This window comes from Amblyomma americanum, chromosome 10, assembly GCF_052857255.1.
Source record: "Amblyomma americanum isolate KBUSLIRL-KWMA chromosome 10, ASM5285725v1, whole genome shotgun sequence".
Classification (NCBI taxonomy): Eukaryota; Metazoa; Arthropoda; class Arachnida; order Ixodida; family Ixodidae; genus Amblyomma; species Amblyomma americanum.
The window spans coordinates 117,189,119-117,261,207 of record NC_135506.1 but is presented as its reverse complement, the minus strand read 5'-3'; the positions used below and the strand labels follow the sequence as shown (position 1 = coordinate 117,261,207).

General features: G+C 48.0%; 1 protein-coding gene across 1 annotated transcript; it reads right to left on the bottom strand.

Moving 5' to 3' along the window:
- Window positions 1-22,751: 22,751 nt before the first annotated feature.
- LOC144108657 (uncharacterized) lies at window positions 22,752-71,183 on the bottom strand. The gene is made up of 10 exons (XM_077641838.1): window positions 70,981-71,183; window positions 62,119-62,245; window positions 50,706-50,857; window positions 49,276-49,435; window positions 44,459-44,611; window positions 42,447-42,677; window positions 31,449-31,717; window positions 29,359-29,630; window positions 28,081-28,233; window positions 22,752-22,927 (listed from the first exon to the last, which is right to left on the bottom strand). Exons 1-10 carry the CDS (start codon window positions 71,181-71,183, stop codon window positions 22,785-22,787), a joined length of 1,863 nt encoding a protein of 620 aa, XP_077497964.1. The 3' UTR covers window positions 22,752-22,784.
- Between the last annotated feature and the right edge of the window lie 906 nt (window positions 71,184-72,089).

The window sequence follows — 72,089 nt, the reverse complement described above, 5'->3', positions numbered from 1 at the left end:
ATTGCAAATCACGGTATTGTTTGCAAGGGCGAAAGGTGCGAAAACGTATTGGAGAAGCGTGCTGTAAATTTCGAAAAGTGGAGCTTCGTTTTGTCGTGATAAAACTCCCTCATTTTCTAACAAGAACAGTAAGAAAACCTGCAACGGCGAGAAACTTATCGCATCTTTATTATCACAATCAGCGCAATTCGTTCCGTAGCAGGTCAAAGACATGCACCTCGCAAATCTGAGCTCGGGACACTACCTTGTAAGTCGGTATATACGCTCTGGAATACTGAAAGTTATCTGCAACGACTGCAAAGATACCATAGTCCTCCATTAAGTAAGCAATAAAATTCCAATCATAAAGACTGTCAGGCAGGGAGACACGATCTCGCCAATTCTATTCACCGCCTGTTTACAGGAGGTACTCCGAGCCATGAATTGGGAACCGTTGTGGATAAGAGTCAATGGAGAATACCCAAGTAATTGGCGATTCGCTGATGACATTGCTTTGGTAGGTCACTCAGGAGATGAGCTGCAAAGTATGATCAATGAGTTAGACGGGCAGAGCCGATTTTTAGGTCTTAAAATTAATATGCAGAAAACCAAAGTAATGTTTATCAGTCTCGCAAGAGAATAACAGTTCACAGTTGGTAGCGATGTGTGTGGAAGTGGTAAGGCATTACGTTTACTTAGTAATAGTGACCGCAGATCAGAGTCATGAGAGGCAAACAACTAAAATAATAAGAAAGGGGTGGAGCGCATAGGACAAGTTCTCTCAGATCACGAATGGCAATTTAACAATATCCCACATGAGAAAAGTATACAGCAGCTGTACCTTACCGGTACTCACCTACGGGACAGAAACGTGGAGGCTAGCGAAGAGGGTTATGCTTAAGTTAAAGACAACGCAGCGTGCTATGGAAAGAAAAATGATAGGTGTAACGTTACGAGACCGGAATCGGGCAAAGTTAATGAGGAAACAAACGCGGGTTAATGACATCCTAGTCGAAATCAAGAGGAAGCAATGGGCTTGGGCAGGCCAAGCAGGCGAAGTTAAGATAACCGCTTGTCCTTAAGTGCAGCTGGGTGAATTCCAAGACAAGGCAAGCGTAGCAGGGGACGGCAGAATGTTAGGTGGGCGGATGAGATTAAAACGTTTGCGGGGATAAGGTGGCCGCAGCTGGCAAAGGACATGATTCATTGGAGAGAAATGGGAGAGGCCTTTTTCCTGTAGTGGGCATTGTCAGGCTGATGATGATGATAATAAACGTACTGCCCTCTTTCCTAGTGATAGCACACGCTTTAATCGGTCCATTGACCTCCACTTCGTCCTACCCTGCGCTAGTTGCAACCATCTAATTTCTGTTTACGAGTATGTGGGTGTCAAAGGTATTCAGCGAGTATTCCAAGTATGAATGCACCTGTGGATTAAAATTGGTGAGACAGCGAATGGTGCACAGTTGCGTATTAAAGCAACCGAACACTGAATGTTAAGGACCCAATTTTTTCGGCCTAAAATAAAGCTTGCGGTATAAGGTGCTGTTTTCGCAACAGTTTTATTGGAAACGCTGTAAGAAATTTTGGCGAGGATTTTTAAATCAGTGCATGCGCCCGTTTTTATGTAGTCCCGAAGCTGGAAACCCTGATCAGCGAGCGTGATTGCGATTGCACGTCGGCAAAATCACTATAACAAAAACTAACATATACCTTACCTGCCAGGCAGCAATAAGATATTTTTATTATCTGTAATAGCCTCCATTTAAGTTGTTATGGCACGCCTCGTCGACAAAGATTTTAGTATAAAGTGGCTGCTGCTCAGTCCAAGAAATTCACAACAGTGCGGCGCCATCTAGCTACAAAAGCTAAAAGCGCATGTTCGACGATGCGAAGGGAGTGTTGCTTTTCATCGAAGGGCACACTGGAGGGAGTGTAAACTGCAATAAAACATGAACACTCCTGAAAGAAAAACAAAAATACTGCGCTCGTAAAGCAAATAAGCGATATTTTTCCGAGATGTGGTGACGTGTTGGACTGCCGTGATAATAGAGGGTTTCGCCGCAAGATGACTCTTTATGCGTATTTCAATGTCAAATTAAAATTATAAATCCGCGTTTCTTTGATATTGCAGGGCTCAATTCTTACAGTTCGAGGGACGATGTTTTCATTTCCGCCATAATCTCATGACACGTTTTGGTCAGTGTTCGGTCACTTTAACTCCTAGTCTCCGGGACATATCAGGCGATGAAGCTGTTTCACCTACCTACCTGTTCAAACTGCGTCTTTCCAGCCCACGCCTCCCGAAGAGATGACGAAAACTACTGCCAGTGTGACCAGCGTTCTCGGTCCGCCGACGTTCGGGCCGACACTACGAGCGCCGCGCAGTGCAGCTGCGGACCCCGGCAGGGACAGTGGGTATCCACGTGGCAGTCTACAGCTGCATAGCCGAGTAATGAGCACCGAGGGTGCATTCCAAATTTCTGCCAATGCTCCTTACGCTGGATCAAAGAGAAAGTAAGCGGTGCCGATGTTAGCGTCCGGTCGCAAGGCTGTCGTTATGATTGCGAGGGCGAAACATCGCTCGTGGGTAATGTACAATACCCGCTTTTGATAAATGTAACGCAGGCGGAAGGGAAAACGACTGTAAAATAGTGAAAGGGACACTGGCGACAAAGTCAACTCAATATTCTTGAAAACGCCAGACGATATTCGCGCGCCTTCTTCAAGCTAAAGCGTCACTACGGGACCTCAGGCTACGATCGCCGGGTGCCTAGTTTTCACCTTCGGTTGAGTTGGACGTCAAACCATGATAAGGGAAAAAGAAATTGAATCAATATCCATGACCGGGAGTTGAACCCGCGGCTGCGCCAACAGATCTTCTCCAAGGGCCACTCAGCGAGACCACTAGGCTATCGCCGCATCTTTTTCTCTTTATTGCATGGATATAGTGCCGAAAAGAAAAGTCTAAGCACGCTCACGTCACAAAACACCAGGCCATCTTATACCCTGCGTGACCCGTCCTTCGAAAACATCAGAAGTCTGGGAGTGTTGCAAATGGGTCGGAAGCCCCAAGGGTAGCGTTGGCCTGGCGGCCTGGGGCACAGCTGGAAACATCCGAAGGTCCTGGCAAAGGATGAGTCGACTGCCAACAGAACAACTTGTTTATTCTAGCATCGCAAAAGAGCAGCCGGTCAGGGCGACCACGTTACTCGACGGAAGAAATCGAAGCCTCTCTTTGGCGTCCGGGGCAGCTGCCTTTATACCCTCGGAGTCGAGGGCAAGAAGGAACGGCTCGGGATGAGGCGCACGAGACGGCGACGCACGGACATGTTGAGACGTGACGTGACGCGTCCGCCGGGCCGGCACCGGTCAGACCTCGCCTCCCAGTTGGGGAGCTCCTCTCCCCGGCTGGCTGCCGCGCTTTGACAAGCGTGGGCACCAACATGCACACACACACACGCACACACGAAGACACATGGCATTGAAACCTGCCTGGACGCGCTTGGCGGGAGGCGTTGCGGCAGCGCTGAATGGGCCAAAATGACCGCCACTTTGAACGAAGCCCCGGCGTCCGTTGCATCCGCGCCGGCTATACCGCGCGTCGCAGGCGAAACGTAACAGACCGCCCCGCCGGGAGAAGGAGATCCCGATGGTCAGGGGACTGCATCCGCTGTCCGGAGGGATGTCGCTCGATGATGCTCGTAATCGAAATCGGTCGTCCCTCGGCGTTGCTTGAGCGCAGCACACAAAGAAGGCCTCGTTCTCAGGTTCAGGTTCACACAGGACACTGCAAAGTGACTTCGGGAGAGTTGCCATTTTTGTTCTCGTTCCCAGCAAGCGTTAGAACTACGCCGAAACGCAACCGCTCAGTCAGCAAGCACGACACAACCCTCACTAAGCTCTGCCAGGCTCTTTCCCCTTTTATACTACTGCCTAGTTCCTTACAGTAGTCAAGCAGCACTCAGAACGCGTCCACAAATGGGAAAATTGCACTAGAAAGCACGTCATCACTTTGAACCACTAAACAAAAGCAATATGTTAAAAATCCTGCCACAGGAAAAAAACATCAGTAACAAACAACTTTGAGGCGGATTCCCACGTTAGGGGCCTCGACTTAAGCCATCGGCGTTACCGTTGAGACTCCCCTTTTTGTAACGCACCTCAAAGGAATATTGTTGCAAAGCGAGGCTCCAGCGCAGGAGGCGGACATTTTTGGGAGAGATGGTCTGCAGCCATTGGAGAGGGCAGTGATCCGTCTCAATGATAAACCTCGAGCCGGCTAGGTAGCATGGCAATTTCTGAACGGCCCACACGAGACACGCACACTCTTTCTCGGTGGCGCTGTACGCCTGCTCACGACAGGTCAGCATACGACTAGCATACAGGACGGGGTGTTCCACTTCTCCATTTTCCCGTTGGCACAGTACAACGCCCATGCCTCGCTCACTAGCATCGCACTGAACAACGAACCCTTTTGTGTAGTCTGGCGATCGTAGCACAGGCTGGCTTGTTAGGGCGCTCTTTAGGGCTCTAAAAGCTCTTTCCTTTGTCTCGCCCCAGACGACTGTTTGGGGCTTTGTTTTTCTTAGAGCATCCGTCAGGGGAGCCGCGATATCGGAGTACCTGGGGATGTACCTCTGATAGTAGCCGGCGACACCTAAGAACGACCGAATATCGGTCTTCGTGCGCGGTTGCGGGAAGTCTCGCACAGCGGCCACCTTTATTTCAGAGGGGCGGCGACGACCCTGTCCAATCACGTGACCGAGGTAGACAACCTCGGCCTGTGCTAATTGGCACTTGGGAGCCTTGACTGTCAAGCCCGCTTCGCGCAGGCGGGTTAGCACTGCCCGCAAGTGTGCCATATGCTCAGACCAGGACGCGGAGAATATCGCTACGTCGTCTAAATACGGTAAAGCGAATTCTTCCTGTCCCCGCAACACTTTGTCCATGAGGCTTGAAAAGCAGTATGGCGCGTTCTTCAAACCAAAACTCAAAACTTTAGGACGGAATGTTCCCATTGGTGAAATAAACGCCGCATACCTACTAGCCTCTTCTGTAAGTGGAACCTGCCAATAACACTCTTGCAAGAGACGGTCCTTAGTCTTCTCAACTCCTAGGTGTCCAGACCACGAACCGCCATGCGACAAGCGCAACAGATCCTGACGGTAGCACTGAGGCACGATCAGCTGATCGAACTCCACTCCCCTGCGGTCTAGATACTTCCGTTACAGGGCCCCACCTCTTTCCACAAAACGAGCATTTTTCTTGGCGATACCTTCCTTGACATTGCAGCGCATGTTTTCTAGGCTGCCATCCTTTTTTTGCTCGGCTATCAAAGCCGACCGGCTGACTTTTAGCAACCTATTAAGTCCCTCTGACGTAGGCGCGATGAGCAAATCTGCAGATAGCTCTTCTCACTTTCCCGTGTCGGGCATTTCCCTGTCCAGTACCTGGTGCCTTCAACGCTATAGGCTCAATTTTATTCAGTTCGGACGTGCTCTGAATATCAGCTTGCTGCGCCTCCGACCCTTTCTCATTGTTCGACAAATTCGGCCCCGCAACTACCGCCTTCGCAGCGAGCTCCCGAACTCTCGATCTGGTTAAAGCCTGAACGCTAGCCTCACCAAACAAAAGCCCCTTCTCGCGCAGGAGGTGATCGGACCTGTTCGAAAATAGGTACGGGTACTGGGGGGGCAGCATAGATGACACTGCGGCCTCCGTCTCAATTGCTCCGAAAGGTCCTTCAATAAGCACTTTTGCTACGGGCAGACACACGCTGTGAGCTTCCACGGCTTGCTTGATCCATGCGCACTCGCCCGTGAACATATCGGGTTCTACGTAAGAGGGGTGAACTACATCCACTGTAGCTGCGGAATCACGAAGCACTCGGCACCCTTTCCCGTTCACGAGGAAGTCTCGCATGTAAGGCTCGAGAAGCTTCATGTTCTCGTCAGTGCTGCATAATGACAAAAACACGACTTTTGTTTTTGTTTCTGGACACTGCGCCGAAAAGTGACCCGGCTTCTGGCACGTATAACACACGCGCGCTTGCCTCGTCTCGAACCGCTTTCTGCGTTCGGCTTCGGCTGCCGCCGTCTCCTTACGTTCGGTCGGACTGCTTTCACTCGCATCCGCACTACGTGTGTCCCCCCTTGCTCTCATGGGTGTGAACTTCGGCCTCTCAGACTTGGAGCCAAATTCACCCTTTTGACCGTCCTTAGCTCCGCGAGCCCGACGCGTCACAAACTCCTCGGCTAGCTCGGCGGCTTTAGCCACTGTACTAACGTCTGGCCTATCCAAGACCCAGTACCGCACGTTCTCAGGTAACCGACTATAAAACTGTTCCAGCCCGAAACACTGCAGAATTTTCTCGTGGTCACCAAACGCTTTCTCTTCTTTGAGCCACTCCTGCATGTTTGGCATAAGCCTGTAGGCAAACTCTGTATATGACTCACTTCTGCCTTTTTCATTTTCCCGAAACTTCCGACGGAACGCCTCCGCTGACAGCCTGTACTTTTTTAGCAGACTCGATTTCACTTGGTCGAAATCCTCTGCCTCCTCTCTCTTCAAGCGAGCGACTACGTCGGCCGCCTCGCCGGGTAACAAAGTGAGCAAGCGCTGTGGCCACGTTTCCCGAGAGAACCCCTGCTTCTCGCACGTTCGCTCAAAGTTAACCAGGAACAAACCAATGTCCTCTCCAAGCTTAAACGGCCGCATCAGGTCAGTCATTTTGAACGATACTCGTTCTCCTGCACCGTGTGCCTGACTTCCATTACGAGCGCGTTCCATCTCTACCTCGAGACGCTTCATTTCCAAAGCGTGTTGACGGTCGCACTCTTCTTTCTCTTTATCTTTTTGTTCTTTACGTTCGCGCTCGTCTTTCTCTTTTTGCTCTTTACGTTCGCGCTCGTCTTTCTCTTTTTGCTCTTTACGTTCGCGCTCGTCTTTCTCTTTTTGCTCCCTCTCCTCAATGGTCTCAAGGCATTCCGACAGCTCGTCATCCTAAGCCTCGAACTCAAGAATAGCCCTTAGCAGTTCTGGTTTTCTGAGTTTGTCTGAGACATCCAGACCCAACTCTTTTGCAAGCTCCAGCAAATTCGGTTTGCGCAACGACTTCAAATCCATGGCTGCTCCGAATGCTGCTTTCTCTACTGCCTACTATTGTCTTGCCGCAAACTAACCCGGCAGCAACGACAACCACAATTACCAGCTCTGTTTCTGACACTAACAAAAGCCTGGCAAAACTCAGAAGAAGAAAGTCCCGCACTCACCAAACCACGCAGCCAAGAATTCAGCGCAGTCGTTCCGCTGCAGGCAACCAGTCATCACACAGGGCTCGTTGCACTGCTCCCGGATGGTCGTTGTGCTGCTCAGCATACAATCGACCGCATATCTTCGCTGCTGGCCTCCGTTGTCGCGATCTCACCGCTGGCAACCAGTTGTTGCAAATGGGTCGCAAGCCCCAAGGGTAGCGTTGGCCTGGTGGCCTGGGGCACAGCTGGAAACATCCGAAGGTCCTGGCAAAGGATGAGTCGACTGCCAACATCGCAAAAGAGCAGCCGGTCAGGGCGACCACGTTACTCGACGGAAGAAATCGAAGCCTCTCTTTGGCGTCCGGGGCAACTGCCTTTATACCCTCGGAGTCGAGAGCAAGAAGGAACGGCTCGGGATGAGGCGCACGAGACGGCGACGCTCGGACATGTTGAGACGTGACGTGAAGCGTCCGCCGGGCCGGCGCCGGTCAGACCTCCTCGCCTCCCAGTTGGGGAGCTCCTCTCCCCGGCTGCCGCGCTTTGACAAGCGTGGGCACCAACATGCACACACACACACGCACACACGAAGACACATGGCATTGAAACCTGCCTGGACGCGCTTGGCGGGAGGCGTTGCGGCAGCGCTGAACGGGCCAAAATGACCGCCAGTTTGAACGAAGCCCCGGCGTCCGTTGCTTCCGCGCCGGCTATACCGCGCGTCGTAGGCGAAACGTAACAGGAGGCACGAGCATGCAACCAGATAGGGGAGCCAGATAGGCGGCTCTTGCAGGGCAGCGTATACTCCCCGCACCAAAGCGCTTGTTCACGAAACAAAGATTTGACGACCGTGGTGATTAGGCGTGGCGGTCCATCATGCGGCTCTTCCAGAGACTAAATAATCCCACCAGCATAAACAGATCACATGGCACAGCACTCTTTTTCTCCGCAAGCAAAAAACGAATACTGTAGGGTGTGATGTCAATGTCCTTTTTAATTGTTCGTTGTAAATTTCCCTGAAGAAGATAGCATCAATGCACAGAAGAAAACAATGGTCAATTGTCTCTAGTTTATTGCACAGGCGACAATTCACCGACCATGGCGCAAGCATCTCCTTAGCATGAAGCCTTGCCTTCACAGGCAGCGATGACGTGTGCAGCTTAAGAAAAGAATGTTTTCGCGGCAGAAGAAATGCACATTCGCCTAACACGTTTTAAAACAGTGGTGTCAAGGAGCTCCAGAAAAGGTTGCCAATACAACGGTACAGGAAACAATTACTCTGTAAGTATCTGAGTCATCTGCCTTCAGTAGAGGCTATACAGGTAGCGTCGTCTTCAACTTCCATCTGCTCCGTCCCGCGGCACTGCCTGCTCACCGTCGTCTTCTACGTAGCACACATCCGTGCTTTCGCTCCGATTCGAATGAAGTAAACATTCTCTGTAGCAATTTTCCATTTTGCATGGGTAGTGAAATTTTTAAAACATAGACGTTTGTTCTGTTTCGACGTTTCCTTTACTTCCGAAACCTTTTCCCAGACTAGAGGTGTGCCTCAGGGATCGGTCCTGCCACCTTTACTTTTTAACATACTCGTGCGGGAGTTTTAACATACTTGTGCTAGACAAAAGGCCGACAACGGCAGGGAAGCCCCCATCGCTCCTGCTACTTGTCCTCCCATTCCACCGAGTAATGTAAGCTTGGTGACTAGTGGAGCCGGAACGAGTGCTTCAGAGGTGACATGGCCACCATTGCCGAAGCCACGCTCGACCTTGGTGTCCTTGCAGGCATCACTGTCCCCCGCCTACAGTTGAGCGAGCCCGAAGCAGAGATCCAGCCCTAGGGGAGGAAGTGCAGGTGCCCGCCATCTTTAGGCCCTTATGAATGTCATGCGTGTGATGCTGTCTAGCTTTCACTCGCTAGCAGCACGGAGTGCATTGCAGGTACTGGACGCGCTAAATCCAGTCCTTTCAGCTTTCCAGTAGCAGACACAATGGCTCTCCCAGCGCTACCATTTGAAACCCAAGTCAGAGAAGCTTCAATTTTCTAGTGGAATGCCCGTGGACTCAATTCCCGCATTTCGGACATTCGCGAATACGTCTATAAACACAGATTGCCAATCCTTGTGATTTGTGAGCCCAATTTACAAAATCCTATCCGAATTCCTGGTTATGAAGCGTTTGCATCCTCCACGCAGAGGGGAAATAGCAAGCTCATCCTCTACATTCGAAGGGAGCTTACTTATGTGCACCATACGGTTCTACCTCACAACCATAACCAGGACGTCTTTATAACAGTAAAAAGGCACACCCTGACGTTTACGCTTGTGGCCGCTTACTTGTCTCCAACAACAAGACTTGACGCCGACAGACTGAGGGACTTGTTGGCTGCAACACCTGGGCCTTCGATCGTCACTGGTGACTTTAATGCGCATCACGCCATGTGGGGAGGCATCCGGATGAATTCGATGGGAAGAAGTCTTGTCTGTTTCGCATCTGACCGCGACCTACAATGCCTTAACGACGGTTCTCCAACGTGCATTCGCGGGCTGTCTTACAACAGTTGTCTGGACTTGGCATTTGTGTCTCGGTGCCTTGCGAGACGCGTCCTGTGGTTTGCCGACGTAGAAACCAATGGAAGTGACCACATCCTCACATATATTTCTGTTCCTGGTCTCGCTCGATGCAGATCTGCCAAACGATTGCAACGAATAGACTGGTCTATTTTTAATACCTTTATGGAAGAAGCCTGCAGAGAAGACATTACAACATGCATTGAAGAGCGCATCAAGGGGGCTATGAAACACGCGAGATGCTTCTTAACTCCGATGCCAAAGTTAACAGATTTCGATGTGGAGCTGCAGCGCCTTCGACGAAGAGCAGAGAGAAGATACAGGCGCACAAAGTCGCTGCATGACTTAAGGGATGCAAGGCGCACACAGAAGAAAATTCAGCGCAGAATTCAAATCTTGCAGGCTTACCGTTGGAAAGAATTCTGTAATAACTGGATCCTCGAAAGCCTCTCTCACGCATATGGAGTGTGGTGCGTGGTACATCTCCTCCGCAGCTCCAACCATTCAAGTCTCTCGCTCTTCAGCAAGGACGTGGCGAAGCAGAGATTGGTGAAAATTTTTCCACAAGAATAGCAGGTCCCAGGAACTAATCCACAACTCTGAATTGCTGGGAAGTGCCTAGATCTAGGGATTCACGAATGGGCCTTCTTTTCTCCATGGAAGAACTAGACGCTGCCATGGCCGGTTGCAGACGGTCTTCATCGCCGGGGCCCGAGGGAGTAACATACTCTGCACTTGCAAACCTTGGTCAGGAGGCTTGACATGTTCTTTTAGACTACTTCAACTCATCATGGTGTGCGGGTACAGTTCCGGACGTGTGGAAATCAAGTCGTCTGGTTCCAGTCTTTAAACCTGGAAAATTGCCCCCTGGCCTAGCATCGTACCGCCCAATCGCATTGGCAAGTTGCGTGAGCAAATTCATGGAAAGGGTGGTACTAACGCAAATTGAGTGGTATCTGGAGGGCTATCAAATATACCCAGATGTAATGTCCGGGTTTCGGCGGGGTCGTTCTCCTACTGATAGCGTGATTGACCTGGTTTCATCAGTTCAACATCAGAACCTGAAGCGCTTGACCGCGGCGTTGTTTCTGGATGTTAAAGGGGCGTATGATAACGTCACTCATAAAGCTATTTTGGACTCTCTGGAAGCTGCAGAACTTGGTGGTTGCATGTTCTGCTGGATACGCAGTTATCTATCCAACCGATCACTATTTATGCAAACTGAGGACGGACCAACATCTTCACATTACACTTCCCGTGGGGCCCCACAGGGTGGACTACTCAGCCCAACGCTTTTTAATCTCGCGCTTGTCGGCCTTGTTCATGTACTACCACAGTCGGCGAGAGTCGCAGTCTATGCAGACGATATTTGTATCTGGGCATCACGAGTTACGCGACCACAAGTTCGAGCAAGGATTCAAAAAGCGGCAAGCATTCTTGCGACCTACCTCCGCCTGCAAGGCCTGGAGATTTCTGCTGAAAAATGTTCCGTTGTTGCCTTTGCACGCAAGAGCATGTCCTATTACCCCGTACGCATAAATGGGTCAACAATACCCTATGAAAGTTGCCATCGCTTCCTTGGAGTAATCATCGATCGTAATCTAACATGGAGCCCACATGTCTTGTACATGAAAAGGCGACTGACATCGATCGTTCATGTTCTCTCGTTTCTCGGAGGGAAGTCGTGGGGAGCATAAGTGCAGTCGATGCTCCAGATGTACTCAGCATTATTCATGGGATTATTTTGGTACAGTTTCTATGCACTAGGAAACTTGAGGAAAACGAACGTACGGTGTCTGCAGTGTTCAGGCTCAAGCTCTGCAGACGTGCCTACGACTGCCAAAATGCGCGTCTACAGCCGCAACAGTACTCATCGCTCAGGAGAATCCAGTGACTGCCTATGTCACAATCGAAGCCTTGAGAGCGCATATTCGTCACCTCTCCCGGATTCCCGCGCACCATCTTGCCAGTCTTCCTGCTAACCGGCCGAGTACATCGTTTGCGAAAATTATTGATGCTCATCGCGACTTCCTACCAACCCAATTGACACCAGCCTCTAGACCGTCTTCTTCATTATGGAGTCTGCACCAACCTCGTGTGATTCTTTCCATACCGGGCATCAAAAAGAAGGCTGATTTATCGACGGCAGCACTAAAACAGACAACTCTAGAATATTTTCATGAGAAACACAGACACCGACGGCATGTATACACCGATGGCTCAGTTACCCCTTCCAGTTCCTCGGGCTCCGTAGTCATCCCCGAAAGGACCATAGTTAAGAAAGTGAAAACATCACACGGGACTTCATCGACTGGTGCAGAACTTACTGCTATTCGTGTCGTTATTGAGCATATCAGTGAAGAAACACCCCAGCAATGGTCTGTTTTCACCGCTTCAAAGGCAGCCCTCCAAGCGTTACAATCTGCTCTTCATCATGGGTCCCATGAACAACTTGTCGCCGAAATCTGAGAGCTCCACCACACAGCCATCAACAAAGGGCACGATATTGTTTACCAATGGCTGCCAGGACACAGCGGTATCGCAGGCAACCAGCACGCGGACGAGGACGCGCGAACTGCTCACCATGAGGGTTAATGTGTGTACATCCCCATCTTGAGAGCCGACGCAGCGGGTAGGCTTAAACCGCTTTCGCGGCAATTCAGGCCAATTCTCGCATTCGCGTTAAAAAATTTTAGACCCAGATCTGAAGCTTCGCTTCCATCCGGCCTACTACGACGTGAAGCAACTTTCTTGTGTCGCCTGTGGCTTGGTATAGCTTTCACCAAACACTACTCCTTCTTAATAGGTGTGGCTTACAGCCCTGCATGTGCCATCTGCGGGTGTGATGAGACAATAGCCCACGTTATTTGTGAATGCCCTGCCTACAGCGCCGAAAGACAGTCTCTGTGCCGTGCACTGGAGCATCTAGACCTGCGCCCAGTGACAGAAACGAAGATTCTCGGCCACTGACCGCGGCGGTGGTCGGCGGTGAAGGCCTCCAAGGCACTGCTCCGCTTTTTGAAGACTTCTGGCCTGCATGATTGGCTGTGACTTTACTGAACGGTGTGACTTTACATAGCGACTCTAATTTCCTGCAACTGTCTTTTCTCCTTCATCTTTTCTCCCCTCACCCCTTTCCCCATGCGCAGGGTAGCAAAACGGCTATTCGTCTGGTTAACCTCCCTGCCTTTCCTCCTCCTCCTCCTCCTCCTCCTCCTCCTTCTTCTTCTTCTCCTCCTCCTCCTCCTCCTCCTCCTCCTCCTCCTCCGTGCGGGAGTTGTAGGGACTGGCTTATTCATTGTGATATCATATGGTATGTGTATGCGAATGGCATAGCCTTTTTCGCGTCTGCTACAGATATTCATTCGCTGTACCAGTGAATATACCAGGCAAATCTACCTCAATGCACTAGAAGTCTGGCTGTGTAAGTCACATTTAATTTAATTCTCGACGTGAACAAATCTTCAGTTCTCTTTTTCTCACCAGCGTCCCCTCTTTATATCTCAGTATACTGTATCGTATCCCCCAAGTACCACAAGTTGAGATCTTAAAATACATAGGTGTAATATGCGACAGCCATATAGACTGGCGACCTCATATCAAAAGTACTGTGCTGAAAGCTGAGCGGGCTCTCGGTCACCTGACTCGCATCAGCGATAAAAATTTTTATATGCGCAGAGACGCTTTCATTTATCTATAAGACGCACGTAAGGCCAATTTTAGAGTATGGTTGCTTTCTGTTCTCCGGCTGTCCTAGATAAAAATTCAACCTCTGGTCATTTCGGTGAGGCGCACTCTTCGGCTTTGCCTGGGTTTGTCAAAATCATTGAACTCTCGCTTCCGGGTTCTCACACTGCGTACCTTCTTACGGGAACTTAATCGAGCCAATGCGTGGAGTGGCTCTTCCCATTTTTTGATACACTAAGCTTTGTTTCTAGACAAAAATCAGCCGCAATACAAGCTGCCCCAATTTGCGTTTACAGTGTACCTGTAGTCTAAAATTGCCGTCTCGCTTAGGTCCGTGCAATGCGTTACCATTGTGCAGGCTGCGCCTGCTCTTTGCTTCAACCACATGCTGCCGCAGTGTGCAAACAAATTCACTACCTATGTGCTAAATGGTCTCCCCGAAGAATATCTGTTCGAATATCCGAGCCACGCAGTTATTTTCACAGATGCCGCTCAACATGGCGAAAAGGAGGGGTTTATTCCCATTAATAAATTGGAGTTATTCTCCCCGGGTCCAAGATTATACGCCAATTTTGGCTGCTGAATTTCTCGCTAATGGTTCGGCCCTTCAAAAAGTTCCTCACTGTGTTTATTATGCCATCATTTTTTCAGACTACCTCTCAGTCTTGACAGCGCTTGAAAGCTCGAGGACTAGTCTCCTGTATCGATCCCTAGTGCTCTTTGTACCCCTTGATGTGCAACAAGCGCGTTTTCAGTGAACTCCAGGGAACTGTGGCAATACTTCAAGTTCTATGGGCGATTTTTTAGTGAAATCAACCTCAGTGGGCCTGTTGCCCACGTCGTTCCAAGCCTTACCGTGCTGACTGAACGTTTGAACGTTTCTAACTACATCACAAGCTGAGCCATGAGTCCATTCTTGCTACAGCGAACTACGAAAGCTTTAAATTTTCATGGACCGTTCATTCATGTGCTTGAAAAGTAATGAGGTTTCCATGACGCTGTTGCGGTGCAGCATTCCTCGCCCCAACCTTTATTTCTACCAGTCTGCGTTCACTCCATCGATTCTTTGTGCGTCATACGGAGATGTTGAATCCGTAGATAGATCATTACATCATCTCCGACTGGTGGTTTGCACGGCAGAGAATTAAGTATTTGCATATTCCCCTCGCTCGATTAGGGCTGCCGTTTACTATTCCCGTCCTCCTCTCCGGTGCAACCATTAAAGGGCATGCCATTAAGCTGGTGTGTAGGCTTCTTCACATGTGTACGCTGTCGAGACCGGAATATTTTTGTGTCAATATTTCTTTTTTGTTTAGTTATCTCTCAAATTTTATTAATTATTATTAGTTTTTGAATTATTTCTTTTAACCCTTATCTCTTTCGTTACTCGATTTTCGTTCTGATCTCCTCGGAATATCTGTAAATTTGTTATGTGCTTTCCCAGATTCCTCAATTTTTATACATGCACCATTTGAGAAAAGTCTGGATGAGTTTTCCTCCTTTTTCGTCTGCACCAAACTCTATTCAATCCCCCATCGTGCTTATGCGCCATTGCTTCAGCGGCAACAACAACGTGGCCATGTATCGATGGGGTATCGCGTTATGGTCACAAAGAGACTGATCTCATCCCAAACGGAGTTTGTATACGCCAGAAAACGAAATGTATGCGTCGCCATCAACGGCCAATGTCGCGAATAAAATGCGTGAGTTGAGGGCGCCGATCCCAGAGGCTACGTTATTCCGCTATTCACTTCGATACACTGGCTTCCCGTCCTTTTCGGCAAAGACGTCACGAGTTTGAATCGGCTGGCGCGAAGATTTTATGTCCAGTTTTCTCAGCGGTAAATGCGTGATTTTGCTGCTGAACAAGCAACAACATATCCTGAAATAGCTGAAGAATAAATTTTAGCTGAGCACAAAAATTGCCTGGAGTCCCCTCAAAATGAAGTAAAATGTGGCGTGGGCTGTCGGAAACCACAAAACCTGATTTGATTTTTGGGGCTTTAACGTCCCAAAGCGACTCAGGCTATGAGGAACGCCGTAGTGGAGGGCTCCGGAAATTTTGACCACCTGGGGTTCATTAAGATGCAGTACCACCGTAGAGTGCACGCGCGTCTAGAATTTCGCCTACACCGAAATTTGACCCCCGCGGCTAGGATCGAACCCGCGTCTTTCGGGCCAGCAGCCGAACTCCATAGCCACCCAGCCACCGTGGTGGTAGACCGCAACATTTATACGAAGGACAGCTGTGCGTCGTTGCAATATTACTACATCGTTTCCATGATGGATTTGTGCTGTCATGAACCTTGTGCATCCGGAAATGCGCAGTAATTTTCGTTCGGTGAAATCACTCGATATACCTTCGGTGCAAACTGCGTCATCTGCCATCCACTTAGCTCGGTTGTTTTCTGGGCCAGTTGGCGATTAATCAGAAAAAAATCACGGAGGGCAATTATATTGCTTACGTGCTTTGAATGCGAAAACACTTCCTCATTGTGAGCTCTGTTGCGAGCTTCATTGAAGATTTGTTCCTTTCTAACGACACATCTACTCGTTAGCATACAGTAGTCAGGAAAGGCATCACTAGGTTCACCTTCATCCTCCAGCAAGCAACGCTGTTTTGTGGCATATTTTTGCTTCTTTATTGCTTGTAGCGGCAAGTACAGAAACTCTCTAACCATGTCGGCTAGCTTGACATCAAGGGTTGGACATTCATATCAGCAAGCACATCCACACTTCAATGGCTTCATCACAAAAACCTTGTTCCCTGAGGAGGCGACGCAGCTTGCATACATTCTCAACAAAGCTGCACACAGGGCGGAAGTCAGGATTACAATTATTGAGTGTCATACTAGACGACCAGATCGCATGCATGCCAAGAAGCAGCATCATATCATATAGAATAAACTCCTTGTTAGGAGAGAGAAACCGAAGACCTCCGCAGCGTACTTGCCTCGCAAACTAAAGGTCCTGGATTCAATTCCCCGCAACTTCGCAAGAAATTTTATTTTCCTTCTTTGATGTAGACATCACTATGTCATGATCTACTGTTGACGTCAAGCGAGTGCATGGTGACGTCTCAGAAATTTCGTGCTACGAACAGTGACAGAGGGCGGACGGCGGCTTTTTTTTTGCTAATGGGACATATAATGCTCTCGCATTAGAAGTGCTTCTGCGTGGCAAGACCGATTAGACAAGAGAAAAAAACGCTGCACGGAGGGTCCTGTGTTCCTTTTACTGCCTTCGAGTGGCCGCGCCGAAGCAATTTTTCCAATCGGCAAAGCGTACTGCGACGGAGAACCGGCCGGGCTCATGCGACCGTTCTGGACTTTATACACCATTTATCTTAGCATGGTTAGGTATTGACGCGTTCAAAGAGCTACTTTGCAATCATGATGTGTTTGTGACGTTGGCGACCACGTGGTCAAGAAATCATCGTGGCACCACCGCGGAGCACTATGGATAATATATATTTCCAGATGTTTGATAATGCATGTGACGTGTACCTGACAGAGACGATGTATTGAATTGCAAAACAGTTATTTCGTCACAAGACAAAATGCAGATGATCCGTGCTAGGTGGTTATCAGTCCACGGTTGACAGCGGCCTGTGTAGCCCATTCAATGGCCCGGATTTGAACGCCCAGGTCCGAGCTGACCAACAGTGCCTCCCATTCTTCGAGAGCAGGAACTTGTAATAGAGATTCCAGTGGAGGCTCCTCTTTATAGTTCCAAATGCAAAATATGTGATCGTAAGTGGCTATATATTTCTTCACAGCGTACATTCCGGGTCGTAATCACCGGTATTGAATTTTAACAGTAAGTAAGGAGTCATGAAGGGTCGCGTCTGGAGTCACTTCCAGGTGGTCTCCCGCTCGTTATCTAATGTTTTGTCTGTAGGAGGGAAGCTCCTCTTTTGTTGTTTAATATGATTAGTTATGTAGTGAATGATGTTAGGCCGTCCTTCCAAAAACTCTCAGCAACTACCGCATTCCGTGCTCGGCTGACAAATACTCGAGCTTTGATGTGCGCCGCTTCGTTACCAGGATTCTCCGAGTGAGCCGGGACCCACATCAACTGAATAATTGTGGCTAAGCTTTTTGTTTGATCCAATATGTTCATTGCTGCCCGAGAAATTCTGTCCGTCGCATAATTGCGTATGGCGAATTTAGAGCCGCTTAGTATAGTATGAGCATTGGTCTTAGTGATGGCAGCGGCGATAGCCGCCTCTTCCGCCGTTCGAGGATCTCGTTTTAGTAGTGCCGGAGACTATCAGTCTGGGCCTTGCGTATCCACCGCCGCTAGTGCGAACACTTGTTTCTGTAGGTACTCTGCGGAATGTACATAAACCGGTTGTACATGTTGGCTGTGCATTCTGTGTAGAGCTTTTGCCCTAGCTTTCCTTCTCTCCTCGTGGTGAGCAAGATGCATATTCTTAGGGAGTGTAGTCACTAGTATTGCCTGAGCGATGCGCTTAGGTATTTGTGCCTTGGTATATAGTGGCGGCAGCTCGATGCCTAGTCCTATGCGATCATGTATGGCCCTTCCTGCTTTGGTGCGGGAAAGCCGGCCTCGTTGCGTTGTTAGGTGTGCTTCCTTAAGCTCGTCTAGGTTGTCGTGTACCCCTAAGCCCAGGAGCCTTTCGGTGAAGGTACAGTTCGGTAGCCCTAATGCAACTTTGCATGAGTGTATAATCACAGCCTCTACTTTGGCTTTTTCAGTGCTGTCTAATTATAGGCATGGGAGTGAGTAGACAAGTCTGCTCATTACAAATTCTTGGTCTATTCTGCAGAGTTCTTTCTCCTTCACTCCGGTCGGTTTTGTTGGCAATTCGCCTGATTAGTCTTACTGCCATGTTGACCATTGTCTTGAGTCTTTCTAATGTCCTCTTGTTCTTCCTGTTTGACTGAACGAAGAGTCCCAGGATTCGTATAGTTTGAACTTTTTTTACAGGGAGCCCTTCCATCCAAATGTTAAGTGGATACGGGGGTTTATAATTTTTGGCTCGACGGCCTCTTGGTGTGTCTCTGATTACGAATAATTTGGACTTGGAGGGCGGACAGGTTAGTCATGCTTAAGCGGCCTGGGCTTCTATTATTTGTACAGCTTGTTGCAATGTATCCTCTACCTGACCATCGCTGCCAGTTGTGGTCCATCTAGTGATATCATTAAAGAAAAAAAAGGAATTCGGTCACTGACCATGTCATGAAATTCAAAGACGTTTCGGAACCTCTTACGGGTTCCTTGATCACTGATCAAGGAACCCGTACGAGGTTCCGAAACGTCTTTGAATTTGATGACATTGATCAAGGAACCCGTACGAGGTTCCGAAACGTCTTTGAATTTCATGACATGGTCAGTGACCGCATTCCTTTTTCTTTAATACTATGCCTGACCAGACGAACTTTCGTCGAACCATTGATTATGTTATCTAGTGATATCATCTGCATAGAATGTGCGTTGCAGCCCCGGGAGGGCTACTAATTTCGAAGTAATTTTGATGAGTGAGAAATTTAAAAAGAACAGCGACAGGACTGATCCCTGAGGCGTCCCTTTATATCATAGTGATATAGGCTGTGATTTGATCTCTCCCGCTGCTAGCTCTGCCGTTCTGGCGATGGACTAGATATGGGCCAAGGTGAGTTCAAATGGGCCGCGAAGGCGAAGCCCTAATGCGCTCTATAAACGAGTGCCAACGACAACAGAGGACGGCTGTGCAACTCAAGCGCCATTATTGTGAACTCGGTGGACAATCAATACAATGAAAAAAAAATTATTTCAGCACATAGTTGTTGTTCATAACCTGAAAACACTAAGCTAGTTCCAGCTATCCAAAACCCTTTTAAGACATATTTGCTTTCATGAGAAGAACACCGCTTTTCTTATCACACACAAAGTCTATTTTCATTAGCGCCATCTCAAAGCAGCAATGGTCATGCCACAAGGCGCTGGTCTCGGCTGGCCTGTGTAGACCTCGTCATCTCGTGAATATTGGTCGTGGCAGCTCGCCTTAGCAGGGCGAAAATTTCGGGTTACTGGTATTGATTTTTGATGAACCATCATTATCATCAGCCTCACTACGCCTACTGCAGGAGAAAGGCGTCTCCCATGTCTCTCCAATTAACCATGTCCTTTCCCAGCTGCGGCCACCGTATCCCCGCAAACGTTTTAGTCTCATCCGCCCACCTAACATTCTGCCATCCTCTACTACGCTTGCCTTGTCTTAGAAGCCACTCCATTACCATTAAGTATCAGCGGTTATCTCGCGTTCGCATTACATGCCCTACCCAAGTTCATTTATTCCTCTTGATTTTGCCTAGGATGTCAATAACCTTTGTTCTCTCAACCACTCTGCCCGCTTCCCGTCTCTTAAGGTTACACCCGGGATTTTTCTTTCCATACCTCGCTGTAGGGTCCCTAACTAAGCTGAACCCGTTTCGTAAGCTTCCACGTTTCTGCCCCATAGGTGAGTACCGGTAAGATAAAACTTTTGTATACCGCTCTATTGAGGGGTATTGGTTTTACTGCCATTCGTGATCTGAGAGAGCCTGCCTAATAGTCTCCACCACATTCTTATTTTTATAGTTATTTATCTTTGACGATTAGGATTAGCGGTCACCACCTGCCCTAAGTAGACGTATTCCCTTACCACTTCCAGCCCCTCGCTACCAATTGTGAACTGCTGTTGACTTGCGAGACTGTTGAACATTGGTTTTCTGCATGTTAATTTATGGACCCATTATTCTGCTTTTCCTGTTTAACTCATTGATCATGCTTTACAGTTCATCTCCTAAGTGACTTAGCAAGGCAATGTCATCAGCGAATTACAGGTTACTTAGGTATTCTCCATCAATTCTGATCCCCAACTATTCCCAATTCAGGCCTCGAAAAACCTCCTGTAAACTGGAGGTGAAGAGCAGTGGCGAGATCGTGTCTCCCTGCCTGACTCCATTCCTTATTGGAATTTTATTTCTGACTTTGAGAAAAACTATAGTAGCTGTGCAGTTGTTTTAGACATCTTCCAATATTTTCATGTAAGGCTCTTCTACACCATGATTCCGCAGTGCTTGCAAGACTGCTGAGATTTGAACTCAGTCAAATAAATGCTTTTCATAATCAGTGAAGGCTTTATATAGGGGTTGGTTATGTTGACGAAACACGGGACACCGACAAGTGAAAAAATAGCTCTGTTAAGCACGGTTCCGCATGATTTGGCGCCGGAGTCTGTCCGGCGCGCGCCTCATCCATGGTGAGTCTGTTGGACCAAGCGCCAGCGAAGCACCTGTTATACCCCCGCTAGTCACGTGGTACAGCAGCGCCATGGCTCCGAGAGCGCAGCTGCGGCGCCTGTCCACAGAGTCATATGGTACGACGTCACCTGCCACACCTCCGCCACGCCGGCTGAAGGTCAAACGCGCACCAAACTTGACCTTGGGAGTTGCAGTGGGAAGAGTAAGAGCTTTCGCTCTAAAATAGCACAAAAAGAACACGAATGACGGACAGGACAGCGCTTGTGGTGTGGTGAAGTATTGCTAAATCTGCGTAACTTGCACGCAAGAGTAATCTTCTTATAAAATGGAGTGCGCCAGAGGCCAGCTTACTCTCTTTTTGCTCCCATATAGGCGTATCTCCGTTTAGTGTGTATAGCCCCGTACCCCAGCGCCGCAGCTAGAGCTTTGCTGTTCACTGCTATTCGTTTTGTACGAATTGTACCGATTAAAAAGAAACACTCGGTATGCAACCTGCTGTTCAGAGGAATAATGGTACCTTTTAAATACATATTTTTCATTTCGCCGCCTTTCATGCTTATTTCGTTTAGAGTTCAAGCTAAGGAAGGTGAAAATTGAAAGCCGAGCTCACGAGGGCATTAACTTGCCAAGGGGACCTGGAATATGTGGCAGATGTCGTTGCTTCGCGTTTGGAAAGACGAAGATTAAAATGGGCGTATAATGTGGTCGTCATAAAAACACAAAGGACAGCATGTCCCGCTGAAGACCTGCGAGCGTATCCATGCAGCAGGAGATATAAATTTTTAAAAATTATTAGGCCACCAATAGTTACGCTACGGATTTCTTGCAAGATATTAGCTGGGGATAGTAGTGAAGATAAAATTGTGAATTGTAAATTGTGGGGTAAATTTAACGTCCAGAAGCGAGAGGGGCACCGTAGGGAGGGCTCCAGATTTATTTAACCTTCCTGGGTTTGACTTGAGTTCGTCGTTAGCCTGTTTCGCCTCCGTGGAAATGCGACAGGTGTGGTTGGCATCGAATCAACGACCTTTTGATGAGCTGCCGTACGCCAAAGCCACTGACCTCTCGTTGCGCTACCCCTATAAAAAGAAAAGTATTCCATTCCCAACGTATGTAAAACGCCTTACACTTACGCAGAGGGGAATACGTAAATGCGCACTTGAGAATAAAGCCTGCGTACGAACTCCGGCTATGGCCCAGGATGGTTTAGCTATCAACGCTCTAACAACTAAAGACTGACCTGGCTGTATTAGATGCGCTGGGGCTGTCGCGCAAACGTTGTGAAAGACCTCACTGTCCGCTCTGACTGCAAGTGCGCACGTGGCCTGCGCAAACGACCATGGCTGTGTTGATGCCGATGCGGAGTCAGCCGTTCAGTGGGATGGGCCGCGCAAGGAAAAAAAAAGTAGAGGAAGCCAAAATGATCTCTCATAGCTGTCAGCTAGATAAGAAAGCATCACAGGAGCTCTGCAGGAGCTCTGAAACGTCCATTTGAGTGAGGTTCCACCGGAAAAACCGTAGAGCTCAAACAAACTTGGAATGCTTTGTTGAGAAGAGTTTCCAAGTAAAAAATTCTCTCGTACTGAAATAGACGTTGGACAGGTTACAGATGTAAATTGAAAAGCAATGTTAGTCAACTGTTAGGTTCATAGTTTTTAATAACATATTATTTTTCATTCCGCAATAGTAGTAAGTCACTATCGAGGAGCAATTGCAGTCAATCACTGGTTGCCTAGGTATTGAAGTAGTTAAGCTATATTTTATTTTTACTATTTATAACTGTTATTCGTCCATCAGTTTCTTCATGGGTCAATACAGACAGGTTAGTTATCGCCTAATAGCGCCTTTTTGGCAGCGCTCTGTTCCTCCGCCCTTGCGACGTTCCGGGTTGCGCCTCATTTAACGCGATTTAGCGACACAAGATGTGCATGTATCAGATAGCGCTATTTAATGCAACTGCATGCTTGTAGTATGAACACATTGATGGACGACGCGGCCTCTTCTCACGAGCTTCCTGTAGGTTGGTGCCCGGTCTCCTCCGTGATGGCTTCAAGACGGCAGCGCCACTGGTGGCGAAGGCACGGCTGCGGCGGCAGACCCCGTGAGCGTGGCTGGGAAGACCGCCTTGCAGGTCCACTCCTCACCCTCCAGGCAAAGGATGCGGCTCCCGGACACAACCAACAATTGGCCACCTGAAATGCCACAGTGCGGCACAGTTTCTGAGTGAAGGCAAGCAAAGGGAAGGAGACCGCAAAGTAAGATAAAGAAGACATAATACCAGCACTAAACAATAGGGCGAAAACACGAACGCTCACGATGAAAAATAATGTACCCTCTTTTACGGGCGGACACGCGTGATCTCTGTAAATGCGCACCAGAAAGAGCGAGAGATACTGGTAGCCTCTCTTATACCCGTGGAAAGCCACTCGACTATGAGTAAGCCAAATGGTCATCTTTTTGCCAAGAAAGCGAACTTTTGGAATCTGAATGCGGTTTGGTTCTTGATAATTTTGCGCCATGTGATCGATGCTTATACGAATGCGTGGTTTTCTGGGAATAAAGCCAGTTGATGTCTAGCGTTGTGTTGTCTTCCGTCCCTTCGTCCCTGCTGTTTAGCGGCATAGTACTATGTCCTCTATATCAGAATACCACGTAGCCCAGCTCTCTGCCTTAAATCAGAACGACATTGTGACTCGTCGTGAGTGCAAGACCGTGTAGTTTGTTCCCTCTGCGAGCACCCTCGAGCCGCATGCAAGCACATGGCGAACCTTGCGTCGTTTCACCTCCAACTTGGTTATTTAACAAGTAACACATTCTTCTTATCATGCTGTCAGTTGGGTTGGCGACTGCTTTCGTCGTCACTTGTGGTATCATACCACAATATACCCACGAAAACAGGAAGCCTGTATGTAGTTCGTGTCAACGATACTTTCGTGTCGCACTAAGGAGCGAGGAAGTATATAAAGCAACATTTTACCATTTACTGGCTTCTGTGCCTAAACTGCAAAGGTGACGCTTTTACAAGGGTTGATGTAATAATGGTGGAAGGAAGCCATTTCATGGGTAAACAAAAGTACGGTAAATATTTACCTGCCGTCGATGTTGCAGTAAATACTTTTAAAAACAGCGAAAATAAGTCGCTGAAAAGGAAGAAATCTCTCGAGCCACAGCGAACGTAACTAATTTTGAAGATCATGCTACCTGGCTACATATGTGAACAAAAAAACTGTCTTTAGTTGAATTATAATCTGGTGGTTAAGGCTAATGGCGAGTTCCTTTCTTCAGAAAATAAGATATCATAATTTTTTAAACGAAGGAAAGGTCGTTCTCTAAAGATCTGCAGCAAGGGAAAATTTGGCGTTTTTTTCCCGCAAAACGTGGAAACAACGCGTGAAGTTTGTCGGAAGTTCAGTGCAATCCCTGCGTTCGCCCGGGGCATGTTGCAGTGCGGCGCCAATTTCGGACTGTCTGTGCAATTGTACCGTGCAATACACGTCATTTTACTTTGTTGCTCCACAAGCATGAAAAAAGACAGTCATCAACAACTTCGTGCCCCTAGTTTTAGAGCGGAAGCTCTACTCGTCCCAATACAGCTCCAAAGGTCAAGTTTGGTGCGCGTTTGACCTTGAGCCGGCTGAGCGGAGGTGTGGCAAGTGACGTCACAGGCGTCACAGTTGCCCTCGCTCGGATAAAGTCCCTCGATATTGAAAGTAGCGGCTCTCTGTCCAGTACTCCCGCGTTTTCCTCCTTGATTATCCTCACCCGCCGGCTGTGTGCGCTGCGCACGGCACGCTTCGCAGGCCATCGCGCGCTCGCCGGCCCTATGTGTTCGCTGGCGCATATGAGCGCGCCGAAGTTCGCGCTTTTTTTCACGCTCTATTATTAAACACAACCACTAGAAAGTGATGCGACAAGTGTGACTCTACCGCGAGCCAAATTTATCACCTTGTCGTTCGAGCTATGAAGTCGCTAAACGTGTGCGCTTGTGGCATGATCAAACAAACCGCACTCCGTGCTCCTCAATACGGCAGAGTTTTTATTACCCTAAGATTTGCGTTAATTTTCTATGTTCAATATTTTTCAGCACACTGGCGCTCCGCTCAATGCAGATTTGACCGAGCACTACATTTACGTGGAAATACTGTTCATGAAGCTGTTCTTTTACAATCGAGCGAGGTAAAAATGTCGTTTCACGAGTGAGTGAGTGAGCGGCTGCGAAAATGCTGGGAAATTTTTTTTAATGCGCGTTATGCATTTTTTAGCAGGTTTCAGGCCGAAAATTTTAAGCTTGGCTCCTCGGAGTGTTGCACACGCCGCGGCTATATTGCCTAGTCATTACAAATTTCATGGCTGCTTGAAAGAGTTCTAATAATATTATTTTCTAGTTTTTTCGTTAACTTTATTAGCTACTGCAGAAGTGAGCCTGGCTAAGGGTTAAGTTGGCTTAAAATTTTGGCGTGACTGCTGGTGCCAACAGAAGAGTCTATTTAGTGGCGTAAAGATATGATATTCTCTTGATGACTCATCTACGCTAATCGCTCGAATGCATTCAAGGAATGCTTGAGATGCTCGTGCTGAATCGATATTCTGCATTGTAAGGCATGATTCGTACTATCTTATATACTACGGAGTTAAAGAACCTGATGTAATTTTGAAAACACCAGTCAATGCAGTTATCATAACAATTTCGCCTGCGACAAGTCAAAGCTCGCTCTAAAAGGCACCTTTTCTGCGTGTCGCTTCTCAGGGGGCATTAGACCTCCAAATCGCGGTAGAGTTGCGCGCAGTCGCGAAAGTGGTATGAACGCCTTAATCGCTCTAAAGATTAACATCCCCTATCATCCCACAGACGATGGTTTAAGGCCGTTAAAGCTACGATGCTAAAGCTCTGGGGCACACGGGAGGGAGACTGCAGTGTGGTACAATCTGCGAAAATCAACATGTTCTGTACTTTGCTTCAGGTCAGGAGCACGCTTATTTACTAGGAAAAAAAAAATTACCGTCGACAATGCAAGCGTTTTTCGCGAAAACTCACAGTGATATTCATAAATCAAAGTGGCTATAATTGGCGCAATCCGCACGCCAACAGACGCGAATAGAACACACAGAGCAGCGCCAACAAATAGAAAGATTCGCTTGTGAAACTATGCAGAATGATCAACTTCCCGATGATCTCGCAAAAAGTGTTAAGCATGCATACTAGTTTAGGTACCACGAAATGCACAGGACTTCAGCGAGGACGCTGTGCTTTGTCGGAACAAAGTCCTCAAGGGCGATGTTGCAGATCCACTTTTTTCTTCGGCTGATATAATTTTTTTCCACGAGCAATCGCGAACAGCACGACGCCATTTCACTCCGGCTTTTGCACTGAAATGCACCGCAATCGGACATCACGCGGCACTAAAAATCGAGTTCGAATTGTCAGCGCGTAAGTCAACGGAGCTGGACCCGCAGCAAAGGCAGACGGCCTGCACATGGCGCCGACGAAAGGAGAAAACACAAGAAAACGATCCTTTCCCGCGCGTTGCCTGGGCGACGGCCGGAGGGGCCAATCATCGTTCTTAAAAGCGCCGGGCAGTGAGTCGGACGAGGAGGATGTGCGAGAGTTCGCGGCGCGGCGGCAAAGTTCACCGCTACTTTCAATATCAAGGGGTTTTACGCTCGGAGCCTCGCCGCTGCTGTACCACGTGACTAGCGGAGGTATACCAGCTGCTTCGCTGGCGCTCAGTCGCTCAATATCGCCATGAATGAGACGCGCACAGCACCGGCCCCGGCGCCAAACCATGCGTAACCATGCTGAACAGAGCTTTCGCTCGCATCGCTCTGTTTAACAAGCGCTAAACCTCGGTTAGTTTTTTTTAGAAGAAAGGCACAGTGTGTGCTGCGGCCCAGTCGAACGTACGGTTGCAATTGTGAGTCGTAGGTGATTCGTATAGGTCAAAATGAAGGACGAATCTCCGCTGAACGCCCTATCACTTCTCGCGCTATGTTTCTGCGGATTTTCTCGCGTTCTGGGGCTTGAACGGCGATGTTTAGTTACGTTTAAAAACTCGATGACATTATCTTCTCAGCGGCTACGGCCTCGCCATTGGCCCTCACCAATCGACTGGACTGTTTCGAAAAAGTAGTTAACTAACCACCGACTCCACACGCGTTTCAAAATTACGGATGTCCTTCGTCGCTGAAGTTAAAAAGTAGTTCTTCTTTGACCACCCTACTTAGCGGGAATTCGCTGAAGCAGCTAGTATATTGATACATGCGAGCGGACAAATGTGCGGACAAGACGCATGATTTCAAGTGAGAGGAAACAGGATAAACAAAAGTAATAAATTCAGTTTTCACAAAGCACAGCACTCTGTGTGTGTGTGTGTGGGGGGGGGGGGTTGTTGTAGTAATAGTAAAATGAAGTTTTCCGTCTAATGTGGACAACAGCAGAAGTGGCAAGGCTCCCATACGCAAAATTTGTACTAGTCCTCATATTTAGCAGCATTTCAAGTCATGAAACTTTTAAAAAAAGATGGCAAATCCCTGTTGTGTGCACACATGACAGAACAAATTAGGCATTCATGAATAAATGAGTTCAGTAATTACTCAGGCAAGATGTAACGCAATGGGTGATTGCGGGAAGTAAAGCAATGGCGATCTTACAGCAGTTTATTGGGTGATAACACCGGAAAAGTTTTTATACTACTGACTGCTCGCATAAGTAATCAATAAAAATTACAAATATACCGAACTCTGAAATATCTGTGACATATCGTAGCACGTAGCAGGGATGTTATTTAGTTGACAAGAAAAAAATATACTTTTCGAGGCATGGACAGGCAGTTGAAGACAATATTCTGTGGACGAGTTTGAATACGTTAATAATACTTGTCTACCCTGCATGCAATGCGAAAATATAGAGAATGTTCTTGTAAAGCAACGCCATGCAGAGTCATATAAACTAAGGGGCAGAAAATGTAGTGCCCAGGGCAAGTTGACGAAGTTTACTCGCTTTCAAGCAGATTGATACTGGCGAAAAAATAAACAAAGTTTAATTCGCGAAAAGGGAAGTTTTGTGCAGAACGCCAAGATGACAAACTCAATGTAAAGAGATTGATACTGGCGAGAAAATAAACAAAACTTAATTCGCGGAAAGAGGAGTTTCGTGCAGACCGTCAAGATGACAAACTCAATGTACTGCTAAAATAGAAAGCTTTAAAATAGCGATTCAAAAGCAACTACAGTCGGGTTGGAAGCTAACGGGCTCGCCGTGTTTCCAGGATAAATACTAGCAGTTTATAAGAGAAGAAAGAGAGCATATCCAGGTGCCAGTGTGGCCACGTCTCCATCGGCAACCCACCGAGAGAGAAGGCCTGGCAGGCGTGCAAAGGCTCGGGCAGCGACGGGCACTTCCGCCATGCGGCGTCCCTCTCGTTGTAAGCGATGACGTCACTGAGCACGCGAAGGTGGCCTGCATCTGTCCTAGCCAACCCTCCTATGGCATAGAGGGAGCCTGCGGAGAAAAGGATTACAACGATTGAGCAGATCACATCAATAAACCGTGTTGTCGTGCACAATGCGCGTAATATGTCCTTTTTTGTGAGCACTTTTGTTTACTGGTTAATGCATGCATGCAGGGGCACCACAAAGCACCTTGATCGCACTTTCGCAAAGCCGGACTCACGTTAAGAACTAAGCAGCGAGAATTTCCTCCTCCGGTCTCCTCAGTACTTCTTGCATAATGAGCTCGCTAGGGAGCGCGTTTCTCGAAGTCCACAGTGACTGCCATAATGCCTCGTGACACATACGCAGCGCTCTCTTATTACGCCGTGCAGCAGAGTACAGCTTCCAATACTAAGGAGTATGTGAGGAACAGCAGAAGCGACTGCCGATGGCAGAACAAGAGACTTTCGTACTGTATTGGCACTGTACAGTAGCGAGTCAAAAGCAGTTCCCGTCGTGTTGTAAACTAGCCGCCTCATAGTGTTTCGTTACGTCAAAGCTAGAAGTTTATAGCAGTATGATAATCTGACTTGTATGCGGGAGGTGCGAGGTCCGATTGCCTGTGCCACCCGATGCCCAACGTTGATACAATGGCTGGCTTTCCCCTGGCCTGGTGCCCGGCTCATCGGGGGAAAGAGGGGTGGGAGGGGGAGGGCGGTGGAATACTTTGCTTATTTAACCAGTGAATGAAACGCCGGCTGTGCTTTGAAAACTCTGCTCTGAACTACTTTTCCTATTAGCGCAATAACTGTTTGAAAAACAGTCACCACACTGCACAAATATCTGAGGGACTACATGTTGCCTTCCTCGTCCCTTACTGGACGAGAGAGCTCTACCTTGTACAGCGCTGCAAACACCTTGCGAGATTAAGTATAATCTACGCGCAAATACAACATGCTATGGCGTTCTTTGGAAAATCGTCAGCATCCAAATGGCCCAAATTTGAACCATTTTGCTCACGCAGTGTCCGACAGGTGCTATTATGCCACGGCCACAGCAGGACGCTGCAAAGTCCACAACGCCTTACGCAGGTTCTTTTCAGTGGCGTACTATAGACACACTGTTTTTTCGTAAAGCCGGACTGGCGCTCGACAAACCGCCGAGGAGGCGCAGTGAGCGGTGAAGATGCACGCACCCTTGTGCTCGACGAGTGCCAGGGAGCCCCTCCCCGAAGGCAGGCTAGACCCGGCCTTCTGCCACCGGGATGCACCGGCGTCCCAGCGCAGCAGCGACGAGACCACGTACAGGCAGTCCGGATGCCGGGGCGCCTGCACCAACCCGCCGGCCAGGTGCAGGGAGTCGCGGAATGCAGCCACGCCGCACGCCGACAGGCGACACGGCAGCGGCCACGGCAGCTCGGTCCACGAGCTCGCTCCGGGCTCGTACCACTCCACCGAGCTCAGGAACCTGACCGAAACGAGCCTGTCTTAGGACGATCGCACTGAAGGCCTAAAAAGATTATACACGATGTTTCACCTGAGATTTTACACAATTTTTAAAAAGAGGTTTTTTGCGTCGAACAACGCTTTTTTTGGCATAGCATTGTCAGCGGTGTAGTTCATCAGAATACAGCTAAGACATGCTAACAGGCAGGCTGGTTAATTAATATGGAATCGTTAATTTATCAACTAATTAATTTTAGCCTCCTTAATTACTGACAGGCATGTATCCCACCGTAAGTAATATGCATATCAGTTTTCAGACCTTAGAAAACGCAGTTAACCCCGGCGCTGTGGCCTGTGAATTTTGGCCATTTCGACGAGTCATGTGCACAGGTGAGGTTGCTTTGCCTACAAGCTTCTCGAAAGCGCATGTATTTTGGCGTGATGTAGGCGTAATTTGTTGAGCCACAGCGCCGAAGGTAACCGCGTTTTTGAAATTCTAAAAACTGAATCAGATATCACTTGAGGTGGACTACACGCTTTTCAGTAATTAAGGAGGCTAACAGTAACAGTTAGCAAGGTAACTATTCGGTATTAGTTAACCATTTTTCTGGTCAGCACATCTTAGCTGTATTGTGATATACTACGCCTTTGACAATGCTATGCCGAAACGAACGCTCTTCCAGCCCAAAAAACCTATTTTTAAAATTGTGTTGTCAGGTGAAACACCCTCTACACAGCGTTGTGCACACGAATGTCGTTATCACTACCATCAGAATCAGTCACTATCACATGTCGTGTCCAAGTCCATCTCCCCCTCTTCATATCGGCTACGATATCGTTAACTCGAACCTTTTATATTGCTCCTCTTTTATTCGTAACTTGTGCTCACGGCTCCCTATGACTCGGCGCATAACGCTGAGCGGACCGAGAAACTTGCCGAGCACATTCGGATGCAAGCGAATGCATTCAAGAACTAAACCTATGCGCATATTAACAAGTCCTTCGTCAGGAACGCAGTCGACAAGCGCCTCATCTCATCACAGCGCGCCGGCAAGATAACGGCCGAGCGGGCGTTGCAGTTAGGAAGCTCTGCTCGGGAGCCCTGCACGTGCACATCATGGTTGCTGCAGCGCGCAGTGTACGTACTACTGGGGATAAAAGTTTCCCGGACGCGAGTTTTAGGAAAAACGTTTATTGTAGCTGCACCATTATTTACCACCGGCGATCGGCGTTTGCAGCGGGCCCGATTTGTCACTGCATGCTGTTCTTTAAGCACGCCTGTGGCTTTTTAAACGCGAAAAAAGCATCTGTAATACGTTTGTGCTTGTTCAAGTCCCTGGATGAAAGAAGGGGCTTTTGATTACCTCCTTAATGTAGCACCTGATGCACAACTGATGGCCGCACTCTTCTTTGGTCGTGTTCTGTTTTTCAGTAAGAAGCAAAATTGCTAACATGCCTTCACTGCGGCATGCTCTGCGACAGCTTCAACGCACTGGCTCCTTCCGACGCTCAGAGCAGAGCGGACATCCTATGCATCGTTCTGGCCACCCGGCTGACCCCGAAAAAGACCGAAGTTGGGATACGCGGCTAGAATGGTATTCAGTGCGATCCAATATATGGCTCCAGTAGAATTTCTTAAGACATGAACAGAGCGAAGACGACGACGACAAAGAAAGAGATGCGCACACTCACCAGGCGCTTTGTCCGTCGTATTCAAGCCGTTCAGGTCTCAAGAACCAACTACATCGGAGTGTCATCCTTTTGCTTATAATCACCCACAAGACTACGCAACAATGCAGTTGTGTCACGGGAGAGGCAAGCGCGTGTTATAGTTACGCACACGTCGAACTCGTCCTGTCCGGCGATGGCGTACACCCGCCCTCTGAGCGCCAGCGCGGCGTGGTTGATGCGTGCGTGGCGCATGTCCGGTAGGCGCTCCCAACGGCCCGCCGAGGCTTCCTGGTCTTCGTCGGGCAGGAACTGGTAGCGGAAGCAGCTGCTAGTGGCCAAGCGCAGCCCGCGACGGCTGTTTCGCGTGTCCAGGCCGCCCAGCACGTACAGGGCGCCGCCCAGGCAGGTCACCGCGTGCTGGTGCCGGGGTTGCGGAAGCTGCGCGTACGTGATCATTGTGGCGGCCATCCTGCCAGCCTTTTATAACGACAGCAGTAAAAGTCCTTGTCAGTGAAGTTCTCAAGCCACTGGCCTTGCTTCTGGATCATATAGTGCTGCAGTCGTTGCGTTCGAAGCGCTCTAAATGTTAGCATGTTCAGACACACAACACTCGGTAGCTTAGGTCTTCAATGGGTTCCTAAGAGCCTAACTAAACGAATAAAAAAATCATTTCCTGGAAATTTTTGGATAAGATGTACAATTTTCGATGTTCGCAGCGTTTAAACTGCCTGAGGTGAAAATTCGTGATGTACTCACGGCACGAGGGCGTGCCCCTCATCTTCCTCGGCGTCCGTCCAACCATCGGAAGGGACACTGCTAAGCGCATGCTCAGCCAGCTTCTCCGCGTTGTCGCAGCACGGGCGCTGTTACCTTCTACACGCGGCTTAAGCAAAACAGGTCTCGCCGGCAGCAATAGCAACATCTCGCTCCTTCTGCCATCCGAGCCGTCTCTTACTCCCGAGCCGCCCCCAAGAAACAGATCACGAGAAAGTGGTAGAAGCTGCACCAATGGAAGATGAACCGCGAAGCAGTCGTCGTATCCTGAGAGGTTCACCTTAATAAGGACTACTACCGGACCACACTCGAGTAAAGAAAGACTCCTCAGCGCCGACGTCAACCATGGCTACGACACCAGCCTCCATTATTTTGCACCAGCCCCGACTGCCACTCACGTTCAGCGGTTCGCCGGGCGAGGATCCTGAAGAATGGCTGGGACAGTTCGAGCGTGTCGCCGTATTCAACAGTTGGGATGACCACACGAAACTGATGCATGTTTTTTTCGCTCTGGAAGGCCCTGGCTGAATTTGGTAAGAGAAACATGAAGCTTCTCTGGCAACATGGGAATTATTTAGGCCAGCGTTTCTCAAGGCATTCACAAACATCGCCAGAAAGAAAGAGGGCAGCTGCTTCGACAGAGATGCATCCAGCACCCGAATGAGAGATTGACGGCATACGTAGAAGACCTGAAGCGCCTTTTTTCTATGTGCCGAACCTGACATGACGGAAGAAAAGAACGTGGAACTTTCGATGCGTGGCGCTAAAGAGGCATTTTCGGTGGTCTGACTCCCAATCGATCGAAGACCGTCGCTCAATGCCTTTGAGAAGCGGCCACCATTGAGAAAACCTTGGAAGCATCAGCCCGCCATTCCCTCGACTGCTTCAAGTGACCTCTACAACCTTCTCAGATGGCACAGCATTCAGAGGCAACCTGCGGGATGTCATCCGCGACATTGTACGGGAATAGCTGTATCGCCTGTTACCATCTTCCAACCTGCCTCAAGTAGCGACCCTTGGGGAACCGTCCGCAAAAAAGTGCAGCACGCGCTGGGATCCCAGTCATCGACGCCTCCAGCAGAGCCTCAAGCCATGACCTACGCCGCTGCAATATGCAGTCCTCAGCCCCAACGACACCCGTATTCCTCCTCTTCGACGTGAACCAGTCGTTCCAAAATGCCGCCCCATAGCCCCCGCCCGCCCAGCCTACGAGCGACGCTCAACACCCAGGAAATGCGACGCCTGGAGGACTTTTGACAACCGCCCACAGTGATTCCATTGCAGCGAGGCCGAAAATATTATTTGTCACTGCTCGTACTTACGTGTCGGTTTTCGTTGTTTTGCTGATGACGCACCACGACCACGCTTAAGCAAGCGCCCACAAGAAAGCGACGATTACATGCGTCGAGAGGAGTATGTGCCGAACCGCCTTTTATGCTCACCATCTCCGTCGGCCTCGCGCTTCGCGTCGCCACATCGCAGATACGCAGCAGCTGTACGAATAAGGTCTCCCAGGTTTCGTAGGGGAAGCTGAAGACAGCAACCTCTGGAAGTAGGGTTTCTCACGAGCGAAACGCCCAAGACCCTCCACCGACCACACTGCATGAAGACGCCTCACCCGCTACGCCGTCGCCGCATACAAATACGAGGTCGACCACGACGCGATCAGAGTTCAGACCGACGCCGCCAACCAGAATAGCCCCGACGACATGCCTTGCCCATTACCCACATACTTGAAATAGCGTGACCCGACGCCGAGGGTGACGTGCAACGGAAGAGCCAGGATATCCGACTTGGAAGTGGCTATCGGCGGCTGGAAAGTTGCTCCTCTGGTAGACACAAGGGCCGATTATTCGTTGATGAATAGAATATTCGCCGCGCAGGTCAAAGTCATGACTGCTACAGACGGCCTACAAATCCGCACCGCAAGAGGTCACCTCATTACGCCTCACCTCACTGCGCTAGTGACCGTTAACCAACATACCTATCCTGCGACCTTCCTAATGCTACAATAATGTTCCCGCGAAGTGACCTTGGGCATAATGGGCATCAGGGGATCATCGACCTGCGATCCAAGCTGATCATGTGTTCGACGGACGAGGCCATCTCTTTGATGACTACCCTGGAACGTCGCGTTGCCCTGAGTGTCCTGCAGGAACAAGTGAGCGTCCCAGTCCGCTCAAGCGTAATAGTCACCGTATATACGCCACGAAAGTCGATAACATTGAAGCCATCATCGAGGGGAACACGCAGTTGCTTCTAGACCGAGGAAGCTGCGCCGCAAGAGGCAATGCACATTTGCACAACGGCCAAGTTGAGGTGCTGCTCACGGACTTCAGCGAAGAATACCGGCACGTTAACAGAGGATCGACGATGGCTTTCTTCGAACTATCCGACGTACAAGACGCCTCCGCCCTTTCCGACCGATCGGCAGAAGATTCGCCTAACCAAGAGAACTCTCCCATAAAGACATCAACCCTGCCCCGGAACAGACAGGATCAAGTACGCAACCTTCTTGATATTTACAGCGAGTGCTTCTCGTCGTCATGAAAAATCCGACTAACAACCACTGCCAAACACGCCATTGTAACCAACGAACACGCCTGATCTCTTCGCCAAAGCCCGTACTACTGTGTGTCGGCGCGAGAACGCAAAGCCGTCCTGCACCAAGTGGCAGAAATGCCTCACGACGACATCATGGAGTCGTCGAAGAGCCGCTGGGCGGCACCGGTTTTTTTGGTGAGAAAGAAGGATGGCACACTTCGATTCTGCGTCGATTACCGCTGCTTGAAGAACATAACGAAGAAGAATGTCTATCCCTCAGATACTTAGACGACGTCGTTGTCTTCGCCTTGAACTTTCGTGACCACTGAAAAGGCTTCGAACAATGCTAGAAGCAATGAAGTCGTCCGGACTAACCTTGCAAGCAAAGAAGCGCACATTTGCCTATGAAGAGCTGCTGTTTCTAGGCCACATCGTTATCAAGGAGGGAGTACGCCCAGACCCACAGAAAACAGCTGCTATTGCGCAGTTTCCGCCACCGACCGACAAAAAAACCCGTGCGCAGATTCCTCGGACTGTGCACGTATTACCGAATATTTGTCAACAACTTTTCGCCCATCCCCGAGCCACTGACCCAGATGACCAAGGCAGACGAGCCATTTAAATGCGAAGTTTCGCAAGCGGAAACCCTTAAGGAAGTTCAGCGTCGTTTACAGCATCCTCCGGTCTTCGGACACTGATGAAAACACCGACACTGAAATTCACACCGACACTAGCTGTGTGGGCCTTGGCGCCATCCTCGTTCAGAAAAAGGACGGACTGGAGAAACTAATCGCCTATACAAGCCATTCTCTGTCGAAGGCTGAGGCTAACTATTCGACGGACGAGAAGGAGTGCCTCGCCATTGCTTGCGCTACTTCGAAATTTCTTCCCTACCTGAACGGACAATCATTCAAGAAGGTCAGCGTTCACCACGAGCTGTGAAGTCTTGCCAATTCGAAGGACACCTCCGGCCGCCTCGCTCGGTGGAGCCTGCGCCTCCAGGAGTTCGACATCAACGTCGTCTACAAATCTGGACGCAAGCACACCGATGCGTACTGCCCATCTAGAGGACGATGAGGACGCCTTTTTGGGACCAATAATCACCGGCGACTTCGCGCAGCGCCAACGCTCGTACTGCGACCTACAGCTTCTCATCCAGTATCTGGTCGGCAAGGCTTCTTTGCTCACAGCAGTTTCAGGCGTGGCTTGTCCTTTTTGTGTCTGCAAAATGGCATGCTCGTGTAGAAGCTCACCCCCCAACGAGAGCGCGTACCTCCTCGTCATTACGAACAGCTTCACGAGACGAACCAACAGGTGGACACTTCTGGTTTACCCGCACCCTTCATCGCATTCGAGATAAATACTAGTGACCCCGGTTAATCGTCGACGTCGCACGGTATATCAAAACATGCCGTCAGTGCCAACGACGAAGAAGCCACCGATCAGGAAGCTAGACGTTTGAAGCCCATACCACCACCGAGCAAGCAATTTCAAATATTGGAAGGGATCCGGCCTCTAAGCTGATAGTTTTGCGTCACGGCGCCCCAGAAGTTCTCATCACGGATAAGAGAATAGCATATACGTCCGAGCTCACCCAGGTCATTCTAAACTACAACCACGCAAGCCATCGGCGAACTACTGCGTACCATCCGCAGACCAAGAATACTGTCGCTGACATGCTCGCCATGTAGGTGGACGCCGGACACATGACTTGGGACGTCATCCTCCCCTACGTCGCCTTCTCCTAGAACACCGCAGTGCAGGAGACGAGCCAGATGACGCCGTTTAAGCTTGTCACTGGAGGCAACCGCCATGCTCTGCGCCATGCTCCCGAACGTCACAGATGAAGGTAACAGCGACATCACCGCCTATCTTCAGGGCGCAGAAGAACCCTGTACTCTTGTTTTGATTACGTAACAAAGATCACCAAGACGCACCAACGCCCGGCGGTACAACCTACGCCGACATCAAGCAGAATACAAGCCGGGTGGCAGTGTATGGGTGTGAACGACCTTTCGCTGCCGCCGACGTCGTGGAAAGCTCCTCCGCAGCTACTTTGACACACACAAGATCTTTCGTCGGCTTGGAGAGCTTGACTACAAAGGGTTCCCCGACGGAGCGATAGCAGTACAACGGCGCCGTTCACGCCATAGATTGTGCATGTCGTGCGCCTCAAGCCCTTTTATGAACGCTAACGGATGCTCTGTGTTTGCAGACTCAGTGTTTTTCTCTTCTGTGTTTACTTCCTGTTTTTTGCATTTCTTTATTTTTGCTGTAAACCATGGAGCCATTTCTTATTTTAGAGGGGAGTAACGCCGTGCATCTTTGTAGTGTTCATTCCTTAAAGCGAAAACCCGCTGGCAGGCGGCTTGAAAATGTTTTTGTGTGACACGAGATGCGACGTGACTTACTCGATTGATCGTGGCCCCGCGCAACAGCTTCCACATTTTCCCAGATTGTTGTAGTTACTTTTGGTTCCTTATCTCGAAGGTTCCTTGCCAGTTTTAAACTGAGTGCTGTCAAGAAGTGCAGGCACTCCTTCGACGACCGCCGAGTAAGCTTTTTGCTACTCCGCCGAGCCATTCAGTTCTTTGTGGGTGCAAGTCTCTTCTGAAAGCCTTTCTGCTGTCGTCCCGAATGCCGTCACCACTACGTAACAATATGATGATGATTCAGGTTCGCAGCGTTCTTTTGTCTTATGTACTCCAGTGAGGAAAAGGCTATCTTTTGCATGGCTGAGCACAAAACTGGCAGTGGCTTAGCTCGGCTATGCAAGGATATACGTAGCGAAAGCTAAGGCATACCTTGGTTAGTCTTGCTTAATCTGGATTGCAAGTCCACGTTAGTCTGGTTGTCTAGCTATGTTGTTGATGCATTAAAGACGACACATAACGTGCGCGTCTCGCGACGGCATATTCACGGCGTTTAGCAAGTTGTCCGGCGCGCAGTTTCTCCGTTTCCTGGGCGATTCGTTTCCTCTTCATCTCGTTCCGCTGCGGATTGCAGGCCTCCTTCAGATTATCAGAATTCTCGCCATCCGTACTGTCAGCTCAACTGTGGTCGCGGCGCACGCCAGCTCTCTTTTTCAATCCTGTGACACCTTATCACACACGCGACGCAGGTGTCGAAGCGAGCGGAGGCGAGCGCAACGACGGTGTGACGTCATACCAAACGGTGGCGGTGAGGCGCGCGGTGTGACGTCATGCCAGATGGCACGGCGAGCGCGCGGCGCTCGACCAGCTGCGGCGGTTGCTAGGCAACGGCTCAAGGTCTGTCTCTGTGCCTCCTCAGAGCGCCGCCACAGCGAAATCGCAAGTTCGTGGCCAGTAAAGCTTTCGTTTTTAAAGTTGAAAGCCCCCAGATGTGCGCTACATCGAAGCTCGAAACTTGAAACATCATGGGCATCGATGTCACTTCACTGTGTTATAAAAACTGGTTGTTTTTCTACTCACGTAATTATTTGCCAAAATAAGAGCTGCTTACTGCAGCCACAAAATTATTTCCGAGTGTCCAGACACGTGGAATAACTGTATTAGACCTGTAGGCTGTACGGCCATCTGAGCTCTGTCCACAGTTTTTGGCACCCTCCTGCAGTTTAGTAGCTCCATTGCTAGCCAATTGTTACGCAAGTGTATCTTATAATTCTAGATCACTCCCCTTAATTCCTTTGTGAACACGGATGTGCGTGAAGTTCCGCAGTGGCTATGATTAAAGAGTATTGAATCCATCTTTGCAACCACGCAAATATTTTATTGCACCATTACTGGTACGCCAAAACACACGAGACACAAAGAGCTGCTTAGGCACAACACGACACAAGGGCATCAGATCAAGGCATCGGATACCCGAATCAACTAGAGAGCAGGGCTCATGAAGAATGACATATCACTTCCTCTTCCTGTCCCTTAACGTTACTCCAATCACGCTCCTTTCCCTACCTTACTGTACTGTGTCCTCAAAGTATAAATGGACAGTGAGGAGAACTATCGAATTTTTTTTTTGTTAGCAGAATATGAATATTCTGCATTTCATGGCTTTGTTGCCGCTTCTGCGGGAGCGAAAGATGAACTTATTTCAAAGAAATTTGGATTCCAAGTTTGAAAACTCTTTTCCCGCCGCTCCGATTCAAACTCCAGAACTATTATGACGTCACGGCGCACTCTTATGACGTCATAGGATGGAGTGACGTGAAACGTGACGTAAACGCAGACTCCGTGATTTGTGGTCGCTAGCGGTGTGGTCTAGCAGCAGCCGAAATGAAAGCTACCGCCGCCGCACGTTGAAGGCATCTATTAGGGGTCGCTACCGTCGCTTCGTTTACGTTCGCACCGGTGTCTTGCCAGCGTTACGATGGATCCCGTTCCCGAACCCGAGGACGAAGTTCTCGCAAAAACTCCGGCCGGCATTTCAGCGACCTCAGCCCCACACAGCATGCGATGCTTTTGAGGGAGCACGGCTAGGGTAGACGCCGGCGGGTCGTTTCCCTCTTCCTCCGTGAGCAGCCGTTGCAAATTAATTATCATAACCCCAGTTCGGGAAGTCGCGAGGCGCCAGGACAAGGTCGGCACATCGCGCCCGTCGGAGGCCAGTCGGAGCTTTGGGGTCAACGGATTGTGATTCCTTGAACGGCGCGGTTGCACGGTGCAGAAGGCGGCGTCGAGGTCTCTCACGGTTGCAAGGGCCAGGTTATTGTTTTTTTTGCCTGGAAAAACGGATGGGTGCTCAAGGGCGGTCGCGTTTAAAGTTGGCGGCTTGAATGTAAAGCCAACGCACGATGCTTCAACGGCTTCCGAGCGTTTCCGGAGCTACGGGGTCCACTGGATCGGGCTTTCTCGCCCTCTTGCATGTACCTTCAGATGTGTATTGTGAATGGATTAAATTAGCCGAGAGCTCGAAAAGAACAACTCCGCCCAACTACCGAAGCTATGAATGACATCACAACGCGCACCTCGCCGCGGAGCCGAATCGGTCTGGCCGGGCCGGCGGCGGATGTCGCACTCGGCACGAGATGGAGACATGCTTCCAGTCTCCACCAGTGCGGTCAGAGTGCGCCGAAGCCGCCGAACGCGTCGGCGGCCAAGCGCAGTTGGAGTATAGAGGGTCTCGCTTTGGCCGACGTGACGTTGCCGTGCAGCGCGCGCGCGCACGTTATGCCGGAGTATCAACAGGCCTTAACAGCCTGCGCTTAACCGCTAGCCAACGTATTCGGTGGCGACATCTATGGGAGCCACTGAAACCCCCAGCCCACTCACTGAATAAAAAAGCGAAAACCTGTGCCGAGGCTCGGAATCGAACGAGGGCCTTTGGCGTTTGAGGCGGAGACGCTAACCACTTTTCCAGCATGGCTTTTTTTTCTTTATTATTACACTCCGCCACGATGGCTCAAGATTTAACCATAAATAAAGGTGCGTCTAGTGAATGCACTCTTCGGATGCATGCAGAAGTCTCCGCGCTTTAGCTACGTATACCCTGGCCTAACAGAGCTAGGCCATCAGCAATTTTTCTTAACTGCCTGGTATCTTGTCTCCCGTCCCTAATAAACGATTTTCGTTCAGTAGTTTGAAGTTGACTGGCACAGCCGGGAATGTTTCGCCGGGCGAGCGTGCGAAGACACCAATGCTGCCTTGTACGATCACCGACCATCGTGTCATCATAGTTTTTCATCGACCGTGGCGATCATCTGACCAGCCCAAAGAGGCTCCTTCAAAGGTTAACTAGCACTTGAAGCGGCACTTGGAGTTCCTCTGCTGTTCGGCGCTTGTAAATTGAGGCGCGTCAAAAACAACACCACGGGGCACGCACAACTCATAGACGCGAAGCGCAATCACAAATCTAAACTCTCCTGGCCGCCTGTGGCGCCGCTTAGCATCGGTTTTCTTGGGTTCCAACATTCAGGTTGTCTTTTGTCTGTCTTCCTTGTGTGATAGAAGTGTACTATCGGTTTTAAAACAAAACTTACTTCAAAATCGAACCGCGCAACCTTCCTTTGTCGGCCCCAGAGCTCCGCGGTTTCCATGTAGGAAGGAAAATTCCTCCAAGGTGGCGTCTCTCGTCCTATGACGTCATCACGATTGTGCTTGCGAGATTGGCCTGTGGCGGCGATAACTGTATTTTGGTCCTTGCTATTTTCTACCTTACAGTAGTTTTGTTTTCAGTAAGAGTGGCGTTTTTGTGATCAGGAGCTGGTGTTCTATCGATACAAGCCCACTTCGATTTATCCTCAGCGTAACATTAAGCCTTTTCATTGGCCTAAGACGTTCTACCCCACAAATCAGTACTGACAACATGCAAATTTTATAATTTTCCTTCTGAGGAATAGCTGTAAGACGCTATTTATGTCTCGTCTCTAAAATACCTGCAAACGCACACCAAGCGATTTTCATTCTCCTAGTTCTTTCATTTCCGTGGTCTGAATCCGTGGCACCAAGTGCCTAAGGTAGATGTATTCGCTAACTTCTTCCAGCACTCTGCTGTCTATTGTAAACTGCGTTTAGAATACTAGTTTCGTTTTCTCCACATGATCTGCTTTGCCTATTTAGTTCCTCAATCATAATTTGCGATTAGTCTCCAGTGCTCACTTCTGAGGCCTAAATTCCGAGCCTTGCAAACCGGCTTGGAATTAAAGGACCGTGCAGTGAGCTGCAGAGACAAAATGAGATAAGTTTAAGAGGCTGAATGAGCTGCGTATGCAGTACGACAAGCTGAGGGTTATGGGTATCAAAACGGAAACCAAGGGAGGGGGAGGGATGGAAAGAATGGTGCTGAGCGGGTCATGGTAGAAAGGAAACAAAAAACAGATGACTTGTTAACGTGACAGATGGGATTCGAAAGAAAGCAAAATGTAGTCGGGGAGAGTAACTGGGATTGCTGCACTCAACTTGGATGATGACGCAGGCAGTCTTGTTGAGCATGCTGTTCATGTGTGCTCTGTGGGGAACTAAATACCGACCGCAGTGGCGAGGGTACCATTCTTCGACAGGCTCACGAGACGGCAGGAACGGCAGCGCAAGAGGCTTGAAGTTCACAGTGATAACCGTGATGTGGACTGAACGTCAGAATAGCGGGAAGTAGTTCCTCTTAGCGAACTGAAGAAAAACGTCATTTATCGGAGCAATGCGATTTACCCAACGACAAGATGCCGAGAGCCACCGAGCACAGCGAAAACGTCATGCCTATACCGACCTTCGGCTAGAGTCGTCATATTTCAGAGACGCATTAAATGCGCGTGACTGACTGATACAAAGTGAAAACCTCCGACATGGCTGTAAGGTGCCAGTGCCCTGTTCGTTCTGAGCCATTCGAAAGCCAAAAGCTGTCAAAGTAATCTATTCATCGTCTTAGACGAGATCAAAAAAACAGCGATCCGCAAAAATGCAAAACGTTGCGCGCTATCCTCCTTCAGCTTCTGCGGAAAGGTTTGACACTTCCTACGGTCTCCTTCGAACTGACCTCTTTTCGTTTATTGGGACCATCCTATATACAGCAGCTTCAAAACACTCACGCTTCATAAGGGTCTCAATGTATTTGCGACTAGGGCACCTGGGTCTAGATTGCTCATAACGCACCAAAATACTAAACATTACGTCCGCACAGCTAAATATCTCTTCATATCTACCTGCATCTTCAAGCAGGAGGAAAGCAAGTCATAACTGTACGCATAATGCTGTGTGGCTCTGCTATTGAGCTGCGAACTTCAACAAGCTGCGCAGTAATCCGATAAATGATGACGGAAGACCACGGAGAGCAGGACAGACGCCTCTTTTGTTGTATTCCGCATGCACTTCATTCTCCCCTGAAAATCACAACTTTTCCTTCATATCTGGCTGCTCCGAATAGACGGCGGTCGCACCTTTCCACAGCGCCAGAGCTGTCCCACGCCGTAGCCGAGGATCGCGCAGCTGAAGTCCAGCAGCTTGTCGGGCCCCAGACCGCCGCAGACGAGCAGCAGCGCCGAGGACCGGTGAGGGCCTCTGTCGGGCAACTTTGGCAGCGCCTGCAGGGAGCGCTGCACGCACCAGGCCTCCTCCATGGCGGCCAGGGAGACGGGCTGCTCTTCGCCCTCCTGCAGCAGCGCCGGCGGCTGCGGACAAGAGGGAGACATCCCGACGTTTCAAGCTCAGGAGTGATTACACAACGAGCCAGTTTCGCGAGATAGCATGCGTCTAACAGCAGAATGAGGATTTCAGGGGCGTACGGCTATATCACGAATTGAACCTCCAATACATAGCAATCCCCGATTAACTGGAAAAAACATAACTATATTGTCACGGAGTTCTCACGGAGAGACGCTTCAACAGCTGGAGTTGGCAAGAGGAGACGGTAATGGCGGCCGATCCGCGATAGCACGATCGCAACCTCATCGTCTTCGCGGACAGCTTGCGCCACCTGGCAACACTAGGTGGCAATATGCAAGAACTCAAAAGACGTTTCGCATTGCCGCGACAAGGCCTGCATGATAGCCAAGAAGTGCAACGCCAACCCTGGGCAAGCGACCACACCTGGCACGTTCCCGACAGCGCCTAGTTGCCAGGTCCACCAGGAGAAAAACCCCCAGCTAGCAGAATCTGCCACGCCAACGGATTTGCCTCTGAAACTGTTCAGTTCCGAAAATTATATTGTGCAGACTCTTTTAAATGGACATTGAGGTGATATTGAAGCGGGCTTGTATCGAAAGGGTGCCCCAGTTCTAATCTCAAAAACAGAGTTTTCATAAGCTAGAAAACTAAAAAAAAATATGAAATACAGGAGTGGCTATCACAAGACATTACTCTTCTGCCTTACGATACTAACGCTGGCTTCTGCAGAAATACCACATCCATGCCTTTGAAGATTTACCCCTTGTCATGCGAATCTAGGGTTAGAAAAAAATTGGCGGGAACATATCTCAGTATCCCCACCTCATGCTTTAAAGGCACTGCGCAACTCCACTTTAGTCGCACGCTGAAACCAATTGAGCAGTAAAAAAAATGAACTTGTTACTAAATGCTCTTTCCCGCAAACAAGCTACTGACTTAGCAAGTGAAGGTAGAAAGCTGGGCTAGTTGGTGGTTCATTATTCAATAAAAATACTAGCGCATAGGACTGAGACAGGGCAAAAAAAGACAGGACGAGCGCTTAGCCAGCACAATCACTGCCCACCTATGCTAACAACGATGCAGCAACAAGAAAATTGGAGGAAGGTTAAGCTTTCCTGTTAAAAGTGTAACACGACAGCTTGTTCCAGCACTGCCAGGGAGTCCACGGAATGCCATCGCCCGTTCGGCGCGACGCCTTGCCCGTCGGAAAAAGCTTTGAACGCGTTTTTCATTTTTGTTTTCAGTTGTCTCAATTAAATAATAGTTCAATTGCACACTATAAACTTTCTTAATTAGCATCATCAAGCATTGGCTTTTTCATTCTCAGCATTTTAACACATTGAACCCCCTTTTCCATATTTTTCATTTTTCATTACTTTAATGAATTAAATAATTACAATGACTTAATCAACTCGTCATCGCCTATGACACACCAATCAATGATCAATCACTACAACCACAGTTACCATGATGCCATTTTTTGTTCACTCACCCCCAGTTGTTTCCGACACGCGGCGCCGACTACTACTACGTCACGACTGCTTTTCGACTGATCTAGCTGTATACGCTGTCGCGTAATACAGGAGCACTGTGCAGCTTTTCCCCCCAAGAAGACGGAAGGCTGTCACTATGCTCGATACTGTACTGCGGAAGCACCTTCTCTGTGGGCTGGAAAGGGTTAATGTACGAAAGTGCTGCACGTTTTCGCCCCAGCCCAAATGCCACATGTCCCGTGGGTCGCGAAAAGGCCTGTAGAGTCACATTCGTAGCCTATCGCTGCACATACCTTGGGCCTTGCGTGAAGCTTGAAGTAGTCCCGCCTGGCCAGGAATCCCCTGACCACAGCCTGCGCCTTTGTCACCTTGTCCTCCTGGCCTCGAAAGCGGGCAGTGTCGGTCTTTTGTACTCCGGGTGCCAGGAACGCCCCGGACGGGGCAGTCTGCAGGAGTATGAATTTCCCACTATGAATCTTCGATATTGTCACGTGGTCAATATAGACCATGGTATCCAGCAGCGCAAGCGCAGGGAAACCGCGCCCCTGGGCTACGACACCACGTGACGCGAAAAACTGTGCCCTTTAAAGGAACACTAAAAAAAAAGATGTCAAACAAAGCAAGACGAATGGGTTATTTTTCGGGGAAAACTATACCGACGTTTTTATTTCATACTCCGAAATGTTGCTGCGCTGCTGCGAATGTTCCCAACGCCTTCCACATTTTAAGTGCCTGCAAAAAATGAACCGCCTTGATCTCATTTCTATGACGTCTTCGGCATGGAGTTCTCCAACCAGTTAGAAGCGCCACTTCCAAAGACCAGAAACGTGGCCGGAAACTGAAAACCGCAAGTCAACCGGCCGGCGGTCACGGCTTCAAAGTGCAAGTGCAGGCCGCCGCCTCAGCCTTCCACTACTTCGATGGGGCCAATCCGCTGCATCGCGCTAAACTGCGTCTCGTCACAACGCGTGTGTAAGCTGTAATAGGCCCCGTGGGTGCGAAAGAATCTACGAGAATTTATCGAGGGCAGCCGCAGACTGCAGACGAAATTGCTGATCGCACTCGCACGCGTAAACATCGGCGACGAAAACGCGAGCGTGTGGCCTTCAATGCGTTCTGTGCTGTCGCAAATTGTAAGCGTACGCTTCGAGGGGATCCTCAAAAGCATGAGGGCAGCAGTTGCACAGTGACGTATTTCATCCAGGGTCACATTTGAGTGTAAACCTGCATGCGCGTTTCGCATCAAAAGGCCCCCTGTACTAACTACTCAGTAAATATGATCGCAGGCAACCATGGTGGTTGACTCTGCTGGGGTCGCAGCGATTTATACGTTCGTGAATTGCTTCCTCTGGGTTGTAAGCAAAAGAAACATCACTGTACATTCCAGAATACAAGCATAGCCTAGACGATTACGCATCAGGTGGTTGATCGTTTTTCTCGCGAAGAACCCTGCCTTTTGTGCCGGCCTCTCCTGTGCATGTGTTCATGATTATCCGAACTTTTCGTTAATGAGCCAAATGACAGGTGATGGTTAGGGCATGTGGTATTTCTCATGTATTTAAATTTTAAGTACATCTAAAAGCATATTCACATTTCCACTGCGCATCGCACTTCACGCGCTGACACTATGTATGCATGCGGGTTTCCGCATGAGCACGTAATAAAGAAAAAAAATGGCAGTGGCTTAGCTCGGCTGTGCCAGGATATACGTAGCAAGAGGTACGTTTTCCTGGCTCTGCTTTTTTTCTCGGAAACTCAAATAGTGTGAGCAGTCACACAACGGGCCTTCACATCCTCTTCTGTTAGTTCCCGTTGACTGACGCTTTCCATACGCTCCATCTCGGCGGCTATGCGCCGTCTATGACGCTCGGCAGTCTGGCATCTCCGTTTGGCAAGGAGTTTCTCTCTCAGTTCGGGCGTCTCCGCTGATTCCTTCGCCTTCTGACGGTCATTCCCTCTTTAATGAGTAGCCAACTGCCAGGCGACAACCTCAGGATCGGAGGAGTTAATCTTCTCTTGTCTGTAGCGTCGTTTAGCAGGGGCTGGACTCCACATCTCTGCATGCATGTCATACGCTGTGATACAGACGCCCATTACATCGCCTTTTACAAGCAATGCTGCACACGCGACGCGCGGTTATGGTGATAGAGGGCGACGGAGAACGCGACGCAGCTGTGGCGTCTCTCTAGTTACCATGGTATCGGCGAATGCGCAGAACTGCTTACCGGCGTGAAGTCGCGCTCGGCTTCGACGTTGGAACGCGCGCGCGGCCGCAGCGATGGCGAAACGCACGCCGCACCTTGCTCCTCTCCGGTTGCCATGGTAACGGCGCATGCGCACTACTGGCCTCTCCCTTGCACCGCGAAATGCTCGAGCCCAGTGCGGCTCTCGCTACGAAAAGAGAAGTAATTTTCAATTGGATAACTGCCGCCTCTTGCCAAAAGTAGCCAATTCGACGGCTGAAGTGAGAACAGAACCGCTTCACCGACCACGTCAAGCACACAAAGTGTGAATGGCTTTTATTGCTTGCGGTTGTAAGCTTGCTTAGTACCACGGCTATACGCGACCTGATTCCGCAGAATGCGAGGCGTAAGGTTCAGCGCTCGTGTTTTGGAATTTAGTTTTTCTCCGTCGTCTTTTTTGCACTGTTATGATTATGAGACTTTTCGCATTGTCGGCAATGGTCACCACGCTGATTTTCCCGTATTTCAACGGCAACTGACAATCGAGAAAGCGAAACAGCGTTCCTCCGAAAGCTCATAAATGCGGCACTCGTCGCAGCTGCAGGAATCTTCAAATGTCGGCGCCACGTGTACCTGTCTTCTACGCAGTTTTTTGGTTTAAGAAAGCGTTGTTTTTGGTGAAAATGACCCATTTCCTATCAGACGACGCTAAACTCGTAGTGTAGCCTGACATACCGCTCTCCTTTAGGACCATAGAGACCTAATTTTGGTTGCAAGTTAGAATGAAATTCTTTTTAGCTCCCGCTGTCGGCGCGCCGCGACCAGAGTGGACGGAGAACACGGAGACGAACCAAAATGAACTTCGTCGAAACTTTCATTCCCCTCCCGGTGCCTAATTGCTGCGCTAGCGTCAATAACAACATATCTACCATGCGCTACACTTTTACGGCGCATGCGCGGACCCTGCAGCACATCGCATGCAGCGTTGCACTGAAGACGGGCGCGTCGCAGCATCCACATTAGACCAAGCGATTCCATGGGCTAATCTGGTGTATAGATTTCATTCAATAGCAGTGGGACCATCAGCTCATTGCTGTCTGCCGAGTGCTTCGGTTTTATAAGTTTTCTTTGTTAATTCATCTTGCACTACATACGGAAATCGCAGGACCGATTGCTTATTGCGATGGAAAATTCCAGACTTCAATGGCGATCGTCTAATGCAGCTTCGAGGTCCTTTCAGCCAACATAACCACTGTTGATCTTTTCCGTATATAGGACCACTTTCGCCGGCATCTCTCTGGCTCCCTGTGGTTCTGCTTGTGGGACTTCCGGTGCGTGTTTGCTTCCTGTATATCGATGATATGCGGCCTGACAGCGTATGTATCAGTTGGGTGCTCGGCCATCGTATTTCCGCAGAGGCTCCTTATATACAGCGCGTTCAAAGTGATTATTGGTGACTTCTTCAATGAATTACGGAGCGGCACCCCTACATGTATTCATTGCGTTTGATTTTCACTGCTAAAGTCCGCAAGTGCTGCATTTCCCAACCGCTCCTGTGGATTCGTTAGATCCTGACGATGAAACGTCTAGTACATTTTGGTTTTCCGATCGTGACTGGTAAAGCACTGTGCCTTTCAAGCGAGGATTTCCGACCGAGCATTCGGCTATGGCAGTTCCGCCCAGTATAATAGCGCGCACAAGGGTTAACGGCTTTTTTTTTCTATGGGTCAGCGGACTACTGGAGATCTATATCAGCTTAAAATTCACCTAAACATAATAGCAGGAATAGTTGATCGGTCAGTTGACTTTGAGGCGACTCAGAGCCTTGACATGGCGGTGTGGCCGACGACAGAGCATGCATTTGTCGTCGCGTTTTAAAAAAATGGTTTTGAAATTAAGTTATATATTTACACTTTATGTTCTGAGACTCATTCACGAGCTCTTATTGAGGTTCCAACTGCATAGATGTAGCGTGAAATTATAAAATTGCATTGCAGTGTTTTCTTTACATCAGCTTTTATGGGCAGTGCGCCTGCTTGCTACCCCAGGGTAGATCCCGCATAAAACACACATATCATAGAATTTTATAGATATATCGGCTTTGATATGACATTTCATACCTCCACATTTTTTTTCACATGCACTCGCAAGGTTTTAACGCAAAGTCGAGTTCATGCGTGCCATGTAAAATAAAAACGTATATTCCGGTAATTTTATTTAGCTTCCTATGTGCCCCAATGGCAACCAGTACCCTCAATGGGGGCTGCAGCGCCACCGTATCTTGCCTATGTCACAGATAGGTATTGATGTACAGAACTTTTCATTGTTCCTTCCTAGGCGTCGCCAAATTTCTCGCTGTGCTCTTGTGTACAGTTGGCGTTGGCGCAGGGAAAGCGGCAGCGGAACCGGCTTGCAACAGCCGAGAGAGGAGCCGTTTCTATATACTCCTCACCTGATGGAAAAGTCTATAGCGCTGCTTAGTAGTCAGGGGAGCCCGGTACGCACACTGAAAAGTACTATTGGGGACACAAATGCTCAGGACAGGCGACTGAATATAAAAGCAAATAGCTTTGTTGGCAGCCGGTGGTTGCAGATCCTAATTGTGCAGATGAAACTAGGCCTTGGAGTCTATAATGTGTGATAGTGAAATCAGGCGAACAATTGCACACTTCGCACCAATAAGCCAGTATCATCAGTCGTGCGTCCAGGAAAATTTTGTCCCCAATAGTACAACGCATCGAGGGCTATTCAAAACCACAGATTGCTCTATTTTCCCACGGCCCGAGCTAACAGCAATGGTTCCAGTGGCAACCAAGTGTGCGCTTCTTCTGGACGGGACTGTGGTACATTCCAGTGGGCAGATAACCTGAGCAGCTCCTCGCATGCATAGCAGGCACGAGAGAAAACTAAAGGCTGGGAGTGCTTGCCTGCGGTGGCCTGGCGACGCCTGCAGGTGACAACGGCGCCGACATGGGCGAGACGATGCTTTCCTCCAGGAGCAGGTCGGCGGGTTCGGTGCCCGTGAAGGTCCGCTTGCGAGTCTCCAGAGCCAGGTCGGGCCTCCCCTTGATCCGCACGTAATGAGAGCTGCGCCGCGCACCATAAGGTGCTCTGTTCACTGCATATGTACTCTTGCAGGAGGTCACGCGAGCTAACAGCGATTTGCTTCGGCTTCCGTATATATAAAGATTTCTTATTTTACGGGCGTTTGAATTAAGCCTAACAATTACAATTCTGTCCCCGCCGATAAATGAATGGCCAAAAATGCTAGCTTAAATTTCGCACTGTCTCCGATGAGCAAGAAAGCAGAAATTGCTGCCTGAATAATCCATTCTCGCAAGAATTAATTAACCTTTTTGCGTAATAACAGTCTGGCTATCACATGAAGCGAAGGGTGCTTGCAACATAACCTGGCAGTGACGAAAAAGCTGATAAGGCTAGTGCTGAACATGTACGCTATCCTGAAAGGAGGATTTTACCCCTTAATCGATTTGTGAAATATATGCTACAGGCATCTTGCTGCTGCATCTGTTATTTCCCTCGTTTGCAAAATCCAAGGAATGAATGTATAAAAATAAAGAAATGAGGAATCCGTTAAATTTCGATGACAAGATGAGCAACTGCGCGTAGCCAAGTAACAGCGAACAAAAAAGAACAAGTGATATTAAAACTTACTCCCCAATAGTATGACCCTCTAAAAAAAACAACGCGTCCAAGTTCGCTCCGAAACGGATGAAGATTGCTGTTGCTGCATGCAAGACAAGGAAACGATAGAACATATACTTATCCCGCGTAAGACCTTCTAAACCTCAGTGCACGATGCCACCGCAGGATACAACTCAAGAACGAAGCACCCAATGCCCATCATAGGGGCTCCTCCTGGCAATGGCGTCGACAGACTCTCCTTGATCGATTCATTATACTGGCTAGTGCAAAATCGCAGGGAGTGGCAGCTGAACGGGGAATAACCATGGCGTAATCGTATTACCCATGGTGTCATGAGAAACGGTCGACGCCATTGGCTGGAGGGCTTCCTTTGAGGGGCGTCTGCCGCTTCGTTCTTGAGTGTTGTCCTAGGGGCGATATCATGCACTCAGGGCTGGAGGAAGTTGAACTGGATAAGAATATGCTCTATCGTTTCCCTGTCTTGCATGCAGCAACAGCAAACGTCATCCGTGGTGTCATAGTTTCGCCGGCAACACTTCGCACTCAAGCACCCCAGCACCAGCCTTGAAAAGTAAACCCTTTCCTTTGGAATTGTCAAAAAAGTTTCCGAACATATACACGGCAGTGCCACGAGCAGCGTGTGTTCAAATACCGACGCACGTTGCAGCGTTCCCTCAGTGCGTCCACTCACAATGCTGCCTCCATGAGCTTCATGCGCACCGGCCGGCCGGACAAGGCCATGCGCCCTTTGGGTGGGGGCTCGAAGCACATGATCAGCACTGGCTCCGGGAGCAGCCCGTACCGGATGCACGCCAGCACCGAGTCCTCGAACTGGCGCCGGTTCTGCACGCCCGGCGACACCGCAGAGGTTTTCTTCTCCGGAGTTATCTATAGACCGGTGTGTCTGTCGGCACGTGAACTCAAGAGAATTTGTGAGAGGTAGAAACCCCCTAAGCTCGAGGGCAACACGCAGGAGTGATAATGAATGCAGGCCATTTCAATATATATATATATATATATATATATATATATATATATATATATATATATATATATATATATATATATATATATATATATATATATATATAAAGAAAGAAAGAAAGAAAGAAAGAAAGATTTATTTCAGCAGAGCAGTTACAGCATCTGCTGCAGGGGCAGAGGCTAAAGGCTATGGCGCCTGACGAGGCCTCTGTCCCTCTGCAGTCGACGGAAGTGCAATACAAATTTGAGCATAACAAGAAGGTAAGTCACATAATTAAAAACAAATGTGGGTAAATTATGCTATTATAACCACAACATTAACACAATATGATAAGTACAAAAACAAAATGCAAGGATATTATACAGAGATTTTGTTCAGTAGACAATACATTGAAGGACACTTATTACAAAAATAAAGTGAAAAACCATAGTACAAAAGAAGGATACATCCTGAGTATGCATGTCATATGTACTCGTCACTCCCCGTACAATACACCTGATATTATTAGGACATCTTTATTGTGCTTTTTGAATGTGCTAATATTAGATGCGAAATTCAAGTTACCTTCAAGTTTATTAAGAATCGAAGCCATTTGATAAGGAACTGTTTGTTTACCGTAATTGGTTCTAGTTTTTGGTATGCGTCTTTTATTGTGTCGGAAAGGATAAGTGGAGTTTTCTTCCCTTTCACAAATATGCAGCTTCCGGAGTTGTACGAACTGAAGTAGTTTATAGTAGTATAGCTGGTCAGTCCTCAGCATTTTATATTTTAAGAACAAAGGAGAAGTTTGTAGGAGCTGGTAACGTCCATAATAATTTTCATAACAACGTAATAATTTTTTCTGCAGTATTATGAGCTTATTGTAATTGCCCTTTGTTGTGGTTCCCCACACCATCATCCCATATATTAGTTTTGAATAGAACAGGGAGTTGTACAACAATTGTTTTAGCCATAGAGGAATTATGTGCCCTACATTGTATAAACATCCTACGGTTCGTGCTAGTTCATTTGTTAGATGATTCACATGTGGCGTCCATGACAATTCTTCCTGGAACCATACGCCAAGGAATTTTTGTTCTTTAACCAAGGAAAGACATTGGTCATCAAACTTAAGTGTTATTCTTTTGTGCAGTGGTTTGTTAACTGGGCGAAATACGATAAATGTTGTCTTTTTTGAATTCAGTTCTAGCATATTTTCCTTCAGCCAGCTGGACAAGTGCACTAGATAGTTATTTACTTTGGTTTCGAGTGCTATTATCTCATGCGATGTGAAAAGAATATTAGTGTCATCTGCATACATAATGATCTCTGGTGATTCAGGTAGTTTCACAATATCAATAATATACGCGAGGAAGAGCAACGGTCCTAATATCGCTCCCTGTGGGACACCCTGAGTTAGTTTTAACTGTGATGAACTTGAGCCATTAATGAGTACTATTTGGTATCGATCATAAAGATAAGAAGATAGAAGTTGCAGGGCAACACCACGTACACCGTACATAGATAATTTGTGTAGTAAGATGTTGTATTGTATAGAATCGAACGCCTTTTTAATATCGAGAAAAAGTCCTACAGTGTATTTTCAATCCTCAATGTTAGAAATTATTTTATCCTTAATGTATAACAAAGCCTGCTCCGTTGATTTCCCTTTTCGAAAACCATATTGACTTTCTGTAATAATGTTATGTTTATCAAAAAATGACACTAATCGGTTATGAATGACACCTTCAAAAATTTTTGAAAGCGTTGGCAGGACGGATATAGGGCGGTAATTTGCTAAGTTTTCAGGGCCCGCGCCTTTATATATAGGGGTGACTCTTGCTACCTTTAACTTTTGTGGAAAGACTCCTGTGGACAACGTAAGATTTATAATAAAGGCCAAACTAACGGATATCACTGCGGATATATACTTCAACTCAATAGGGCCGACGACATCGATTCCTGCAGCAGCATTATTTTTAAGCTTGTTTATTAACATTTCTACTTCGTGAGGAGTTGTTGGGCGCATATAAATTGACTCGCATAACGGTGCTATGGTCGATACTGACTGATCAGTGCAATTCTTTGTTGTACAGGCATTCGAACCTACTTTAATAAAATACATGTTCATAGCATTGGCGAGAGCATCACCGCGCACAATCGTGCCATCAATGGTGATTTCAGTAATATTTAAACACTTTTTAGTTCTTCCAGTGAGTGTATTTACTGCATCCCACACCTTTCTAGGATTTTCTCTTATGCTATCGAATTTACTATGGAAGTATTCTGCCCTACCTTTCTTCAGATCGGATGTTAGTGCGTTCCGGTACTTTTTAAATTTCAAAAATAAACCTGGGTCTCTTTTGCGCAAAAATTCGTGGTACATTTTGTCCTTTGTTTTTATGCGGCTGTAAAGAAGTGAATTCATCCATGGTTTTCGGAATTTTTGTTTCTACGAGAAATGACTTTTTCTTCTGGAAATGCCACATCATACGAGGAACGTAACAAGGTGAAGAATATATCGAAGGCTTTGTTAGCGTCTTTTTGTTTATAGATTTCACTCCAGTCAACTCTTTCTATCAGACGAGCAAAGCGCTGCAGAGTTTCATCAGTGATTTTTCGACGCGTATGAAGCAGCGCATCCGGGTCTTTCCTGGTTTTCTTTTGGGATACCGCAATAAAAAATAATGGCAAGTGGTCGCTCAAGTCAGATGAGAGCACTCCAGAATAGAATTCATGAGGTTCTAAATTTGTTACGCATACGTCTAACAGTGTTGCACTCTGTGTGGTTATTCTTGTTGGCATGCGTATGATGTTTTCGGAATTGTATGTAGAAAGAAGAGTCTTTAGTTCGCTGGCGTGCAAGTCATTGGAAGAAAGGTCTATGTTTATATCTCCCAGAATAACGCATGAATATTGTTTTGCACCAACGAAGGAAAAAAACGTGTCAAGAAATTGCAAGAAGTTTCTTTTGTGCCCCATTGGAGGACGATACACAACTAAGATCACAAACTTCCCAACTCGTGCTCCTAGGCATTCAATATCTGGTGATATAAATGAGAAATCTTGTAATATTTCATACGTGAGTGTTTCCTTAAAATATACAGAGATTCCTCCGCCTCTCTTGTGTTCGCGATATACATGCCGAGGAATGTAGCCGGAGAAAAGTGGTGCATCATCAGGAGTTGTAATCCATGTCTCGGAAAAGGCCAGGATGTCATAATTTATTTTGAACGATTCGAGAAACGTATTTATATCGTCACTCTTTTTTTTAATACTTCGAATGTTCACATGCATTGCGGAAAAAGTACTATCTCTGTTGCTGTGCTGGTTATTGAATTCCTAGGTGCTATAGTAGCTATACATGCTTAACCTGTGGTGTGCTGGTGTGTTTGCTGGTGTTTCGCTTGCTACTCTTATGCAGTAATCAGGGCCAGGTCTGCGTGACTAGCGATTTGAATAGCCGACCCATGTTCTTCTTTACGGGCAAGTATTTTTCCGCCTGCAGTCCAAACGAACTTCCAACCGTTTTCCTTCTTTTTCTTGATTGCAGCAGAAAGCAGTACCTTGTTTGCCTGAGTTAGGTGTTCATTGACAAAAATTGGTTTTCCCGTTTCATCACCCAGCACAGTGGTATCAACTCTTTTTTTTTCTGCATTTGTTCAGAATGTCATTTCGCTTGCTTCTACGCACAAACCGCACGATGATGTTTTGCACATCTGAATTCTGCGTACGAACCCAGTGGCATGCATCGATATCGGCAGTATCAACTTTTTCACCAACATGGTCACCTATCTTTTGAACCACAGTGAGGGGATCAAATCCGGAGGAAACACCTTTGATTTCTAGGTTGTTCAATTGTTGATATTGCTCAAGGTCTTCACATTTGCGCGCTAAGCGTTCGGTTTCTGCCTTCAGTTCCTGGTTCTGTCTGAACATTTCTTGCATTTCTTGCCTGAGCTGCTTTATTTCATCGGCCGTGTTCTTTACTTCGGTGCAAACATCAGTGCAGAATGAAACGCTGTCTTTTAGCTCGCGCATTTCAGCCCTGAAATCACGCTTAAAATTTTCAAATGCGGTTACCAACTCTTGCAGCTCCTTCATATCTGTGGTTTCTTTTTCACACTCTTTTCCAGCGTTTTTACGTTCCCCTTCCCCATTCTAACACATATTCACGAAGAATGCGATTAGGACGGCCCACCGCATCACCATTAGTTTTAGAACTACGTCTAGTATATTTTTCGTCTGAAAATTAAACATACAGTATCACAGCCGCTGAGCCGCCGCGGTAGCTCAGTGGTTAAGGCGCTGGGCTGCTGACCCGAAAGACGCCGGTTTCATCCCGGCCGCGGTGGCAGAACATCAATGGAGGCGAAAATCTGGAGGCCCGTGTACTGTGCGGTGAAAGTGCACGCTAAAGAACCCCAGGTGGTCGAAATTTCGGAAGCACATAGGGTGTCCCTCGTAGCCTCAGTCGCTTTGGGACGTTAAACCTTCATAAACCGTAATGCCAAATGCCGGAGATTGCTGTCCAACTTGTCTCTGCCCAGTGATTCGCTGAGAGTAATGTTACAACAGGCAGTGAAAGGGAATACGAAGTTCAACGGTAGATGATAATAATAATAATCTCTTTAGCATTCTTCGTGGGTGGCCCAGGCATGCATGGGTAGCAAAATGCAATACTGCCCACACCCCGAAGGCTTGCTGACCTTGGTCACAAGACCCACAGGATGATTAGATGTGGGATATGAGGAGCCAGGGTAACGGAGTGGATTCCAAGAGAAGGCAGGCGCAGCAGGGGGCGGCTGGAGGTTAGGTGGGCAGATGAGATTAGGAAGTTCGCAGGCGTAGGGTGGGCGCAGCTGGAGAAAGGACAGGTTTAATTGGAGAGACATGGGAGAGGCCTTTGGCCTTCGGTGGGTGTAGTCAGGCTGATGATGATGATGATGATGATAAGCAGCGAGAGAGAGATGATTAAGATATTATCGTCCGAAGATTTTCAGAACTCCATTTTTGCCAAGAACATGACCTGCAGGAGTCAGGAAATTGTATAAAAATTGGAGGGTAGACTTAACTTCGCTTTAAGAGTATGGCGCGAAAGCTTTAATGGGTAAACGCCCATATATGGGCAATTGTTCCGTGTCTACTGTACATCCACGGATCCCTGAGAGTACTTCTGAGTACTCCCTGAGAGTCGGCTTCTCTGCGACACGAGATTGTTTATCGCGTTAAAAAGGCAAACAACTGTACCGACGGTGATTTTTAACGTGCACTGGCATCGCCAGGGGCGTAGCCAGTGGAACAACCGCCGGCGCCGGAAGTCATTCTGGATTTAGTCACCTACAGTGTCTTTTTCAGACTAGAAAAGACATTTTAATGCGAACATTGCTAACTCGGGTTGGATTTCGTGGAAATGCCCATGCACCTGCAGTCATGTAACGCAAGGGGCCCCATCCTAGCACAAACTTTCAAGGGCCTATCGATGGCTCGCTGTTGCGACTAGAATTTCGGTGCAGTCACTCGCAATACGTGACCGGTGACAGCTGCTGCTGCGCAGTACACTGGAACGAAGGACAACGTCATTGAGATTTCTCGCTGGCCGTTGCATATGTACAAAGTGGTAAAGGTTCTTGAACGACAAACATTCATTAAAATATTTGTCCTCTATTTACTAATTTCATGGCCTTTACGTTCTTCATATCAGTGACATGCACTGCTTTGCTGGTTCCGGACCGATATAGAACTAGACTTCGTGTGAAATTTTCTTTACTTATTAAATACCCAAAAACATGGAAGCATTGGTATCAGTTATGTCTGCCAGGAGTGAACGATAAGGGGATAGTTGGTATGACATGATTACAAGATATAAAACTGAGCAAAGGACAAGACATAGAAGAGAAGCAGACAGGCCGAGCTCGTCCTGTTTGCTTGTCTCCTGTGTCTTGTCCCCTGCCTTAGTTGTATGTTTGTAATCATGTCTGCCATAATTTTTAATACATAGGAATTCAATCTTTTTATTAAAAATTAATATTTCACTTGTTTAGACAGTGCGTAGCGTTACCTAATACACAATGGCATTGTCAACGGCAATGACAATGCAGTTATTATTGTTGCGTTTGATCCTTCCACAAATTCTATGAGGAGGCCGCGCTGCAACATGAGACCCCCCTCCCCCCAAAACAAATTTTCTGGCTACGCGACTGGACATCGCACAGCACACCCGCGCCTTTGCGTTCCGCCTCCCGACCGCGGCGGCCGGGTTTCAGTGGAGGCGTAATAATAAGGCACCCGTGTGTGGTGCGATGTCAATGCACGTTAAAGACCCCCAGGTGGTCGAAATTATTCCGGAGCCCTCCACTACGGCACTTTTCCTTAAAAACCGAAAACCACCAGACCATACTGCGCCATTTCCATTCCTTAAAAACCAATCTCCCAAATTTCCGACGCTTCGCGAGAATTCAGCTAACTGCGCGTGCCCGCAAATACCTAGGTAATCGCTTTCATTTACAGTGGTAAATGGTAAACACTGTAAATGGTAAACAACGGTACATGGGAATGGTGAAACCCGCCGAAATAAGCAGGCAGCGCTGCGAGTGCAGTTGAAATAATGAGTATACGAAGGGTCTCTGACTTCGAATTACGTTCATAAGGTTTGCGTGAAGCCGTTTTGCCCAGCAGCTTCCGAAGCGCAAGCCAATAAGCACAAGCTTTCAAGCTTGTTCGCTCTCTTGAGCAGAAAGGCTAGGTCGCCATTAGCATAAAAAGTGATAAAATGAGCCTCACGATGGCTTCACGGCTAACTGTATTGCAGCGCCATATGTTGATGTATATAGTAGTAAAGGCTCGTGCGATAGGCAAAAGAACGGTTTTGTTTTCATCCGTGTCCTCTGACTGGCCCGGGAACTCGCCTTTGTGTAATTTAAAGTCTGCCCTTGCCGCCGGAAACCATTTAGCGTATTGATCCCAGTTATGTCTCTATGTTATGATATGTAACACCTTCGTGCTCAAAGATCCTACATAGGAAACCGTGTAATTCCGTGACGTAGTCTCTGCACTTCTACAACACACACAGCTGGCACCCAAATCCGAGAACATGTCTTCTTTCTCTGACATCGCATGATTACGGGACGCTGCACAGTTTCCTCGCGATATCTTTACAGCAGTCTGAATAGACGTGGTATATTTTATGACGATGCCTGCGATAGGGCAGATAAAAGATCTATCTAGGAAAAATTTCGCGAACATAAATCTCATCGGGCGCAAAAAAAGAAGAATCTGTGAACCACTAAACCAGCATGAGCGGTGACGCTAACCCACCATGTCTAAGCGTACGGAAGATATCCACTCTTAGAAAAAGGTAGTAAAGGGTAGTACTGCAGCTGTTACTACCTTTTCTTGACCGTTACTACCTTCTTACTACATTGTAATAATAGGCAGTATCCTTTACTATCGTGAATAAAAATACCCAGTAGCATGCTTGACCGGCATATTCGAGCATTTCTAACTAGAACATAAAGACAATATTGCTGACTGACGTCATACTAGTTTTTTTTGCACAGAGAGTAATGTGCGGCAGTCAGTTACTGCAAATCCAGCTAAATCACGCGTAAAAAGCGAAGAAAATTGATTTCCGTTTTTTTTTTCGAAACCTGGACGCACATGCCTTAAGGTCGATCATAGCCGGTTTCAAAATCATAGGACAGCAAAATCACCACGCTTTAACAGATGTGCAACCGGTCTACCCGAAAACCTTTAGTGCTCCGCATATAACGTTATCCTTTCTTGGACACAGGTGTCTGCTGTGGTGGCATAGTGAGATGCGCGTTCGGATCCCAGTCCAAAGTTCCCGAGTTCGAATCCTGAAATTTACGAGTTTACTCCTCTTTTCCTGCAATTACGTGCGATTCGTGGTGTGAGAAGCTGAAATGAGTCTTCAAATCAGTCAGTTAGCAAACAGAAAGAAGCGCCTCTATCGCGCGGCCAAGCACACAAATTCTGTAGAAAAATGGGAAACGTACAGCAAATGCCTACATGAATACATTAGCATACTACGACGTTCTAGAAAGAAATTTTTTCACGAAGATCTTGAAAACGTTATGCGCGTTAACCCCCAAAATTTCCGGAATCTGGTCACCCCGTGCAAAAGCCGTACTCGAAACATTTCTTTGGTTAACCATGATGGCTTACATGTTCCTGATATTGAGCGCGCAGATGTCATGAATTCATATTTCTCCTCCGTGTTCACCCACGAACCTGCACTTGGTATTCCCCCAATACCTGCCACTAATTTTTCCCAAATGCCACCAGTTTTTATAACCCATGAGGGTATCGCTAAACTCATCGACAACCTTAAGTTGTCAAGCGCTCCTGGGCCAGACAACATAACTGCCAAAATATTGAAGGGCACCGTTAGCATTTCTAGCCGTGTTTTGCACACTATTTTTCAGCAGTCTGTTTCAAACGGCGAAATACCAAATGATTGGAAAACTAGTAAAGTAACCCCAGTATTTAAGGCAGGCAATCGATCCGATCCTTCTAATTACCGCCCAATTTCATTAACATCTATTCCATGCAAGCTACTGGAGCACATTTTATATTCGCAGATCGCATCACACCTCGACAATAACGCTTTCTTTTATGAAAAACAGCATGGTTTTAGATCAGGCCATTCTTGCGAGTCCCAGCTTTTTGAATTCACCACAGACCTTCACTTAAACATAGATTCTTCCTTCCAAACTGACGTCATTGACCTAGACTTCTCCAAAGCCTTCGATCGCGTTCCACATCAGCGTTTAATGGCAAAACTGTCCTGCCTCCACATTAACCCTTTAATCTTGTCATGGATTGACTGCTTTCTCCGCGAACGCTCACAATATACAGTAATAGAGAACCACAGATCGCAAAATACTACAGTCATCTCTGGTGTCCCCCAGGGATCGGTGCTGGGAGCACTCCTTTTTCTGATATTTATAAATGATCTTTCTAACGCCATATCATCTTGTATCCGCCTCTTCGCAGACGATTGCGTCCTTTACCGCCGCATATCTACTCCCGATGATCACACTCTGCTTCAACGCGACCTAAATCTCATAGAAACCTGGTGTACGTCATGGCTTATGCAACTGAACATTTCCAAATGTAAGTCCATGCATGTATCGAGAAAGCGAAATAACCTCAGCTATCCGTATTCATTAAATTCTACACCACTCTCTGAAACAGAATCATACAGGTATCTTGGAATCATCGTGAACAACAAACTAACATGGTCTGAGCACATTGCAAAACTTTGTACAGATGCTTCCAAGTTGCTTGGGTTTATCAGACGATCCCTCGCTTTTTCACCCCGTTCTATCCGTCAACTCGCCTACGTAACATTCATCCGTTCGAAACACGAATATGCCTCGGCGATATGGAATCCCCTACAGAAATATCTAATCGATCAGCTTGAAGCCATCCAAAATCGCGCAGCCCGTTTTATCACATCGCAGTATGACAGACGACACAGTATAACTCTTATCAAGGCATCCCTTGATCTTCAACCCCTGGCACTTCGGCGTAAAATTTCACAGCTTTGCCTATTTCACAAATTGTACCATACCTTCCCACAGCTAAGAAATTCTGTATTACACCTGCCGCTTCGCACCTCACGCCGACTTTTCAATTCTTTAAGTTTGCAGCGCATACATGGCTCCACAAACTCATTTAATAAATCCGTTTTACCTAGCTCCATTACATTGTGGAATGACTTACCCGATTCTATAGTTACTGAAGTAGAACCTAATAAATTCAGGCACTTATTAACAGCACATTTTAAGGGCTGAGATATTTTGCCGTGTTTTTGAATGTGTATGCGTCTGTTTTTTTTTTCCAAGTTGTTCTTGAGCAGCTGTGTCTTTATTAGTGTTGATGCTTGTAATGATGTTAATGTTTAACAAGAACCCTGCACTTTGTATTGATTTTTGTTGTACCATTGTATATGTAACGACTACTCCCCCCCCTTATGTAATGCCCTAAACCAAGGGCCTTTAAGGGTAAATAAATGATGATGATGAGTAGTTACAGTTATACCTGCAGGTACTACCTAGGTAGTAATGGATGCACTCCCTTTGTGAAAAATTTAGAGCCCAGCGAATTACTTCTGAGCCACACCGTGTGGCTTGTAATGCAACCTTAGGGATGTATATCTCCTTAAGGTGAGATTTTGTGGCGATAGCTACATTACGGTAGCATTTCGAGCCTTCAGCGTGGTGGCGCAACGATCCTGTGGTTGCGCTGCCACCCTGTGGCTGCGCCGTCACGCTGTCACGTGGTGAGGAGCAGCTGCTGGCGGCGCGGCACCGTGGCTGATCACGTGGTTAGTCACGTGACCAAGTTCCACTCGGCCAGCTGCCCTGTCCCTCAGACGGGTATACCGTAAACGAAGTACACATGGGAGTAAAAATGGAGTAAGCTGGCGCACTCTATTTTACGGGGTAGGGCGTGTTGCCCAAGTCCCGGAGTAGATTTCGATCGCTGAGTATACGCATACTCTTGACTACGGAGGAACATTCCCAGTGCAAAGCATGGTAACCTGATTCAGTCAGCAATGGGAGGAGGCTTTTAAACCCGGTATCGAAGGTCCTGAGGATACCAAATAGAAGAGATTGAAACCTTCGTTTTAACCTTTGTGTCTGCTACAATTTCGCATGTTTTGAAGAGGCAGTATGTTCCTGTCGCCAACCCTAAGTATTCGTTACTTTTAGTGATGCAACTCTGCCCAAGGGCTTGGTCAGTATATCCTGCGCCCTCAAGGGAGTGCTTTATAGAACAGTTTACTGCCTTTTCTCTTTTCGTGTTTAGAGTGTAGGATTTTTTACGAATACTATACAGAAGCCCCACTACACGACTTAGAAGCAAACCTCCTTGGGTTTTAAACTTTTGAATAAAGGTCATCAACCACTTACTGAAGTTAATGACGGTGACTACCTCTTTTCTAAGAGCGTAGTATCATCAAATGATTTCCAATAGATGGGGACCTGAAGTAAACGCAAGGATTGGCGCTCAATTCAAGCTACACAGGCTACGGGAACACCACTACGGATTAGGATAGAACCAGAAGGTTTCTAGGAGAGTTCATGCCAGGGTCATCTGGCAGACGCACCTGGTAGTCGTGTTCGAGCCAGGACAGCGTGGCCAAGAGCACCTTGGTCTCGCAGGACGTGCCCAGAACGTCCGAGCATGTCAGGCTGCACAGCGTCTGCCAGTCCAGTTCCAGGAACTGCCGGGTCCTGTGTGCGACCACCAAATCATTTTGCGTGATGTGTGTGGTCAGGCGTTCAAACTGATCCCCACTGGCCTGCAACTTCGCTCCTAGCTCAGGTACTCATCCAGGCCTAAACAGCCGTGTCGAGATGGTAAACTCGAGCGTGCACATCTGACAGAAACGTTACGCATTCACAGCGGGGCATCGACACTTTGGAGGAAGTGGCCAGTGTGCTCGTCGGATCCACATGAGCCTGGCTTATCTGGGCTTTCAAACAGGTGCTCTCGAGGGGTGAAGGTCGGCAGTGGAGAGGGGTGCAGCTAGTGCTGACACAGGTGCGGCGCTGCGCAGGACAGAAAGTTGCAGAAGCGCTCGACGGCGACATCGTTAACACCGGGGAAGGTCATTTAGGAGAGAAGTGGGTCTTAGAAAAAAATTAATGAAGTAACATTTATGAAATCTTCAGGAAACACGTATTTTTTGCTTGCTGATTCGAATTATGTAATTATATTATAATTTGTTTTATTCATTTCATAAACTTTATAAATTTATTTTTTTATATTCAAAATATCTCATTATAATTTATATTTCATTTATTTATTATAGAAAAATGTCAGATCGCGCTTATGTAAATTTGCGCGGTGACCATTCAAAACATTTTGCTGCCAGGCACTTGCTGAATGCACGCCACAAATTTCTCTTGACGTCAAGCTATGCAGTAAGGTTAATTATTATCCTTACTCTCAGAAGTTGAGTTACAGGGTTTTGAAATTACCACTTCAGAACGGCAAGAAAAATTTGTATTCGTCTTTCTAAAATGACAACTTCGAAACCTTAAATCATATAACTCAACTTCTTTGAGAGGGAGGATGATAATTTTGCCCTTATTGAATAGCTTGATGTCAAGAGAACGAATATGATGCATTTTTGGAAGTTCCGTACAGCAGAATTCTTGAAGGCTCCCGGCAAAAGTCACAAAACGTGTTAGACAAGTGCGCAAGGGCTTACTTTGCATAAAATTAAATGTAATATTTGGAATCAGCGCACAAAAAACCTGTCTCGGAATATTTCATAGTTTGACTTCATGAATCAAATTTTTTTGAAGATCTCCTTCACCCTTAATCACTGTGAAACCAAAGCTAGGAACAAACGAAGCGTGTGACGGAAAGTCCCATCCTATTTTCGTAGCTAAGAGTAAAGCTCTGCATGGACTGGATAGAAAAAATTCCAAGCTTTTCGTCGTTTAACGGGCGTGGAGAGATGAGCGCAGTGTTTCTATTGTGCACATGGAGCGGAGGAGGTTGTATTGCGTTCCCGGTAGCAGTTTCCAGCGTCTCGATAGCTACATATTCTAGGAAATAGCCTGTCCTAACACACAATCCGGCTCGCTGCCATTATCTGTAGAAAGGTAAACAAAAGAGGAAATGCAAAGGGGTGAGAACTTGCCTCGGCAAAATCATCATCAGCCAGCCCCCCGTCCGCCGGATTTTATCTTGGCCAACTTCAAACGGCGGCCTGATAGCCTCATCCGAAGGGACGCTCTCTCCTCAACCTACCGATCGGGTGTTCTCAGCGTTGAAAGTTTCTATGAGAAACCAAACCGTTGAAAGTTTCTATGAGGACGTAGAATCGGCAATGAATAAAGTAAAATCACAGCACACTGTACTGATGGGCGACTGCAATGCGAAGGTGGGCAAAAAGCAGCCTGGCGACCAGGCGGTAGGCGACTATGGGGTAGGCTCTAGGAATACCAGGGGAGAGTTATTAGTCGAATTCGCGGACAGAAATAATTTACGGATCTTGAATACCTTCTTCCGCAAACGAGAAAACAGGAAGTGGACCTGGAAGAGCCCCAGTGGTGACACTAAAAATGAAATCGACTTCATACTATGCGCTAAACCTGGCATCATTCAGGATGTGGCCGTCCTCGGAAAGGTGCGTTGTAGCGACCACAGAATGGTAAGGTCTCGAATTAGCCTAGACTTGAAGAGGGAGGGGAAGAAGCTAGTGAAAAGGAAGACAATTAACGAGTTAGCCGTAAGAGGGAAAGCACAGGAGTTTAGGATAGCGCTGCAAAACAGATATTCGGCTTTAACTGAGGAAGACGATCTTGATGTTCATTCAATATACGATAATCTGACATCAATAATTACGGAGTGCGCAGTAGAAGTAGGCGGTAGTAAAGTTCGACAGGATACCGGAAAGCTATCTCCGGTGACGAAAGATCTGATTAAGAAGCGCCAAAGCGTGAGGGCGTCTAACCCTACCGAGAGAATAGAACAAACATAGCTATCAAAGTTAATAAATAAGCGCAAGGTAGCCGACATAAGGAAGTTTATTATAGAGAGAATCGAGCATGCTCTGAAGAACGGAGGTAGCCTAAAAGCAGTGAAGAGGAAACTAGGCATAGGTAAAAACCAGATGTATGCATTAAGAGACAAGCAGGGCCATGTCATTAGCAATATGGGTGATATAATTAACGGAGCCGAACAGTTATACAGAGACCAGTACAGTAGCCAATGTAATCAGAGCGTTAATGAGAAAGACAGGAGTGCACAGCAATGCGTCATCCCGCCAGTAATGAAAGATGAAGTAAAGAAAGCCTTAGAAGCAATGAAAAGGTGAAAAGCAGCTGGGGAGGATCAGGTAACAGCAGGTCTGTTGAAGGATGGAGGCGATATCGGGCTAGAAAAACTAGCCACCCTGTATACGCAATGCCTTATGACCTCGACTGTACCAGAAGCTTGGAAAAATGCAAACATTTTCTTAATTCATAAGAAGGGAGACGCCAAGGACTTGAAAAATTACAGGCCAATCAGCTTACTATCTGTTGCCTACAAACTGTTTACTAAGGTAATCGCTAATAGAGTCAGGGCATTAGACTTTAATCAACCAAATGATCAGGCAGGCTTTCGTAAAGGATATTCCACAATAGATCATATACACACTATCGATCAGGTCATAGAGAAATGCGCAGAATATAACCAACCTCTCTATATAGCTTTCATTGATTACGAGAAAGCATTTGACTCATTGGAAACCTCAGCAGTCATAGAAGCATTGCGTAGTCAGGGGGTAGAAGAGCCTTATGTCAAAATACTGGATGATATAGCAACTGCACAGCTACTATAGTCCTCTATAAAGTCAGCAATAAAATTCCAATAAGGAAGGGCGTCAGGCAAGGAGACACGATCTCGCCAATGCTGTTCACCGCATATTTACAGAAGGTATTCCGAGGCCTGAATTGGGAACAGTTTGGAATAAGAATAAATGGAGAATACCTAAATAATCTGTGATTCGCTGATGACATTGCCTTGCCGAGTCACTCAGGAGGTGAACTGCAAATCATGATCAATGAGTTAGACAGGCAGAGGAGAACGATGGGTCTAAAAATTAACATGCAGAAAACCAAGGTAATGTTCAACAGCCTAGCAAGGGAACAACAGTTCACAATTGGCAGCGAGAGCCTGGAAGTTGTGACGGAATACGTCTACTTAGGGTAGGTAGTGACAGCTGATCCGGATCATGAGAGGGACATAACTAGAAGGATAAGATTGGGGTGGAGCGCATATGGCAAGTTCTCGCAGATCATGAGTGGCAGTTTACCAATTTCACTCAAGAGAACAGTGTACAACAACTTTATCTTACCGGTACTCACCTACGGGGCAGAAACGTGGAGGCTAACGAAAAGAGTTCAGCTTAAGTTAAGGACAACGCAGCGAGCCATGGAAAGAAAAATGATAGGTGTAACGTTATGAGACCGGAAGCGGGCAGAGTCGATGAGGGAACAAACACCGGTTAATGACATCCTAGTCGAAATCAAGAGAAAGAAATGGGCTTGGGCAGGGCATGTAATGCGAAGGCAAGATAACTGCTGGTCCTTAACGGTAATGGAGTGTATTCCAAGCGAAAGTAAGCATAGCAGGGGGCGTCAGAAGGTTAGCTTGGCGGATGAGATTAAGAAGTTTGCAGGCAAAGGGGGGATGCAGCTAACAAAGGACAGGATTAATTGAAGAGACATATGGGAGAGGCCTTTGCCCTGCAGTGGGTGTAGTAAGGCTGATGATGATGATGATGAGGGAAAATACTTATGTTGCCATTCCTTGGGTCATAAAGCGATGGTAGTTCCTTTGAGTCTGAGACCACCGCCGGGACCAACTCACAAATTGCAAAAAAGCAACCACAATTTATGAAACCGAAACTTTAATGCCTGGGCTTCAGTGATTGCACTTCCCACAAAGTCGGTAATGCAGTCGGGGTCGTGTCAGTAACTTCCGTCCGCCCACACATATCGGTGAGACTGTGGGGTCACTAGTGCTAAAGCATACACATTATTAGCATTAATCTCACTGCTCATCAGAATTTTCAATGCGCTAGCGTTAGACCCCGAAATGTCGGAATGATCTGTTCATGCGCCCACCTGAGGCATCCGTTGGCAGGTGGCAAAGTGTACAGAGAGAAATCCCCCTCGCCACTACCAGGGGATAGGAGAGTGAGGAAAGCCGAAGAGAGGGTGAGAGGCGACGGATGCGATGGCAAGAGTGAAGCGGTGGTACGGGGTGTCACACGGTGTTTGGGGGATTGGATCACTCACTTGTTCTATCCATCAGCGGCAGCCGCTGCTCCGTCCGGGGGGGGGGGGGGGGTGGGGGGGGGGGGAGAGGGACACTGCTGCTGACGAACATTAACGCATCAAACAGATTGATCGCTTGTAACATTTCGTGCGAAAGCACTACTTCACGAGGTCTAACCCGCTGACCGAGTTTGTGTGATGCTTGACCTTGAGGGTAACCTTGGACAAACCATAAATAAATATTGCAGCGACTGGGATTGAAACGCAGGGCGGCGCTAACTCATCAGCTTCGCTGGCCACAGCACGAGAACACTATGCTATCGCCACAGTTGATCGCGCCTCGTGACAAACTGCTGCATTCTCGCTCTGTGCGTTGCACATAATCTTCTATAGCTTGTATCTGCGGCGCGAATAGACCAGATCATGTACACCTCGATCAGAGCTTAAACTGAGTCTAATATCATCGCCAGGCATGCCGATGACCCGGCAAAGCAATACCATGAGCCAATCATGTGTGAACAAGTGCTTTCGCTCAAGCACGCTTCAAGTTGGTCTCACTACGTTAAACCCCTCCATTTCTTTTGCTCTCCTCTCTGACCCCACCCTCGTTGAGTTTGAATGCGCCCACCCCGTGGCCTGAGTGCACACACTTCATCCCTTGTTGTGATCTGTAATGGACTCAGCTTGGACTCTGGAGGTTATGCCAGAACCTAACTGAAGCATGCGGAGAAGGTGTCGTGCCTGACGGCGGCGTCGAAGTTCTCGACGACGAACTGGAAGGCGGAGTTCTGCTCAGCCGGCAGCCCGAACCTCGACGCGTGTGCCAGCACCACCAGCTGTCGTCCGACGGGGCCCGCCTGCGCCAGGTACTGCAGGCAGCGGGTGGCCAGCGGCCGCAGCCGAAGCTTGTACGCGCAGCTGTACAGGTCCGTGACATTCAGGCACGTAACCGTGGGACCGCTGCGCGAGTGCACGGAGACGTGTGTGGGTGGGCTGGCTGCTGTCACATCTTCCAGTATGTATTTGTAGCCTCTATGAGAGATACGCAAGTCTTCACCGATTGCCCCACATCAGCGAATTCCCGGGTAGACCATCCGACTCCAGCGGTGCTGTTATTTCTCTAAAGGCTTAGGTACGAAGGACATTGGCCATTCCTACATTGAGGACCTGAAGCTCGGGATTACATAAATAATTATTCTAGTTTTATGGTTTTTATTTATCTGCTATTGGCTGGGACACGTACAGTTATGCTCTCGCTATCGCAAGGATAAGCGATACGCCGTGGTGAATAATGACATTGCTTTAGAATGGGCAAAGAATTTGAAGCTGTACATTGCACCTTTTCGACGGATGTTGACATTATCATGGAATTAAAAAAAATGATCGGTCGCGCTGCCAGTGCGATAGCGTTACAAGCTGTTGATGTGGTTACATTGAGTACATGTCTATCTGCACCCACGTAGACACCGCTTCGGGTTGTTTAGCTGGTGGTTCGATGTTTACGCGAAGGTGCCTAGAGGTGGCGACACAGACGCAATGAAAGTACATCGAAACGTACAGTTGTCACTTCCGGATTGGTAATGTCACTTCCGGCCCTGGGAATTAAGTGACACACCGGCACCCCTTTTTCTTTCCTGATGGTGCTTCTAACGCTGTCGAATTGAAACTTTATACCATTGATAGTATTTTATTGAAAACATAATAAAACGGAAGGCAAAGATCTTGCTAGCCGCGGCATCAGCTATCGAAACTTGAAGCACCTGAGCTGCAGTCAGCGGAAGTAAGACAGACAGGGAAAGGAGAGTGAGGAGGAAAGAAATAGGGAGAGATAGAACGAAAGGGCAGGGGTAGCGTGACAAGACACAAAATATACATAAACATTATAATATGCCGACCTATCGCTGGACCAGCTTGATAGGGGCGAGGTGGCAGGTTCCGCCGTCTTCTTACGGCACAAAGCGCGACCCGTAACGGCGATGTTCACAACCTATATAGTAACATGCAAGTAAAAAAAAAACAGCGGTTGGTATCACTGGGCCACGGTCCGCGGCGTCCTTTATTACTCCGCTAGCCAATCACTGCAGTAAATAAAATCAACTTTTTCCTGTTTGACTGTATTAAACAAGCCAGGTATCAGAATTAGAGCTTTTTCTTTTAATTAGTTTCTTGTTTCAGTAACAAGAAAAGTTTTACCAACGGACTTTTTGCCCTAAAGGAATTCTGTGCAGCGGTACTTAATGTGGGCGGATATTAACTGCAGACTTAGGTTGTATCCGACTTTAGTAGGCAACCCAAATAAAGCCAATAGGGCGGGTTTTAAGAGGGAGCTGCTTCAGTCATCGTCAGGCAGGGTAAATCGTCCTGCACGGCTGCTTCAGGCTTGTTTGCCATTAGCGGCCATCGCAAACGAACAAGGCTTCTTTTGTTTTCGGTTAAGCGTTTAAGCGATGCGCCACAACCATGCAACGGCAGGTGCTTCCACCGGTGGGGCTTGTGAGACCCAGGTTGCCCTACCAGAGTAACCTCACGGTAACGGAGTCTTCTGACAGACAGACAAGGGCGAAATTGGAGAGGGGGGGCTTTAGTGCTACCCGCCGCGGTGGCTTTGTGGTTGGGCGCTCTGCTACTGATCCGGAGTACCCGGGTCCGAACCCGACTGCGGCGGCTGCGTTTCGATGAAGGCAAAACGCAAAGGCGCCCGTGTGCTGTGCGATGTCAGTGCACGTTAAAGACCCCCAGGTGGCCGAAATTATTCCGGAGCCCTCCACTACGGCACCTCTTTCTTCCTTTCTTCTTTCACTCCCTCCTTTATCCATTCTCTTACGGTGCGGTTCAACTGTCCAACGATATATGAGACAGAGTCTGCGCCATTTTCTTTCCCCAAAAACCCATTTTCAATTTTTTTTAGTGCTCGCGCACTAAACGTGGGGTTTATGGGGTTTAAAATACCAAAAGCGACTCAGGCTATTAGTGGCATTGCAGTGAAAAGCTCTGGAAATTTCGACCACCTGGGGTTCTTTAACGTCAGGCGCTGTACATTTGGGCTGCCAGGACACACTACTGCGGGGCTTCGGGTTGTTTTTATTTCACACTTGTTACTCTTTGTGAAGCTTCATCAAGCTGAAAACGGCCGGTCACCCGTTTCTAATCGACACTGGCTTCTCTAACTGGAATAATCATGATAGTAAAGCCATCATGGAACCCTAGTATTACCTCCAGCGGCAGAAAACGACCAGGTATGCGGCAGCCTTCTAAGCGCTAGGAGACCAGGCAGTGCGAGAAAATCGAGTGTGGGACAGGGGTTCGTTTAGTTCATCAGCAGGACTTGCATGCACCGGTGTAACATTAAAGGAAAACTCACGAAAATATTCAATGGCAAACATGCCAAAATTAACAGCTACGAGCTAGGCTCCGGCCTTTCATTCAAACACCCTATATCGACAGTTATGAAGCCTAAAGTGGCCACTGGTGCTTCTACGCTTTACGTTGCAGGTAAGTTAGACGCAAGGCTTACTGTAGCCTAATGTTAAGGAGTATACACGAATAATGCGATTGATGCCGAAGGGTATGCGTTAGCATTAGGGTTCCCCTCGGACGGAGCAACCGTTACCACTGTTTAGTTGAGCCCGTGAAAGCAGGTGGCGTGATCAAGCCCGCCAATCACCATGCGACACGCCGTACCCCCTCTACACACTCCTCCAACCGCCACCGTCCTCCGCTCTTTGTTTTTCTTCTCTCGTTTTCTTCCTCCCGCTGTCCTCTTTAAGTGGAGCGGGAATTTGCGTCTCACCACTTTGATGCCCGCCTGCCCAGGCTTCCCAGAGACTGGCGGACAAATTTGTCCGAAATAGGGGTTCTAATGCTAACACATTAAAAGGAGCAATGCGTTACGACGCACTTTGTTACTTCAACCTACAGTTCTGGGAACAAGGGCACGACTCGAGAATGCAGGGAGAGTTGAGCTTGGTAACAACAGACCATTGCAATGTTTCTAAGCGATGCTCATAATAGACCAACCGCACATTGTTCTTCGTATTTTTTCTTTCTAAGCCCTTGTTTCCTGCTTTACACCAGCCGTAATGAAGCACCCAATAGTCTTCCTACGTGAACAATCCTGTCCCTTCATCCATCTGTCTCATCATCTCTGCCTCTTCTGCAGCGGGTACCTGTGGCGCATGCTGACTGACCTGTTCCGCAGGTAGGCTTTGAGGCCGTCGAAGGCGAGCTGCGATATGCCGTCCAGCTGGAGGCGCAGGTGCGACGACCCGAGAGCCTCGTACAGCAGGTCGCGCAGGTACGGGCTCGACGCACGTAGCACGTCCGTGGACATAGTGAACTCGCGTCCGGGGCCGCCTTCCTTGAGGCACACCAGCACCTCGAAGTCACTCATGGCGGAGCCTAATCTTCCTCTTCTTATTCTTATTTACCTCAGGGAGCCTGCTCTTCTTCTTCTTCTTCTTCTCCTCAAGTAATATGGCCCATACCCACGTGGGGGGGATTGGCCAAGGTATACCTCAAGTAATATGGCACATACCCACGTGGGGGGGATTGGCCAATGTATAGAGTAGAATGCCAATGAAGCATTTGCGCGGGGAAGGAAACGTCAGAAGACTGAATCAAGATAAAAAAAAATTGGAAAAATAAAATGAATTCAAGAGGTATGAGTCATCCGGAATAGAATCAATCTAGCCTTTTTTGGACATGCGAAAGAATTTTGTATATAGCTAACAAGATAATCGATTAGTTGCACTTATGTAATCGTGAAGGTAGCCGCATACACTGCTTAACGGGAATCCCTTGGCGCTCGCACCGAACGATAGAATAACTGTAAGAGACAGGCAGTCCTAGTCTCGAAAGAGGAACCTTCAGATATTGCTTTCTCTGAACCGCGAACCGCCGGCAAGAGAGGAGAAAATGATCGATTGATTCAACTTGCCCACATGATACACAAAGGTTTGTCGCAGCGAACCCGCACCTGCATAAGTACAAGTTTAAGTGAGGGATTCTACATCGCAGGAGCGTCATGGACACTTCACAAAGCCTTGACTTACACCACCGGATATTCCATGGGTACTTTAGATGTTGAAAGTCCACGGTATTGAGCAACGGATCACTCAAAGTGGCTGAAATATGTTTGAAGCACTGGAAACGTTGTTTTTAACAGAATGAGGTGAAGGACGGGATAGTTTACAGGAGCGCTGAGAGCTGACTTTGCCAATAAATCAGCCAGTTCGTTAAAATAGACGCCCAAATGCCCAGCTACCCAGACAAAGCGGATCTCACGCATTGTGCGCGG

Bases quoted from the DNA above. Each gene is read 5' to 3' on its own strand.
- LOC144108657 (XM_077641838.1), bottom strand. From the start codon at position 71,183: ATGAGTGACTTCGAGGTGCTGGTGTGCCTCAAGGAAGGCGGCCCCGGA. The intron at 42,678-44,458 runs GTATGTGCAGCG...TCTTGTCCGCAG, and splicing joins AGCTTCACGCAAGGCCCAAG to CCGCCGGCGCTGCTGCAGGA. The intron at 31,718-42,446 runs GTGCGACCGCCG...ACGTACGCGCAG, and splicing joins AGCTCTGGCGCTGTGGAAAG to CTTCCGCAACCCCGGCACCA.